Below are 72,089 nucleotides of genomic sequence, written 5' to 3'. Positions count from 1 at the left end.
CCAGGACCCAGCACATGGCCTCTGCTGCTCCATCCGACCCTCCTGAGACCACTGCTATTTTGTCAATTATTTTCCTCCCTGTTTTATGGAAGAGAAAATGGAAGATAAATTAGTAGAAGTGGGATTTACCTGCCAGCAAGCCCCCACCAAGAAGAAAGAAGAACCACGGAGGCTGGGGAGATGGCTTAGTGGGCAACGTACTTGTTGCTCAAATATGAAGACTTGAGTTTGAACCCCAGCACCCACATTAAAAAGCCAGGAGAAGCAGCATGTGCCTGTAATCCCAGCACTAGGGAGGCAGAGACAAGGGGATCCCTGGGGATCGCTGGCTAGCCAATCTAGGTGGATCAGTGAGCTCTGGGTTCAGTGAGAGGCCTGTCTCAAAAATAAGATGAAGTAAATGAGTGAAACACCCTTGTCCATTTTCTCAAAGGGAGAAAAGGAGAAAAAACCAAAAGGAAAGAAGGAAGGGAGAGAGGGAGGAAAGGGGAGAGAGAAAGAGAGACAGAGACAGAAAAAAAGAAAGGAAGGAAGGAAGGAAGAAAGGAAGAAAGGAAGGAAGGAAGAAAGAGAAGAAGTCAAGAGTTTCAGAGCCATATTCTTGCCTGCCCCAGAACCTTTATCTAGAGTCACCATGATGAACCCTTATAAGGGCACATCTGTCCATTTTTAGCAAGTATGATTTTTTTTCCCTGTGAAGAAAGAGACGATAGTTCTTTCCTAACTCTGTCTCTTGAACGTCTAATGATGCTGAGGAAGCCTGAGACCCTCAGCTCTTCTCCCTCCTCTGTTGAGAAGAGAAATGGTACAGAACATCCTAACAGCTACCTCAAGAAGATCCTCAGGGGCTCCCTGCTCTCATAGCATACCTTCCTCGGCTGCATTGGGGGGCAACTGTTAGAAAGAAAAATAAACAAAAGCACTCGCCATAGGCTGAATCAGACTCATGTTTTGTATGGCACAAATTAGTGGTGTTTTTACCAACTAAACCCGGAAATCCTCCATGAAATGACTTGCTTTATAACATGAATATGTTGTCAGCAGCAGGAAAATATCTGTCCTGTTTTAAACATTGAGAACCCTTCTCAAGAAAGAAAGGAAAGAAGGGAGGGAGGGAGGGAGGGAGGGAGGGAGGGAGGGAGGAAGGAAGGAAGGAAGGAAGGAAGGAAGGAAGGAAGGAAGGAAGGAAGGAAGGAAGGAAGGAAAGCAACATGCATGCTGGACGGTGGTGGCACACACCTTTAATCCCGGCACTCAGGAGACAGAGGCAGGCGGATCTCTGTGAGTTCAAGGCCAGCCTGATCTACAAAGGGAGTTACAGGACAGCCAGGACTGTTACATAGAGAAACCCTGTCTCAAAAAAAAAAAAAAAGATTGAAAATTATCTTAAAAAATAGGTATGAAGTCTCTTCAAAGTCTGAGGGGAACTGGAAGAATGCAGGAGAAAGTTGATGGGGCATCCATCTGCCCTACAGTGTCCCCTTGGGCTCCCTGCAGGGTGGACTCACAGCAGGTTAGATTAGTCTTCATAGCATATATGGTGAGAGCTCCTCCCAAAATAAATGAGGACTCCACTTGGTGGAACTGCCCACCTGGCCATCCAGCTCAATTCACACTGTGCCCTTAGATTTCCTATAACTTGGCCTTGGGCACCCTTTTTAAAAGCACAACTTAACTTCCCAGAGAGACTGTCAAATTCCAGAAGAGGCGAAACCTGCTTTCACTCTCCACAAACACCGAGAGAGCCTTCGACATATGGGAGGAGGCGTCTGTGCAGAAACAAAAGGACTTTACCTGGGAGATTCCAGCCAGGAATTTGATGTTCTCTGAATGGGCCCTGCCACCTGGCACTGGGGTCAGAATGCTCAGACCTCCCTCCGGGTCCTGCAACACTGGGGTTCCAGAAGAGAGGCCAACACGCTCTGGATCCATCTCTCCGTTAATGACTTCTCCCAGCCCTGACGCTGGCTTCGGCAGACCCTTCCAGGGAGTCATTCTTTGACATCCAGAGAACCACACTACCAGTTCGAACCCAGGACCTGTATCGCTGCAGAGGTGTTGAAGTGCCTTTTAACTGGATAGAGCCCGACTCACAGGCATCCTCAGACAAAGAAGTACGGTATTGATGATGATAACAAGGATGATATAGATGGTGACCGGAGGGAAACAGAAAATATAAACAAAGCAACAGCTCTGGAAGTTGGACTTCTTGCTTTTGCCGTCCCATCCCCAGTGCCCAGCTGAGCCTCGCTGCCAGCTTGGAACCACAGCAGTGGTGTGATGCCAGTTTCTCTCCGGGTACCACACTCCCTGACGGGTGCCATCCCGCCTAATCTACTTTAGCTGTATCGAAATGAAAAATGAATAGGAAGTAGCTCTTGCTGCTAAAACATATGTGTCAGAAAATCATTATGAGTATTAGATTACAGCAATAAAATGAACCAGAACTAATCTTGCAAATTAAGATCCAATAAATTCTTTTCCATGGACACACCTTTTCTTTTTTGGGGAAAAAAAATGCAAAATAAGATTGAGTCCAGCCGTATGGGAGCTTTTGGCCGGTGGAATTGGGAAGACGTGGGAAACCAGAAACCTCCACATGATAAACAGGTATGTATTCTTGAGGGCAGGGGTAGAGGCCCGACAGTGGGTGGCCACTGCCCCTGTGCCAAACGCTATAATCATCAGGTTTTACACCGGTGGACCTATGTATTTTCCAAATACAATTTATGTGCACACACTCCCTTCCCTCTCCTTGGTCCGTCCCCCTTTCCCACCCTTCCCCCTAACCCGGGTTCTACTGACATGAGAAACTAGTAAATTTCTGATAAACTCTTATTTTGGAAGAGAGGACACTGTCGTTCAAATTAAATCTGAAGCTACACACAACCCTTTGGAGAGCTGCCTGCTTACTGGAATAACAGGATAACCACCCACCCCCCACCCCCACCCCCGCAACCCCGCGGGAGAAAAGAGTCTGTAATTAGTTCATTGTCCATGAATAGGCACAAAGGAGGCAAACCCTGGACTGGGCTCCCTTTCAAAGGAGGATCTTGGGGCAGATGTTAATTAAGTGAGTAACTTGTACCATCTCCTGGAAACGCTGAGGAGCACTGCTCCCTTTCCGAAGGGGAACACTGAGGAAGGGGTGTACCCTGACCAAGGACATCCAGAAAGAGTCTCCAAAGAAAAAGAAGAAAAAAAAAAAAAACCACGATGCATCTCCCTGCTGTCAGCCCTCCCGCCGCTGGCACCGACAGAACATTCCAGAGCTGTTCTTCGACACTCACCAAACCCAACTATTTATAGCCACGCAATCATTATAAATAAATCTGTTTATACTGTGGAGCCTTGGCCCTGCATGAGTTAAAACTCTCGGCTGGCAGCTATAAATAGCTGTTACACGCTCCAGTGTGACGACTGACGGATACGTCCTCAAATTGTGACAAATAATGACAAGTTTGTTTGACAAACACTCCGCTGACATTCATCTGATTTTGAATAAGTGGTGCTGCTTTCTTAATTTGGTCCCTGAGGCCCGGGATCTGGGCGACTTCCTTTCTTCTCCCTCCCTCCCTCGCCTCCAGCACGGCAACTGTCCTGTGGTCCATCGTTGTTTTCTCCCCTAATCAACTGGAAGGGATTGAGGCCATTTAAGGGGAAGCTTATTAAATCCACTGCTTCTCTCTTGGGACAGTTCTGCTGTAGGGCTCTGCAAGGGTCTGGGGAGTTTTTGTTAATGACAGGAGAGCCAGAGGAAGAGAGAGGGGAATGAAGACCAGGCCGGAATGTTGGGCAATACAAGATACAACAGGAAGAAGTGGAACTGAACCCCAAAAGTTGGGATCTCAGCCTTCAAGGAGGATCTGGGACATAGATGCTCTAAAGCCACTGAGAAGGAAACAGTGGAAAGCAGGTGTGTGGGCAGAGGGACTCACAGCCTGATGTTCCTGCTGCATTGGATAAGACAAGGTTGAGGTCTCCGGAGCCCAGGGTCCTTTCTCTAGGTCAGCTGGTATTACCTTGCATCCTGAGTTATACAGGGCCTTAAAATACACACAGGTTTGTCACCTGTCTAATGTAACAAGGTCTTTATGCTGGAAGACTGGGGTGAAAGACTGTGACAGAACTAAGCCTCCACATCCCTGCTCAGGGCTCCATGCTCATCAAGAGCATCAGGTGACTTACTTCCTGTAAAGCTCTTGGAAACACAGCTGCCTGTGGCCAGCCAGCACTCTGTAAGTGCTGGCAAGTGTGGGAGCAGTTTGCACCATCTCCAGCTCCCTACTGCTGTGTCACTGTTGGGGATACTTGCCCTGTAAGGGATGCTTGCACTGCCCCTCAGTGCCCTTAATGGGCATGCCCTGTTTCTTTGTACAAACTCTGTTTATAGCATCTCATCTTCCCCTGCATGTCGTGTGTGTGTGTGTGTGTGTGTGTGTGTGTGTGTGTGTGTGTGTGTGTACCCAGGAGCATATACACAAGTGTGTGCACGCATCAAGAATAGAAAATAACCTTAGGCTGTCCTCTTGGGAGCTGTCAACATTAAAGACAGGGTCTCTTGATGGCCCAAAACTCACCACGTAGGTCAGGCTGGTGGCCCAGTGAGCCCCAGGAACTTGCCTGTCTCTACCTTCCCCAGTGCTGAGATTACAGATGCACGCTGTCACACCCAGCTATTTTAATGTGGGTGCCGGGGATTAGAGGCAGATCTTCATGCTTACAAGACAAATACTTCTCCAACTAAGCTATCACTCGAGCCTGCCCTTTTCTGATCTGTCCCACGTGAAGCTTTCGCCATCTTTTGAACACTCAGCTCTAACCACAAAACTGTTGTCCCTTGCTTACCTCCTTCCCGGTCTGCTTGAGTCCATTTGGTGTTACTATCACAAAACATCCAAAGCCGAGGAATGCATAAGTAAAGAGGTTTACTTTTCTCATAGCTTTGGGGGTGAGAAGTCCAAGATCCTGGGGTGATGCCCCTGGCTACAGTAAGCATGGAGGTGGTGTTAGTGCAATGGTGGGGATGTGTGTAAGACAGAATATGGCAAAACAACAGGCAGGAAGGTTCCTGTGGGGCTCATCGTGTCTATAGCCACCCACTCTTGAGGGAAGTAACTGAGGCCCTAGCAGAACTACATCAGCCTCTTCCTGGGGTAGTGTCCCAGTGACCTAGTTATCTCCCCCTAGGCCCTATCTCTTAAAGATGCCCCATATCAACCCCGTTACACTGAGGGCCACGTTTCTATCACATAAAACTTTGGGGGACACCTCAAACCATATCCAAGACACAGTAGCATCCCACAAGGGTAGGGCAGACGCCGGAGTCCTCTTCAGTAGTCTGTCCTAGTTCTGTCTTTTACCTCATTAACTCTGCTTCTTCTGTCCTGAAGTGACTCCCATATCCCATCGGTCCCTGCCTGCCTAAATTCCTGCAGACTCAATGCCCTGGCCAGCCATGTCTTAAACGAGGCGCTCTATCCACTTATACAGTATACCGCTATGCTCTGCATCCCTGAGTGCCTGCCCTCAAATGACCTGGTCCCCTTCCCCCTGACTCACTTTTTGGACGCCTTGTGGATGGATGCCTGTGGAAGCCACGGCTTCCACAAAGCTGGCCAGGCAGCGCCTGCGTCTTCCCTGGATCCCTGCCCCCTTATCCCTGGCTCCCTCTTAGTACCAGCCTGTCTTAATCCTGCCTTGCAGCGATCTGGGAATTTGCTTATGTTTAATCCTCTTTCCCAGTGGTCAGGGGTGTGCTCCCTTAACCACTTTGGTACCATTTAGCCTGGTGTCTACCGAGAACGGGGTAATTATGAGACAATTTCCTAAAAACATAAGGAAACAAACAAACAAACAAACAAAAACAGCAACAGCAACAAAATCCGGCGCTGAAGAGACTTTCTGCTCTGGCAGAGGACCCAGGCTTTGTTCCCAGCACCCACATGGCAGCTCACGGGGGTGTATAACTCTAGTTCCAGGAGATCTGTCCCTAGGGTGTCTGAGGTCCCTTCCATGAGCTCACGACAGAATCCAGAACAGGGCACATCAGAGCCCACGGAGGAGAAGCAGATGTGAAGTGCTGACTGGCGAACCACCAGAGTGCAAACCCACAAATTAAAAACTCCTTAAAGAGCCAAATCCTCGCTTAAAAGTGGGGGGGGGGGTGAGGGGGAGGGCTTCGGGTCCCTTTGTGCATTTCCGTATTAGCACAGTCACACTTGGCCATGCAGATGTCAGTTCCAATAAACACCAGGGCTTTCCAGGGCCCGGCCTCTAATTGAAGGGATTGTTACTGTTGGTGAATGGCTGGGGAATTAATTAGTGGAGGGCAAACCAGTTCATAAATGCCTGCTTTGTAAGGGGTCCTCGCGTTCTGGGTACCTCGACTCCTGTGGCCGGCTCTGCCCCAGGAACCCGTGCCAGCAAATGGTATTTATTATCCGTGTCGGCTTCACCTGGAGATGGGCTTCCCTGCCTTCCGCACAGGCAGGTTTGTTTCTTCCGGGTGCAGCAGGCATTATGGGAAAAACTCCCCCGGATCTTCTGGATCTTGCTCCCACCGCCTGACTTAGTTGATGAAGAAAAGCTTCATTTTCAAGCCAGAGATGGAGACAGGAGTGGGGACTTCACACAGCCCACGCCGCCGTTCCCAGTCTGTATGCAGGTTCAAACACGTGCTCACGTGTGCTCCGCAGCAACACCATGTGCGTACACACAGCTGTTCAGACCTCTGTTTACCAGTGCGCAACCGACTCCAAACCCAGTTCTGTGTGGAAAGTCGACACTTCAGGTAAGCCATATCCTAAGACTATTAGATGACGGGGGAGGGGCGCGTCTCCCAAGCCCCCTCCCTCATGTAAACCACGCAGGGCTCAGAATGAACACAGCAACCCGAATTGAGCCAATGGAGCCAGTATTATTTGCCTTCTGCCCAGGGTAGACTGCCACGGATGCCATTCTTGAAATCTCTCCTTAAAGCTGCGGGATGGGAAGGACTCTTGATGCTGTTAAAGGTGGTAGAATTGAAAACGGGTTTTTAGAATTGAAGTTGGTTTTTGTTGTTGTTTTTCCTTTGCGTGGTCTATGTTGAGGTGTATACATGTTCATGTTCTATAGTAAAATATGTTTTACAGCTCCCTAACCCACTCCCATGAGTGAAGTTTTTTAAAAAAAACACTTATTTGTAGTTTCATAAAAATCCTTCTAGATCAGTGATTCTCAACCTTCCTAATGCTGCAATCCTTTAATACAATTCCTTATGCTGGGTCACACCCCCCAACCATAAAATTACTTTCGTTGCTACTTCATAACTGTAATTTTTCTGCTGTAATGTACGTATTTTTGGAGATAGTGGGTTACCCAAGGGGTCGCGACCCACAGGCTGAGAACTACTCTAGATTCTGGGTGTAGCTTTGGCAGTTTTGTGTGACCTTTGCAAGTACTCTAGTCTTGAAAATGGTCCTGAGTCACAGAGGTGTCTGTGACAGTCCCTGAACTGAGATCTTGTTCTACTGGCTTCTGGTTGACCTTGGGCGAGGAAGAGTAAAGGTGGATTTATTCCTGGGATTCATTCTCCCCTCTTCTGTGGCCTTCTCCCTTCTCCCCGACAGGACTGTTCTCCTGACTCCTTTTGCTCCCTGCTTTGCTTGGGTTAGGGTCTGGTATCAGTTATCTGCACTGAATTAACTCAATCATCCTTAACTCCAATGTTAGAAGTTACTATTTACATTTTCATTCAGATATCTTCAGTTATATAATGAACGGTATAGGCATCTCTGAAGTCAGCCATCTGGGCTCTTTCATCTGTGTGAAAGGCAAGCTCTGGGACCACTCGCATGGCTCTGGGATAAATATCGCCACGTTAGCTATAACATATCACCATTTATTACCCCTGTCCCCTCACAAAGGCACCCCTCTCCAGGGATACTGCTAAGAGAATGATTATAAATAATGTGTCGTCAGCAAAAACACACAGGCCTGGGGTTTGGAAAATGAGACTCTCTATACTTACATATAAAATTGTGCTTTCTCTACCTGGATGTTGAGTGACAGGGAAATAAGAATATATTGTGATTTGTGGTGCCAGATTTTGGAAGGAGGTGATGGAATTTGGAAGGAGAAGTGCAGTCTTGGAAGGTCACTCACTGATCAATGAACTCGTACTTGACCCAGGAAAAGGGTGGGATGGTGTCAGGCTCCTCCTCAGGCTTCTCTTATTTCAACTCATGAATTTCCAAGCCATCTAATGCAAGCACAGGGAAAATGGCTATCCCTCGCTAGTGGGAATGGTGGGCCAAGCTGCGTGTGGTGGGTGGTGCACTCCTGGAAGCCCAGCACTCAGGAGGTGCAGACAGGAGGATTAAGAGTTCAAGCCCATCTTTGATGACCAAGCATGTTCGAGGCCAACCTGGATTACATGAGACTCTGTCTCAAAAGGGAAAAAGAAAATAAAAGAAATGGAAAGAAAAAAAAAAAAAAAAGAAAGCCTGAGACCAGTCCTCCCGATGTGCACTCCTCTGGGGAATTCTTGGCAAATAGGCTCAGCAGCGAGGCTGAATGAGAAAACAGCGTGCTCTGACTGTATGAGCCTCCTCTGTGTGTCAGAATACGCTCTCAGAGAGCAGAGCAATACGGAGAGAAACTTAGAAAGGGCAATTGCCTGTCGCTGTTGTCTTTCCACCATTGTGACCCAATGCAGTGAAGTCCTGTCCCCACACACTGCCCAGGACCCAGAGAGGGTCACGTCCTCCGAGGTCCCACAAGAACCCTCTCATGGTGATCTTCCAGGTGGATGGCAATATCCCAAAGCAGAAGGATGAAGTGATGGGGTCTTCTGTCACAGAGAGATAAACAACTCAATTCACTCAGGTTTGTGGTAGACCTGGGGTCCCCTCTGCCATATCCCAAACCCCTATGCCCAGGTTTTGTGTCTACAGTTCTCCCAGCATCGCCCTACCTCCTGTCACCTGACATCAGTGGAGAGCCTGGCCATGGCCAGCCTGTATAAGGCTCTCTAGCTCTCATTTAGAGATTTGCATTCAGCCATGATTCAGTGAGTGGTTTTCATGTACCAGGCTCTAAGCCCGGCTTTCATTATGCAAAGAAAAGAGACCTTTCCTACTCCTGACAAGTTTATGAGAGAGAGAGAGAGAGAGAGAGAGAGAGAGAGAGAGAGAGAGAGAGAGAAAGGGAGGGAGGGAGGGAGGGAGGGAGGGAGGAAGGAAGGAAGGAAGGAAGGAAGGAAGGAAGGAAGGAAGGAAGGAAGGAAGGAAGGAAGGAAGGTAGCCTAGGCTGTATAGCAAGATACCATCTCCAAAACCAAACAAACAAAAGTACATAAAGAAAAGGAAGGGAGGGAGGGAGGCCAGAATGACCTTTATCTGAGTTAGTTTACATGCAGATCACAGGGAAGAGCCATGCCTCCTCCTTCAGCAGTAAGAGTGGCAGAGAGGGCAAAGCACCCAAATGTCCTGTGCCCCAGGCACATCCCAGGGCCAGATGTGTCTGTCACAGAGCTGTGCACATGAGGCTTTGGGAGCCATGTTTGTGGGGTGTGGGGCATGACCCACCATTCTACCTGTGCCCCACCTTAGCTGAATCACATCACAGATGTCGCTTCACTGCTCTGTCCTCTGTCAGCTCACTTTCAAGGTCTAAGACTGCATCTCCCTTCTGCTTATGTGATGGGTCAGATTTCACCTGTGGTAAGTTCTCTGCTCTCAGACCCCCCCCCACACACACACCCAAAGCTGATGTGAAATGATTCTGCCATCCTCCCTCCTAAACAGCAATCAAGATAACAGCGTAGCACCTGACGGGACACACGTGTCCCGATTAGTGTTTTGTCAACTTGACACAAGCGAGAGTCGTCTGATGAGGCCTCAGTGGAGAAAATACCTCCATCACGATGGCCTATAGGTAAGTCTGCAGCACATTTTCTTCATTAATAATTGATGTAGAAGGGCCCGGTCCACTGGTCAGTGCTGTCCCTGGGCAGGTGGATCTGGGTGGTATAAGAAAGCAGGCTGAGCAAGCCATGGAGAGGAAGCCGGGAAGCAGCATTCCTCCATGGGCTCCGCTTCAGTTCCTGCCTCCGGGTTCCTGCATTACTTGAGTTCCTTCCTACCTTGGAATCCCTTGATGATGCACTGTGATCCGGGCATATAAACCAAATAAACCCTCTCCTCCCCAAGTTGCTGTGGGTCATGGTTTTTATCATAGCAACCGAAAGCAATTAGGATGAAACACATAGTGAGTATAGTCCTAAGAAAGTTCTGCCTAGTTATAGCCTGGCATAATACAGGCATTGAAGGGGCAGTTGCTGGATGAATGAATGAATGAATGAATGAATGAATGAATGGTAAATGCTGACATCCTTCTGTATTAGTTACTTTTCTCCTTACTGTGACCAAATGCCTGACAAGAAGCAACTTAAGAAGGGTTTAATTTGGCTCACAGTTTAAGCAGGAGTACAATCCATGATGAAGGCATGGCGGCAGGCGGCTCCATGTGGCAGGTATGTGCAGCTGGGACTTTTTGCCTCACAGCCTGACAGAACAGACTATAAACTAAGGCCTGTCCTCAATGACCCACTTCCTCTGAGGAGACACCAACTCCTGAAGGTTCCACAACCTTGCAAAACAGAACTAAGAGCTGGGACCAGATGTTCAAAGACAGGAGCCTATGAGGGACATTTTACATTCAAACCCAAACACCTCCTGACCCCAAATACAATGATATGGGATACAACACAATGTAATACAAGTAGGTAAACTAAGAAAAGGGCTACATATTGTAAGCATAGCTGCATGGCCCATGCAGACATTCAGTAAATGGGTGTTGAAGAGGTGACGGGGGGGGGGGGGGGGGTGCTGGAGAGATAGATGGCTGCTGTCCATAATAGCCGCACAAGGAAGAGGACTGAATCAAGTCCTTTAGAAACCACACAAAAAGCTAGGTGTGTCAATATATCCCTGTAATCCTGCCCTGGAGAGCAGATCCTTGGGGCTTACTGACCAGCCAGGATAACTGAATCTCTGAGTCCTAGTTCTTAATCTTAAGGTACTGAGGGATTAAGCAGGACACCCAGTGTTGACCTCTGGCCTCCACATGCACTTAAGCATGTGTGAATACGTCCACACACACACACAGAGAGAAAATGAATGAATGTAAGAATCACTAGGCATAGTAATACACACCTGCAATCGAAGTGTCTGGGAAGAGGCAGGATCATGAGTTCCAGCCCTGCCTAAGCTATATATTGAGACTGTCTCAGGAAGGAAAAAAAAAAAAAAAGGATGGATGGGAGCTATAAAAGGATTTTAAACTACATAAATACCTTCCATTTTATTCAGCCAGCTGTCAGTGTGATGATTAAATTAAAATTCGCTTAGTTCCTTCCACCCTCTTTAAGTATGAAGTTAAAGTAGGTAAGACCATAGCCTCTCCCTTTCTTTCCTGCCTTTGGCTGCAGGGACACCTAGCCGGTCCTGGTGACCCAATGAGGATGGCTTTTTGTCACCTGCCCCTCAGGCTGGCATGACCTTTGGAGGGCTCATCATGTCCTGCTCATCATCAAATCTACCTTCTTTCTTTGTGCCTGATGACCATCATCCTGTTTCCTTTTTTTAACTAAAAGAGACGAGAGGGACAAGTGGCCTCTAAACTTCATATCTGAAATTTTAAAAAGTTCCTTTGCAAGGACAGACAAAACTTACGGCCCTTGCACCTTTTTGGAGGAGAGAGTGCCAGCCTTCTCGTAAAGGGTACAAAAGGCAAGACAGAGAGGTTCCACCATGATAGCAGGGGGTCAGGCTGGGCAACAGCGAACTCTGCTTCCGTGTGGCTTGGAGTGTGACTTGCTTGGCAGACGCTGGCTTGGAGTCACATGTGCCCTGCTGTGACAGGAGCCAGTGTCCTTCTGGTCTGAGTGCCTCAGCACAGCCAGGCTGCTGTGCAGGTCACGTCCACCCTAACAGTACTGATCTCTTCCTCCCTATGAACAAGCATTCAGACGCAATGCAGTTGCTTTGGCAGGCTGCTGAGTCCTCCTTGCGCCCCTCACTGTGGCGACCTATCATCCATGTATGGGCTGAGTTCCCATGAGACAGAGGGATCTCAGGCTGGGCCAGCACACACAGGACATTCCGAAGCAGCTGGGCCGATCTGCTTGGTGACCATTCCTGGCTTGGGAGGGGAAAGCCTTTTTCTTTCGAACCTTGGAAATGACAAATGATGGGTTCTCAAAGGCCTCTCTCATGAGAGGACAGTCCTCTGTGTACCTATTCCCTCTCCAAAGTGCTCCTCTCTCTCCAAGTGCAAAGCTTGGAGTATTTACTGGTCTACTCACATGCATACTGCAGCATATCTTGCAGATGTAAATCACACAACTCTGGAGAACTCTAAGTGTTCGCTACTATGACACTGTAGCCCCAAATCCATCCCATTTCAACAATACAGTCCATGTTCCCTGAATGTGCTCTGCCAATAGAGTTTCTTCAGCTAGCCTCCTAGATATCAGGAGCCAAGTTCTGTGGTTGGTGTCAATGGATATGTTTGATTGATTTAGAGTCTCTCTATATAGCTTTAGCTGACCCAAAACTCACTATGTAGACCAGGCTGGCCTCGAACTCACAGAGACCCACCTGCCTGTCTCTGGAGTTCTGGGATTAAAGACGTGAGCCACCGTGCCAGGCTTTCATGAATTTCTACAAAGCAAGTTATGTTCTATTTTCATCTCCTATGGCTTCTGTAACTCATTAGTATAAACTTGGAGATTTAAAACAGTAAAAATTTGGATTCTTTGAGCTCTGGTATCCTCAGGTCTGAGGTGTAGGTGTGGACAGGGCCACATTCCCTCGGGAGGCTCTAGGGGAGAGGCCTTCATTGTCTTGCCTGAGATCAGGTAGCTCCTGGAATTCCTCAGCTTGTGTCTGCATCACTCTAACTCGGTGGTTCTCAACTTGTGGGTCGCAACCCCTTAGAAGGTCAAATGACCTTTTCATAGGGGTTGCTTAAGACCACTGGAAAACACAGATATTTACATTACAATTCATAATAGTAGCAAAATTACACTTATAAAGCAGTAATATAAATTATTTTGTGGTTGGGGGTCCACCACAACACAAGGAGCTGTATTAAAGGCTCGTAGCATTAGGAAGGTTGAGAATTTCTGGTCTACCTCAATCTTTTCTTCTCTATGCACTCACCTATCTGTATATTTAGGGACATTTGTTGTTGAATTTAGGACCCAGATAATCCAGATCTTGTACTGTGAAATCTTTAAATTGAATACCTCTGCCAGATTTCTTTTACTGCATAAGATTACATGTTCAGAAATTTGGGGAGATCTGATGTAGATACTGCTCCTGGGAAGCCGTCATTCAACACACCACATTCTCTTCTAATGCCGTAGCTCACCCCTAAGTCAGGGTTGGATCAATGTATTGTAGAGCTATTAACTGCTCTGTTACACAGTCTTCTATCACTGTGACAGAATACCCAATCAACTTATAAAGATGAAAGGTTCATTTTAGCCCACAGTTTCAGAGGTTTCAGCAATGGTTGGTTGATTCCATTGCCTTGGGGCTTGTGGCAGCATAGTACATCATGGTAGGAATACATGATGGAGGAAGCTACTCACTTCTTGACAGCCAGGAAGCTGTCATAGGAGTGATATAGGAGGCAGTTTCTGAGGTCCCGTCTCTCCTCTGAGAGCCCCACTGGCCTCAATTCTTCCTTCTCACAGGTTTCTCTGCCACCACATAACAGCACAGGCTGGTGCCCAAGCCTTTGGCACAGGGCCTTTGGAGGACACAAATTCAAACAACCCATTCACCCACTGTGTGTTGAGTGTAGTTTATGGATATAGACATTAGTTTGGTATCGATCATATGAAATGAAGGAGGAAGTATAATTTTTGCTCTCCAGAAGTTTGTAGTCAGGTGAGTCAGAGACTACAACATCTAAATCGTCAATTACACACCGTGATTGATGCTATGAAAATCTGCAAAGGCCTGTCACTCAAGCAGCCTACAGCCCACATGCCAGTTCCAATCAGTGTCATCTTTTTGTCCGTGTGTCACCGCATCGGCTTAACCAGAAGATGGATGCTGATGGGGGAAGAGATGTGGCACGGGGATGAAAGAGTTCTTCCCTAGAGAAGTTTCTGCAGAGCATGAACACGTCTGCCTGAATATTGAAAACAAGGAGAGACAGTTAGTGCAAACCCCGCGCTGGGTGTGTAATGCATTTGACTCCAAGCAGAGAGCATCTCCGAGTCAGAAACTGCTTGCTCCCCCATGGGCAGAAGTGATGCCTTCCAGAAAAGCCGTCTCCAAATTTGTGCACAAATCAGCAGCTTGGATGGAGGCCAAGAAGCAAGCTCACTCCCTCACTGCCGAGTTATTTAAGCATTTAATGCTTCAGGCATGAGAGGCTGTGTGTGAGCTGCCCCGTGAACGCTGTGTTGAGTGCACTGGGTAGGAAATGACCTGGCTCACACATATACACAAACAAGCTGAGCCGTTCCTTTGGATCCTGGACCTTTGGGCTAAGACTAGACCCTAGGTTTCCTAAGCAGGTAAAGTATGTGGTGGTTTGAATGAGAAATGTCTCCCCCACAGGCTCTTGTAGCAGAATACCTGGTCCCAGGGAGTGGTGCTGTTTGGGAAAGTTACAGAACCTCTAGGCAGGGCAGTCTGGTGGAGAAAGTTTATCCCTAGGGATGGGTTTTCAGGGTTTAAAGCCTCCCCCTGCTCCCTGCTCCCTCCTCTCCCTCTCTCTCTTTTCCCCTCCCTCCCCCTCCCCCTCTTCCGCCCTCCCTCCTTCCCCACCCCCAACCCTGCGTCCTCAGTACAACTGAAATGTGTTCAGCCAGCCTTCTGCCCGCCCCTCCCCCACCCCACCATCTTCCTCGCCATTATGGGACTCTTCCCCTCTAGAGCGTAAGCTGAAACAAACCCTCCCTTCTGTCGTTTGTCATAACAGAAGAGTAACTAATACAGGATCTGAAGTCGTTTAGACCTCACTCAGGCTGCTGAGATGTCAAGAAGAGAAATTAAAGGATACCTTATCAAATGATTCTAAAAGTTTCTATCTTGCAGCAGAAGTTCTGTAGCTCCAGCTTTCCATATTTTAGGGGGAAACCAAATTGTGGATAATGTTTGCTCTTGAAGATTGGTGCACAGGTATAGAAGAAGACAGGCTCATGGTCAGTGTGCAAGTGATCTAGAATATTGTGACTCAAAATAAAACCATTTTGTTTTGTAGAGAGATTCCTAGACTCTCTTCCTTAAAGGCCACCTACAGTGTTACAGCAAAATGGCTTTTCTAGTGAATTATTTTCATAGTTGAAATTTAATGGACTTCATGGATAAGTTATTCTAAACCAACCTTTGTCTTAAGAGCCTTATCATAAAAAAAAATTAAGCCCTGGAAGAGAGTTTTTAAGGAAACTATTAAGTACCTACCAATAACCACCAAAGTTCAAAGACAGTTTCTAGAAAGCCATGCTTTGGTAGAAACTTTTGGAAACAAACTCTTGCCTGAGAGAAGTGGCTGCTGGGAAACATGATGGTGCAGATCCTATCGTTTGCTTCCAGAGTCACATGTGTTGACTTCTAAATGGAGATGTCAGTGTAGAATCTCAACCGTATTTAAATCAGTATAGGATGACAGATACCTGCAAGAACCCAACCCTACAGCTGAAGGATGTTACCAGGGCAATGGGGAATTGACCTGGGTTTCCAGGTCCTCTGAGCATGTCCTTCCGCACAGAGGGATGACTTCTCTTCACCTTATATAGCTCTCAAAGAACTAATAGAGGCAGCCAGACACTGGCTTACATATGTGAGCATGCCTACCACAAAAATTAGTCCCAACTCACCTTTTCTTCCTCATTCAGTCTCCCAGAAACAAACAAACACAAAACAGTCATGGAGAATAGACAAATGCAGGTGGATAACTTTGCCCAAACATGGCCTCTGGGAAGATGGTGGCATGGTAGACTGTTTGCCATAGAGAATCTCCTCTTTCTTTTTCCAGGCCCTAGGAAGCCGTTCTGCTTTTGCAATAAACATCATCTGAGGGCCTACTATGTGCCAAGCATAGATGAGGAAAAGTTAACAAGTCAGCATACAGTCTGCCCTCCAATCCCAAGGATTCTAAAGCAACAGATTCAAAAAAACCCTGTATCAAAAATAATTGAAATCTGACTCAGAGGGTAAAGGTGCTCGCTGCTGAGACTGATAGCCTGAGTTTGATCTCCTGGGACCCACATGGTGGAAAAGAGAGAATTAATCCATAAAGTTGTCCTCAGACATTCATACATGCACACATACAGAGAAGCGTGGGAATTAAAAATTAAAAGAATAAGAATTGGGAAAGTGTGCCTTTACTGAACACATTCACACATTTTCTCTTCCAGGTATTCCCTAAGCAGTACAGCATAATAATTATTTCCATGGCATTTACTTTGTGTCGGGTATTGCAAGTGATCCAGAGCTTGTTTAAAGTGTGCGGGAGGATGTTTATAATAGGTTCTAGGCAAACACTGCATCATTTTAAATAAGCACCTGCAGATTTGGGTACCCACAGCAGGGAGGAGGGTCTCCTGGAGTCTATGCCCTGTGGCTGCTCAGCTGGAGTCAGTTCTCACCTTCCACCATGTGGGTTCTGGGGATCTAATTTAGGTCATCAGGCTTGGTGGCAAGCTCTTTTGCCTGCTGAGCCAACTTCACAGCATGACAAACAGTACTGTAGAAGCACATGCAGAAGATGGACTGGAGAGACGGCTCAGTGGCTAAAAGCACCAGTTGCTCTTGCAGAGGACCCAAGTTTGGTCCCCTGAGCCTACGAGATGGCTCACAGTAGTTCCAGGCAATCTAACACCCTCTTCTGGCCTCCCTCCATGGGCACCTATCTGCACACATGTGGTTCACACAAATTCATGCGGGCACACACACGTGAAAATAATAATTTTTTAAAAAGGAAAGAGAGAAATACATGTAAAGTACCATCAGAGACAAGTCTTGCAAGATGTTTCCCAGAGTAGAGGGCAGATGAGGAAGGTGGAAATCAAGATTCAAGTACAGCACACAAAGCTGATTATGCAGAAGCAAAAACCCTGGCTGCAAACATTGGGAGCATCTGAAAGTCCTTTCTCTTCTGTTCCTGATTACACCAAGTTGACTCCTTGGTTTTCATCGCTTCTAAAACCATCTCTGTACATGACGAGGATACAGGGAGAAAGGAGCCCTTACATGCTGCTGACGAGGGTTAAAGTAGCCCAGTTATTGTGGAAATCAGGGTGGAAGTTCCTCAAAGAGCCAAAAGTAGAATTACCATATGATCCAGCTATCCCACTCCTGAGGACAGTCCAAGTCAGCTGACCACGAAGATGCTTATATGGCTGCATTGACTGTGGCCCTGTTCACAGTGGCCACGTCATAGCCTCAGCCTCGGTGTCCATTGTAGTGAAGTTCTGAATGACATGTATTTGACATGAGCTGGTCATGTCGAGGACCAGGACCTCTGACCCATGGGAAACTGGAAAGGCTTCCCATTTCTCCCAGACAGGCTCAGAAAGTGTTTATGAATGATTGACCCGGTGTGTGCAAAAACTAGCAACTGCAGCCTCCTGAGACTGTTCAACTACGGTCACCTTCTGCCAGGACTAGCTAGCCCCTCCCCCGTGCTGTATATAATAAGTACACTGAGGTTCCTGGTTGTTTGGTGGTTAATGTCACTCCATCAGAGTGTACACAGCTTTTCTGTATATGCATCTGTGTGTCTGTATGTCTGTCCTTTCTTCATTCCCTCACCAACCCTAGTCAGGCGAACAAAGCAGTCTGTCAACATACCAGTGGATAAGGAGATGTGCTATGTGTGTCCAGTGGAGTTTCATTTAGCAGTGGAGAGCAAAACTGCCATTTTCAGGAAAAATGTATGGAACTAGAAAATATCATGTTAAGAGAAATAAGCCAGACCTAGAAAGGCATATACCACATGCTTACTCTAGTATGTAGAAACCCCGCCCCCTTTTTTTTCTTTAAGACGTGAAAGTGGCAGGGGAGCTGTCTGGAAAGACATCAGTGGAGGCTGGGAAGAGGGTGATAGAACATGAAGAAGGATGCTGTGTGCATGTATAGATGGGTCACATGGAAATGGTATTTTGTATAATAAAAATATTTTTAAATGCAACTTTAAAAAGAAGGAAGTCATCTTTCCACACTCAGCTTTTAAAAGGCCTTTGAATTTAGCCATCTTTATTTGCAAGAAAAGCCAGTAGAACCTGAACATCCTACTTAGAGTTCCTTGGAAGTGGGAAACAAATCTTCCCCTCCCAGTTCCAGCCCACGATGCTCTTTCTATACCCATGACCACCTCAGATGGTAGCTTTGAGGAATACAGACTGAAGGTCCCCAGCCGTCTGCCCACCTACACGAACCTATTCCAACGGATCCTTGCTGGAGCACTTGTTCTTTGCCTGCTTGGAGTGCGCGCTCAGCTACAGCTGCTCTGTGACTGACCACCTCCAGTGATCCTGAACTTCTTTCCTCTACGGCACCAAGCAGCCTTTGCTCTCCGGGAGCGCCCACTTACCGGCATGTTCATGCTTCTCTCTGGCTGACAAGAAGAAACCATTGGGAAAAACTAGCTCAGGCTCTCTTCCTGTCAATAGCCATCCATTGCAGCTCAAAAGACATTTCAAGAACTCAAGAAAAGGTCAAAAGAACTACAAGGAAATGCGGGAGGAAAAAATGAGTTTGTTTCCTAATCAGTGCTGCTCAGTCCTTTTTCCGGGCATGGCAAGTCAGAAAGGAAAATCTTTGTGGGGCCTATTTGATGCTCATGGTCAGAGGGCACCAGCCCAGGGCCTGGAACCAGCCTTCTGTGGATCTCTGCTGTCAGAGGTTACCCTCACTGTGTCCTTCCCACCCCAGCACATGCTGCTCCAGAACAGGGTCGCAGCTCTCAGGAATGCTAACACACTTCTTCTGGTAGGACAGAAACATCCTGGGCAAGACAGGAAGACAGTAGGACCAAAATGCAGGAAAGTCTAGTGGGCAGGCCATTTGCACAGTTTGTACAACCAACCACGGGCGGGGGGGGGGGGGGGTGGAGAGAGGAGAGAGAGAGAAGAAAGAGAAAAATGTGACCCAAATGAGGACCAAAAAGCATAAGTACTGAATAAAAGTTTCTGTTTCATGATGGAACAGTAGAGACATCTCTGTATCTTTCTACATATTGATAGATTCATACCTGTACAGATTTATACACACATACACACACACATGCACGCATGCACGCGCACACACACATGCACATGTATATTCAGCATTTCTTAACCAAGTACAAAAAAATGCTTTTATCTAAAAATGTAGAGAATCGACAGGCCTGCCCCGCGCTGCTCAGCCCTGTAGAAGACACCCACAGGGCCAACCATCAGGCACCGTTACCATAAACAAATATGTGGTGGAGAAATGGGAGAGAGAAAGGAACAGTTCACGTGCTGTGGAGAGACACAGAACGGAAGAGGCAAGGTGGTAAGGAACAGGCTGATGTGGGCAGCCTAGGCAGCCACCTGGGGCCATGATGACATCCGGGCCCAGGCTGCTGCTGAGGACCATGTCTGAGTCCATGATCTACCGTTGTTGATGCCCATGACCCAAGTTGCCACCAAAGACCACACAGACACCAGGGCTCTAGGCAGCCACCTGAGACCATGCTGGTGTCTGAGGGCCATGCTGCCACCCAGGGCCTACTAATCTGGGCGCCCTATGCTGCCACCCAGGGCCATGGTGATGTCCTAGCCCCGACTGCTGCCAAGGACCATGTCTGGGTCCACGGTCTTGATGCAGCTGGGATCTGTATGGTTGTCTGGGCCTGTGTTACCAGTCCGAGGGCCCTGCCCTTTGCTGGCCCTGGGAGAACTAATCCTGCCCCTCACAAGAGAGCTGGCCCCACCCCTCTCCATGGTATAGGAGAGCTGGCCCCCAATGGCAATGGCATGGGCACAGAAAAGCTGGCCCTGCCCCTTGCCTGAGGAGGGTCGTCCCAGTGGAGGCCCAGACTGACCAACTCAGCTACCACCCAGGCCTACATCCAGGGCATTAAGTTGGCCCACCCCAACATCTACCCCATCTATGACCTGCTGGAGCTTGTGAAGGGACTGGTCCTGTGGATCTCCATGACTTGGGGCAATAGCAGGCTATCCAAGAGGAGTTTCAGTGACAGTCTAGTATTGATGGTATACCAGAATCCAGAGGCCTTGAACCTGACCAGCAACTCATGACAATGAACATGTGCAAGTAAAACTGTTTGGACAAAAGGGTCTACTGCATGATACACAGCAGCTCCCAATGCCACTAAGACGAATGAAGAGGTGATGGAGAGTCAGGAAAGACAGAGAAGCAAAGTGTTTCTGTTGTTTCAATATTTTTATTTTGGAGGGAGGATGCTACAAGGGTGAAGGGCAGATATGGAGGGACTAGGAAATGAGTGAGATTGGGTGGCGTGATATGAAATTCTCAAAGAATCAATAACAAAATTATCTTTAAAAAATGTAAAGAATCCTTAAGCCTGGTAGTCTTATTTGAAAGAAATTATTAATTTGTATTTCACCCACTAACCATTAAATTGGAAATTACCAAATGTGTATTTATATGAACAGTAAATGAGATTCTGAGGAATCTTCGGAAAATCCTTTCTTCCTCTTAGAATACTTATAACTTAGTTAAAAAGACCAAAGTTGGCCAGGGCTTGTAGCTCAGTTGGTAGAGTGCTTGCCTGGCATGCATGAACCCCTGGGTTCCACCCACCCCCACTATTTCATAAGCCAGGCATAATGACCCGTGCAAATAATCCCAGCTCCTGGGAGATAGAGGCAGGAGGCTCAGAAGTTCAAGGGTACCCCAAACTACTAAGCACACTGGAGGCATAGATATATAAGATCCTGTCTTGAAACAGAGCAAAAGAGTAAAAATATATGCCATGACATAATGCCTTGTAAGTCACCCTGAGAATTCAACTTCTCATAATTACTTACACCTTTTCAACTTTCATACCCGAAAATTTCTGCTCATTTCATCCACTCATACATTTACGTTGATACCTCTCGACCAGTTTCCATATGTCAAGCTGAGACCATTACAAATCAACTGAGAAGTGGCCGTTTTGAACATTGCACGGTGATACTATCAGCCAACAGCTGTTTCTGCAATTGCTTGAAATTTTTATTGCCTTTCGGCCCTATGATTTTATAAAAATAAGTGGGGAAATGGAAAATAAATGCGCGGAAATGAAACCCTCATGTACATAACGAAATGAAGAAAATGCTAGGAACCGGGGCCCCAATGTGGTCAAACACTTACTGGAGTTAGAAAATTAATAATAATAAAATAATAAAGCTAAGGAACTTTCATGAAATGTTATAAATAGCTTGGGAAAGAGCTAAAGGCAGAGGACAGTCAGAGAGCTGGTCGTATTTTACAGCCTGTGAGACTGGAGACCTTTCCTCTTGTGTTCCTTTTTTCACACACTCATGTGAATGGAAATGCTCAGGAAGTAGTTGCCTGTAAAATTAGTAAACCTTGCAGAGGAACTGAGTTCAGTGCCCAGATCCCACCACAGGTGGCTCACAACCTCCGTAACTCCAGGTCCAATAGACCTGATGCCGACTGGCCTCCACTGGCAGGCACCTGCATGGGCATGGTGCACATACACTCACGCGGGCACACACACACACACACACACACACACACACACACACACACGCGCGCGCGCGCGTAAGTAAAAATAAAATGAAGTACCCACGGATCCGTGAAGGAGGTAACAGGGTCCCGTGCTAGCCTTTCACTCCTGTTTTCAAGGCTCCATGTAAAGAGGGCAAGGGCTATGGTCTGGATAACTGATCCCAAGCCCTGTGTATTAAGGGGTTGATTTCCGGTTTGTAGCACTTTGGGGGAGGAGGTGGAACCTGCAGGAAGTGCATCTAGCAGGAGGATTTATGTCATGGCCGGGAGGGGGGGTGGTGGTTAGGGGGATGAGGGAGTGAGGGAGTGAGGGCGTGGCGCATGCCCATGAAAGGAACATTGGGGCCCTTCCTTTTCTTTCTCTCCTTCACTTCCTGGTTATGAAGGAAGTAGCTTGCTCCACCCCCAACTCCCAGCCCTACTACCATGGGATGCTATCTCACACAAGCCCATAATCAACAAGGCCAAACGTTCACCAAAACCTCCAGGGAACCCAAATCAACCTTTCATTCTGAAAAGCTGCTATTTCAGGTGTTATGAATTTGTCCCCCAATAATAGAACTTGGACTGGCAATTCAAGATGGCCCCTGGGCAGCTTCCTGGTCCTCCTCTTCCCACAATTCACTCATGGCTCACTTCTCTAGCTCTGCAGAAAAGTCTTGTCCCAGCCCGGCAGTTTTCAGCAAGGGACACTTTTGTCCCTGGGAGACATTTGACAATTTCTGTAGACATTCGTGTCGTGATTTAGGATGGGGTTCCTACCAGCAGCTAGTGGAGATAAGCCAAGGATAATACTAACCACCCTACCCAGGGCAGCCCACCATGTAGTGAATCACATGACCCGAAATGTGTACATCAGCAGCTCTGTTGAAGAAAACACTGGCCTTTAAACTCTACCTGTAACTCAGGAATTCAGCCTCTGTATTTTAAAATTCACAAAATCCAGGTCAGCTCTCTAAACCCCTTGGACTGTGCATTTTTCCTCCCCGGCTGACATGGGATGAGTGACTGCATCCATGTGGATGGGAGAGCTGAATAATTCAGAAAGAGACTGAATAATCCCTGTCATTTGCTGAGCACCTCCAGCAATCTAGCCAAGCCCAGTGTTCCGAGCTTCTGTGTATATTAGCACATTTTACCCTGATAAGAGCCCTAGGCCGGTCCACTGTGTTCCTCCTTTTACAGACAAACAGTCTCGGGCCAAGAAAGGTTAAGGGATGCAACCCAAGTCACCGGGGGCGTACGATCCAGGATAGCGGTCGAGGCAGTCTGATCGAAGGACGGAAGAGACTTGGTAGATTAACAAAAAGCTAGAAAAGCAGACAAGGTTCCCACCCGAGACGCAAAGGAGAGAAGATCTAGGTAGAAAGCCAGCTGGAGCAGATCCGACGGGTCAGGATGAGGATGAGGATGAGGATGAGGATGAGGATGAGCATGAGGATGAGGACGGCAGCTTTTCCCTCCCGGCTCTTAATGCTGACTCTGCTGTAGAAACCGCAGTCCTGGGGACTGGGCCTCTGGCAGACGGTCCTGCCGTTTAATGCCCTCACACTGTGACTCTGTCATGACATATAAACAAGAGGCTTCTTCTCCCTGCGCACACTCCGTACGTTCTGCTAAGCCAGGCTTCCCTTTGTGCGGAAGCTGCAGAGTTGTGAAGGGACAGAAAGCGGGGGATACGTTTAAATCTGCCTCGGCAATGTGCCGACCAGTGAGGTTTGTTTATTAAGATCTTTATGTGGGGTGAAGCACCACTGAGCTTATGTCAGCTGGTTTATGGAGAAGCCCTGTTTTCAAGATCGGGCTTCTGCCTGTCTCCTTTGCTGAGCTGCCAGGAGGACATCCTAGAGCATCCATCATGTCCCGAACATCTGTATTAGAATCAGCAATGAAGAGCCACAGCTCCAAATGGAGTTCCGACTGTGGAAAGCCCTTGTCCGTCAATAGATTAAGCTGCTATTTTTATCCAAGGAGGAAGCTAGGGGGAGGTTGAATGAGTTAAGGAAACTGGCCTGCTAAGTTATTTTTGCACACCTACAAAAGGACATGGGGTGTGCTTTTGTTTTCTTGTTAGTGGTGTTTGAAGAAAAAAAATATTTAGAGAGCTATCATCTCAAATCTGGGTACTCCAGGATAAATTTGCTCTCCTCAAATCCCCTACACACGCTTGGCTCTGTCTCTGAATTAGAAAGGATGAACGCTGAGGAGTCTGGCTCTGATTAAAAACCTGGGCCCTTTCTGTCCCTTCTTATTTGAAACCTGGGTTTCAAGCCTTCCTCAGATGGAGCAGGTCTTTGTTGAAGGAACTAAATCTCTGCCAGTAACCCCGCAGGACAGTAAGAATGGTGACTGTAGTAAGTAGTTGGCACACAAGCCACCCTACCAGTCCCCACACTTGTCTCCGTTAGTGTTGATGTGATCTACTTATTAAAAACCGCACTGAGGAGTAACACTTATATAGACACTGACACGGAGTTTTAAAGACATGCCTCCGTGAATGGCACAAACTGAGCACACTTAAGAAACCGCCACTCAGAAGAAAGAATGGGATGGGGGGGGCAGTGAAGTGGGCTGAGTGCCACAGAATCTCTCCCGGCTCTTGGTGGGTTTAACTCAGGGCTGCAGTCCCGGAAACTCAGCCACCACTAAAGCCACCTGAAGCCAGTGGCATCTGACTCATTGTCTTATGTCTGAGAAGAAAGAAGTGTGGACAAGGAGTGGCGAAGGAACTTGTGTTGATTCAAAGAAAATGAGGAAGTTACTAGAGTGGGAGGCGCTCCAAAGGATGAATACAGCCATGTTGCCCTGACGGGGGGGTGTATGTGTGTGCCTGTGTGTGTACAGGGTGGGGGTGTTCATGGATATAACGACAGGAATTGGATGGAAACTGAAGGTAATTCTTACTGGGATTGGTCATTTTTGAGCCCATGAAAGGCCACGCCAGTAAGAAGTCTATACACCCTATGTATATCCCCTTGGTTCAGGGCTACTGGTTCATCCAGGAAAGGTTCACGTGTGCTTTTTGACTAGATTATCCACTGTGAGCCCTGCTCTTCCCCTCCAAGGCAGTGGTCCCCAGCCTTCCTCATGCTGCGATCCTTTAATGCAGTTATTTTCACTGCGGCTTCATAACTGTAATTCCACTGCTGTTATGAATTGTAATGTAAATATCTGTGTTTTCTGATGGTCTTAGGTGGCCCCTGTAAAAGGGTCGTTCGACTTCCCTCCCCAAGGGGGTCGCAACCCACAGGTTGAGAAGCACTGGCCTAAGGGGAGCTACCTCCTGTCTCGCAGCCACACTTCCATCCTCTCACCCCACCCTAGGTAAGCCCCGCCTCAGCTTATGACAGACGACACAAACTTGTTTCACCCAGTTCTCACTTCACACACGCACACTGGTGTGCACTATGAATCCTCGCGTGTCCGGCTTGCCCATTCAGCGTTAGTGTGTGAGGTTCACCTGCGGTACTGTGCATAGTTGTATTTTATATGCTGCAGATTTCCCATCCTTCCAGCTGTACATCTCCTTGGTGCATGAACATGCTGCCATTTGTTTCCCCCATTTTAGTGTGAATGGGTTTTATGCACAGTTTAAGGTTAAAGTGTAAGGTTCAGGTCAAAGGTTAAGAATGAAGAGAGGCAAGAGACTAAAAATCACTTTCCTCAATCCCTGACTCCTATGAAGAGCAGATCTTGGATTACAGCTCATGCTAGCCTTACTCCAAAGCCCAGGCATCGGGCACCATGCTGTCTTCTCTCAGAAACGCAAGGTTTGCGGGGACTTCTCCCTGTTGGATGAAAAGGTCTTTTGTGTAAATAATTTGGGAGACTCATGGGAAGGGGACATTTGAACAGTGTGACATGAGTCCTCATCTTGCCATCTCTGTGGAATGATTGCCTTCGGGCACTTCTCTTGGTCTGTGATTCCATCTGGCACCTTTTCCATTCTCCGTTGTTTTGATTGGCTCTTCCAATAGGCCTGCCGGGATCCCCAGCACTGAGCAATGGAAGATGGAGAGGCACAGTGCACCTGGGACCTAGTGAGACATCGAGTGCAGGGCATATGCCTGGAGCCGCAGCTGTGGAGAAGGTGAATGTGTCAATGGATTCACAAGTGACAGACTGGGGTGCATGTTCCCAATTAGTTATGCATACACACACTCATGTTGTTACCTTGGCTGTCTTCCCTGATCACATTTCTTCCAGGAACAGCCTACAATGCTATTACCAGATTCTTACCGTGGTCATGCCCATGCCCACGTCCAGGAAGTCGGTTAGCTGCATCCTCATTAGCACCCATCCTGTCTGCACATTTTCTAGAAGAAGAAGAGGAAAGGATACTTGGAAAGAGCATTAATAGATGCAGAACCATTCCTGGTTGATCTGTTGCTAACCATCTACCCTCTTCAACTGAATAGAAATTCACTGTAGGGGGATGCCAGTCCAGCACACAGAGAACATGTTATAGGTAGCCTTTTTGGCCTTCAAAACCAGAAACGACCCATGAGACCACCTGTAGATGAACTCTGGAGACCTTAAAAAAGATTTCAGCCCAGCTTGCATAGAATCAGCCTTAGCTGAGGCCTGTGAGGCTAGCCAGGGGGTCCACAGATGATTGTGAAGCAATTCCTTGAGTCTGTGAGCGCAGCTTGTGAAGACGACAGGAAGCGCTGGGCCAGTTAAGGTGGAAGCTAGTTGTTTCATTTTTATATAAGTACCCTGGAGGTACTCAGGCACCCTGCCAGAAGGACCCTGCTGTGTCCTGAAGTCTGTAGAATCCTTGGCTTCTCTGGTTTCCCTGCCCCAGAGGGTGGGAGAGCCTGCTAGGAGGCCACTGCATCTGTCTGAAGCTGCTACTCAGAAGATCTCAGACTTTAGAGCAGATAAATATGAAGATTAGAAGTCCTTTCAAAATCCATATTCCCAGGACATTTTCCCAGAGACTCTGATACAGTGAGTGTAGTTTAGACAGAGATCTAATGATGCAGATGGTCCCAGCATCACCCTTAGAAAGACCCAACATTATACATCAAATTCCAGCATTCTAGGAGCTATGCAGAACATGGAGAGACCAGGGAGGGAGGGGCGGGGTGTCTTCAAGGCTTGGGTCTACATCCTGGACTTTTAGAATAAAGCCTCTTCATTATGTAAACTTGATCAAATTGTTTTCTAATCACTTGCAACCAAACATGCCTTCCAAGTTTGGAATTTGAGTGCTCATGAGGCAAAGGCACAGAGCTTGGGCTTAATTTACCCAGATTCCTGTTTCCACACACGCAAACAGTGAGCTCCAGAAGAGGCATCTTGGGCTGTGTTAGGGAGAAAGGGGAATTGATAGTCATGAACGATTATTGCTCTCTTAATGGAGATGATTGGGGCTGTGTGCTGCAGCTCCATTCTGTCCTGAAGAACAGCAAGACGTTTATCTAGCCAAATTCTGCAGCTCCATCTTCCTGAGGTAGAGCAATTATATTCAGCAAGATCATTAAAGGGCTGCCTGCCATTCGGTCCTTGATGCTCTGTAGCTGTGCATGTGTCCACCGAGGCAGGCATTGGTCCATAGGTCCCTGAGACATCATGGGCCACTGACTGCCAGGAAGTCCGAATCTCAGGAACTCATCAGCAGCTGTAGGTGAGGAGACATCTCTCTATACTGTCGCCTATGGCAGCCTTTAGGGATCTTGACTAAGGTAAAACTGGATCCTGGGCTTGCCACAGAGAAGGATTTTCAGGGTGAGCCAGTATGAAGCAGGGCTGGATTTTAGTAAAAGAGATTTTAATATAGACTTTAAGCATGGGTATTAAAGCAAAGAGAGGTGTGGGCTTCTCCAAAGAGAGTCCGGCTTCACTGTTTTTACTATTTTGGTGGCTTTAGAAGCTTTTGTCTTAAAGGGCGCTGAGGAGGAGCCCTGAGGTGTTTCCTGGTGGAGGTTCGGATGACCCACAATAAGGTAAAACTTGCAAAGCTTGCATGGGAAGCTAAGATGTTTTTACTGTAAATGAACCTTTTTGTCTTGTTTGTGAGATTCCCAGAAAGTATCTTAGAAAGGAAAAAGGCCATAGGGCCTAAGCATGGGTCATCACCATTTTAATATTCTTCTTCATATAAAAGGAACACTGTCTCTAAGTCAGTGACCTTCGTGGCAAATGTTAATTATGCTGGAATTCTTGATCTGCAGCTGGCAAGAGGCTTCAACCAGACATTGCAGTGAGTGGATCCCTTCCTTCCCCATGTTCCCTTAATTTCCTTTCCATCTGCCTCATTATCAATCTGTGCACAAGGTAGTAAAAGTGAAGGGGGACATCTGGGTCTGGCCAGCACCACCCTGGGGCATGGAGGTCCCTGTCAGCCTGCCCCTGAAGATAGGGGGGTCTTTCCTCCTTTCTTAACCTGAAGAATTCTCATGAGATTTGAAGGTAAAGGTGGGTGTAGGGAGTGAGTCTGATGCCTGACATTTCTCCCTGTGGGCACAGCCCTTTGAAACAGGGATAAGTCAGCAAAAAAATGCCAGGCCTGACATTGGCTTTCAATTCTACCACATCCGTCCCCTGAGGCGACAAACATTAGATGGCCTGGCGGCTTTCAGGGAGGGAGGAGCTGGCAAGGAAGAATGATGAGGTGAGGGGGCTGTGAAGGGGAGGGGGAGGACATAGGTTAACTCTTCAAAGCCATTATCTTGATACAAGATACTGGGCACCTTCCTGCATGACGGAAGTACATATGTGTCATTAATTCACTGGCTTCCTGTCTGTATCCCTGGGTTCCCAACTCTCTCCGCCTTCTGTACAAGGCACAGCAAGTTCCAAATTTGAGCAGCTGTCATCCCCTGCATAGCCAAGCTCTGCAATGTGCAGAGAAGGCCAGCCAATCCAGCAATAGGACGGTAGAGGTCAAAGGGTACTTGCATGAGGCTCTTCATTAACTGAAGAGCCAGCCGACAAATTTATGAAAATCGTGAATCAGTTAATACATTACTCACAATGATTAATAACTAATTAACACCAGGATGGGGCCCGACCCTACTTTTCATCGCCACTGAGTATCCATTTGCAGACCCAGCTCCAGGGCACAAAATGGAATGCACATTGACACTGTGTTCAAGGCAGCCCAATGAGACAAGGCTGGTGGAAGAGATGAAGTGAATCTTCTGGACTTCCTCAGAGGATGCATGCATATTTTAAAATTTATGTTATGGGAAATGGAGAGATGGTTCAGTGGTTGAGAGTGCTTCCTGCTCTCACAGAGGACAAGAATTAGGTTCCTAGCACCCACATAGAGCAGCTCACAACTGCCTGTAACTCCTGAGCATCCAACATCCTCTTATGGACTCTGCCTGCACCTGCATTCACACATGCACCTGTGCTGACACCTGCACCTGCACTCACATGCACCTGCACTCACACATGCACCTGCACTCACACATGCACCTGCACTCACATGCACCTGCACTCACACATGCACATGCGCTCACACATGTACCTGCAATCACACCTGCACCTGCACTCACACATGCACCTGTGCTCACACCTGCACCTGCACTCACACATGCACCTGTGCTCACATATGCACCTGCACTCACATGCACCTGCGATCACACATGTACCTGCACTCATATGCACCTTCACTCACACCTTCACTCACACATGCACATGCACTTACAAGCACCTGCACTCACAAATGCACCTGCACTCACACATGCACATGCATTCACACATGCACCTGCACTCACATGTGCCTGCAATCACATGCACCTGTAATCACCCATGCACCTGCACCTGCACTCACATGTACCTGCAATCACACATGTACCTGCTCTCAAATGCACCTTCACTCACACATTCACTCACACATGCACATGCACTCACAAGCACCTGCACTCACAAATGCACCTGCACTCACACATGCACCTGCATTCACACCTGCACCTGCACCTGCACTCACACATGCACCTGCACTCACACATGCACATGCACTCACACATGCACATGCACTCACACATGCACCTGCACCTGCACTCACACATGTACCTGCACCTGCACTCACACATGCACCTGCACCTGCACTCACACATGCACTCACATGCACCTGCACTCACATGCACCTGCATTCACACATGCACATGCACTCACACATGCACATGCACATGCACTCACACATGCACATGCACTCACACATGCACATGCACTTGCACTCACACATACACTAACATGCACCTGCACTGACACTTGCACTCACATGCACCTGCACTCACACATGCACCTGCACTCACACATGCACATGCATTCACACATGTACCTGCACTCATACATGCACCTGCACTCGCACATGCACCTGTACCTGCACTCACACTTGCACTCACATGTACCTTCACTCACACATGCACCTACATTCACACATGTATGTATCTTCACACAAAGACATACACACATCATTTAAAATAAATAAAAAAATTTTTTATATCTTGGAAATCATGGCTGCAGTGAATTCTTACAGTTTGTTATTGTCTTGGCATCCTTTTGAACAGAAATTAGATTTTCTCACTCTAGAAATGCCACTCATCTTGACAGTTTCCAGTTCTTTTCTCAGTTCCCCAAACTCAACTGGGTATTTGCCTTATTCAACTATAGGACTTGACTGGCTCAACTGGGTATTTGCCTTATTCAACTATAGGACTTGACTGGCCACATACCCTATGTGGTCATGGGTGCAGTGACTGCCTCACAGGTACAACATGTCTCCATGGAATTCACGACTGCTTTCTCTACCAGGTATATCCAATGTTTTTTTAAGGGGTAAATTTTTCTTTAGGGATTTATTTACTTTAATCTTATGTGCTTTGGTGTTCTGCCTGCATGTGTATCTGTGTGAGGGTGTCCCATCCCCTGGAGTTAGACATTGTGAGAGGCCATGTGGGTGCTGGGAACTGAGCCCAGGACCTCTGGAAGAACATCTAGTACTCTTAACCACTGAGCCATCTCTCCAGCCCCTTAAAGAATGTACATTTTTGTTTGCTTGAGACAGGGTTTCTTGGTGTAGCCCTGACTGTGCTGGAACCTGCTCTGTAGACCAGGCTGGCCTCAAACTTACAGAGATCCTCCTGCCTCTGCCTCCTGAGTGCTGGGGTTAAAGGTGTGAGCCACCACCGCCCAGCTTCAACTTTTTGACACTGGAACACAACATGTTCATCTACAAAGCTCATATTTGAGAACTATACAATTGAGTTAACCAAAAATAGAAAAAAAATCACAAAAATAAGTAAGTTTATGTTCATATTTTAAGCAAGTTTATGATTTATCTGTGTCCCGTGTGGCTTATGGGCTGCAGGATGCACATGGCTGCCTGGAACCTACCAACTAGAATTCCTCTTACTCCAGTAAATATTAGAGTTAATTCATATTCATTCTCTCTCTCTCTCTCTCTCTCTCTCTCTCTCTCTCTCTCTCTCTCTCTCTCTCTCTCTCTCCCTCCCTCCCTTCCTCCCTCCCTCTCCTCCCTCTTCTCCCTCTCCTCCCTCCCTCCCTCCCTCCCCCTTTCCTTCTCTCCCTATACCCTTTTTCTTTCTCTCCTTTCCTCTCCTTCTTAATGGAACACGTACGTGACTGATGGCTCCCTCCTCTCCACAGCTCCTGGGAAGCATGTTGCCCTCCCCTCTCTAGGGTCTGTGAGCAGTGTGCTGATTCTCTTATATCATAGGTCTCATCCAGTTCCTTCCTCTGTGACTCATCTGACTAACACACCCAAATCTAACCCCTTTCCTGGCCAGGGCTTTCCTGGGGAGTAGCTCTCTTGGGTAGGAATAAGTTAGACACTGTTCAAACAAAAGCTATAAGAGTGTTGACCAGTCTGAACAAGTCCGCTGTGAGCGGAGCCCCTGGTCCAGCGTTAGACACAAACTGGACTTGGAATTGCCTGAGAGGCACACCTCTGGACTGGGCTGTGAAGGTTATCTTTAAGAAAATGCTGCTGAGGAAGAAAAATCCAGCATGAATGTGGGTGGCATTATCCCCATGGGCTGGGTGCTTGGACTGAACAGAAAAGAAAAAAATATCAAGTCATGTGAGTATCTGCATTCCCAGACCATGCTTCCTGATCTATGGACATATGAGAAAGCAGCCGTGTGGTCCTGCTGCCCAAACTGTGCTGATCCTGTTCTGTGCCTACCTCACCAGGATGGACTATGCCACAGTAAGTCCTCCTTCCTTAACTTGTTCCTTGACAAGCAGTGTCACACAGTGAGAAAAGCCACCAACATAGAAGCTTTGTTCATACCAATTTGAAGGGTTTGGGTGCTATAGTTTTGTTTCTTCTAAGGATTATGACATAATATACTTCCATAAAGACTGGTTGTCTTTTATTTAATATTAGTCATTGGTGATTATTGCCTAGGTAATCAATAGTTTGTATTGGGGTGATCTTGTCCTCCCAGGGAGCATGGCAGTGTCTCAGTTTTGATCATCATACCTTGACAAAGGGATGTCGTAGGAATCTCATGGAGAGGGATCTAGAAGGATGCTGAATGCTCTACAACAAAGGGTCATGTAGCCCACAGTGTCGCAGTGCAAAGCTGAGAAACTTTGGACTGGATCTGTTTACTCAATGTGAGGTTGTAAAGGATTCTATTCTAATGCCATGGCTCGTGTTTTATTTATTAGCCAGAATAGTCATATAAAGGAAAAACTTCCGGCCCAACTATTTGGTTTCCCCGAGGTAGAATTCGTCCGGTAAATGTCAGTAAATGCTTGATTCTTTCACTTGCCAGTTTTCAAAATAACAAGGCAATTTCCTCAGTTCTGGAAATAACCAATGGAGTTCTTCTTTTAAGAAGCACTGAACTTGGGAGTGTAAAGCACTAGATATGTTCCACTTGTTTCGGGAGCTCCTGATGCTTAAACCATCCCATCTGGACAGTATGAGCCTGCCCGGTCAGTTCCTGAGTCCGTGTGATGTGCCCGTGCACCCCAGCCTTCTTTGAAGAGTGTGCTTGTATTCAGGACCAAGCAGATTCTCTGAGCTCATCCTCTGTGCTACTCTCCTCAACAGGAATCAGCCACTTTCCCAAGGAAGTTCCTGGAAGTGGTATTTAGTGGTTACCATTTCTGTCCTAAGGGGACTCACACATTTTAAGACATAAATATTCCTTAAAATGGTGTATTTTTCTCTAAGAGAGGAATTTTATGAGTTATATTTTACACATAGGAAAACTGAGGCACTTGAGAGAGCGGCTCTGTCCCAACTCACATGCAAAGCAAATGGAAAATTTTGAAAGAGAGCAATGAAAGTTTCGCTTTCTTAATCTGTAGGCCTGGGTGGGAATAGATGGTCTCAAAAGCCCAGTAATGAGAGGTCAGAATCGACCAGAGCTGCAGAACAAAGAAGACATGGGGATGCCAGCTGCGTGGGTGGTCCTCTGGCCCAGGTGAGAGCCCTCCAGGCTCCTTCTCCTTCTGGATATAGCACTTGTGGGTATGAGCCAACTTTGCCTGTAGGAAACCGGAAACCAAGGGCAAAGACTTCTGCAGGGAAGGGTGTCTTCAGGGATGACAATCCACAGGACACATGAAGAGTGTCAACTTTATCAAACATGTTGGAAAACAAAGCATCTTTGATAATAAAGATCAAAAGGCAGCATGGTGGTTTACATCTTTATTCCCAGAACTTCTGGAGACCGACTGTGAGTTAGAGGCCAGCCTGGGCTACATACCAAGTTCCAAGCCAGACTGAATTCCACAGTGAGAACCCCACCTACAAAAAAAAGGGGGGGGGGATTATACACATCATATAAATTAAATTTTTATATGATGCATGAATGATGATAAGGCCAGGCTTGGGTTGTTTTGTATTTCTCAATGACATCCTCTAATAATCTGACATGCAGAACCCTGTTGTCCTGGAGACAAAAATAATACAGTGGTCATTTCATGTCCCATCATCCCCATGGCATCCAGTGAGCTGCCTTCTCCTAGGCTTGGGTTGAAATACACCAAGGCACCTTATAGAAAGAAGTGATAAGAGTCACCACCATCACAGAGGGTGGCATGCAGCATAGCCACCCAGTCAGTGATAATTGTCACAGCAACTAGACTCACTAAGACATCATCGTAAATCCTCTTACCTAACTTCTTCGGGATCTTGGAATGCATTGCATGGAATCTGCCTGCTTCTATTTGTTCTTTTATTATTATTATTAAGAAATTTTCTATTCATTTTACATACCAACCACAGATCCCCCTCTCCTCTCTCCTCCTGCCCCCCAGCCTTTCCCCCTAACCAATCCCCCATCCTCACGTCCTCCAAGGCAAGGTCTCCCATAGGGAGTCAGCAGAGCCTGGTACATTCAGTTGAGGCAGGTCCAAGCCCCTCCTCCCTGCACCAAGTCTGTGCAAGGTATCCCACCATAGGCATTGGGATCCAAAAAGCCAGCTCATGCACCAGGGACGGATCCCAATCCCACTGCCTGGGGGGCCCCTAACCAGTTCAAGCTAAACAACTGTCTCACCTATCCAGGGGGCCTAGTCTAGTATAAAGAAAATGTGGCACATATACACAATGGAGTACTATTCAGCAGTAAAAAAAAAAAAAAAAAAAAAAAAAAAAAAAAAAAAAAAAAAAAAAAAAAAAAAAAAACAATGATACCATGAAATTTGTAGGCAAATGGATGGAACTAGAAAATATCATCCTGAGTGAAGTAACCCAGACTCAGAAAGACAAACATGGTATGTACTGACTCATAAGTGGCTCTGTTTGTTCTTGACTCCTCTACATGCCCCAGAGTTTTCTCTCACTAGCTTGATCTATGAAATGCCTCTTAAGTTCTGGCTGCTTCCTTCGCTGGGAGCAGGATTTCCTCCTCAGCCTTTGTCTGATCCCGGCATGCAGTCACTCGGGCCCATCTATAAAGTACGTACCACATCAAGGCACTGCACCAAAGACAAGCTAAGGCAGGAAGTGTGGAAGTGGCTGTCCCCAGTGCAAAGCAAGGCATGGGTGTGCTGGAGAAAATGCAAGAGCAGTGATGAAATTGTCAGCTTGGCTTTTGTACTGTCGCCAAATGAAGGCAGTCCTAAACAATGTTAGCCATGAAGATTAGTCCCTGCGAGAGATGTTTCCCTTCATTTCCCACCACTGGCATCTCATGGACTGGAGAGAAATCAGATGCTTCATGGTTCCCGCCCTCACGTTACCAGTAGCCTCACCGAAAATAACATCAGCTTGATGAAATGATAGGGTGGTGATTTCAATTTCAAGGGAAGGGTTTACTGGGGAGGTGGCAAGGAAGCTTACCTTCATAGGACCAGGCAAAAGAGAAGAAACAGACCCACAGCAACACTGAGGCAGGACCTGCATCTGAACCAAACAGTTCCTGCGATAGAACTGAGGATGTACGTGCACCGTGATGCACACCAGAGCAGAGCAGCCAGCCGAGGGTCATTTCCAGGAGAACCTTTGTCCTGGTGCTAACGACGACGACGAAACAACAAAATGTCCTTTTTCCCTTATGCCCTTCCTGGGCTATAATTAAAAGGCTGTGTGTATTGGCCGCTTTTCTCTCTTGTCGCTATGGCCAAATACCAGAGAAGAAGCAACTTAAAGGAGGAAGAATTGGGCTCGTGGTTTGATAGGGGACATTCCATCATGACAGGAAATGCATGGCTGCTGAAGCAGCTGGGTCCCCGGCAACAGAGGCAAGAGACTTTGCTCACATCTCAGTGAATCAGGAAGCAGAGAACTTGGGCCAGGAACAGAGCCAGTCCATAACCCTCCAATCCCACCACAGGCTCCATGTGGTAAAGATTCCACAACATTCCAAAACAGTGCCACCAGCAGGGACCACGGTTTTAACACATGGGCCTGCTGGGGACACTTGACACTCAAACCAAAAATGCTATACGGTCTACACATGTGAAGTAAATTATTCAGTGGCTTTTAGTATATTCCGTCAGGGCCAGTTTTGGAATCTCTTCTTTATTCTAGAGAGAAACCCGCATCACTTAGCCAGAATATACCAATCCTTATGTTGTTAAACAGGGTAGAGAGAGAGAGGAGATAATTGGGATTGGATTGAGTATATTATTCCCACACCTACCACTGCCCAAGGTCCAGCATGACACATGCGCATGTACAAACATCCATCCATCCTTTCATCCACTCATTCATCTTCCTGATGCAAGTATGGAGATCTACCTACACCTCCAGGACCCTCATTCTTCACCAGCTGCAGCCACCCAAATGCATCCACTTGCACACCAGCCCACACACACACAGACCTTGCTTTCTCACCTTGGCGAGGAACACTTGAGGAAATGCAGCAGGCATGGGCTTGGCCTGAGGCATATTCACACATCTGGGCTTTGTTCCCTGGAGGGTGTATTGGCAGCTCTGCCCTCAGATTTCCCTACTCTGGGCTTGTTCATTGTTTCTGCAAGCTAATTGCCTTCCCCTCCGAATCCTCATTCTTTACCTGCCTACCCCACCAAACCACCTACTTTTACTTCCTTAAGATGGACAAGGCCACGTTGTTCCCTACAACCACAGTGGGACCCTATGAAGTGTTTAACAATGACATAGTTCTTCGAAGTTCTTCTAGACCTGTACAGAAAAGAGAGCATCGTCCTCATTTTGGAGATGGGAAGTGGGGGCTCCTAGAGCTTTTGTGCTGTTTCTGAGTCTGTCCCACTCTCAAGTGGGAAAGCTCACTTGACAGTGGAAGGCTATGACGCTGCCATCAGTGAAGAATGCTCACACACGGACGCTTGCTTAGATCCCAACAGATCGGGGTGCAGGATTCATAGAGCATGTCTGGAGGGCCAACCAAGTCCCGGGCCCCCTGTCACTGTCTGCCTTAGGTTAGAACTTTCATCTTCGTGATCACAATGTCTTCTCCAGATTCTAGCCTTTTATCAGAAAGACAATAATAGCTTTTCTAGAAGTCCTGTTCGGTGGATAACTTCGTCCATTTTCTATCGCCCTAACAAACTACTAGAGATTGGGAACCTATGAGTAATAGAGGTTTGTTTGGACCTGAGGTTCTGAGGACTGGGAAGTCCAAGAGCAGGACACTGACATCTGGTCAGCATCTGGTGAGGAGGTCTGCTCAGTGTGTTGTAACGTGACAAAGGCATGACACAGCAAGACAGAGCCACTAATGTCACCGTGAGGACCTCACGCTCATGACCTCATTGAATCCTACTTACCTCCTAGAGGGCCTCCCTCCAAACACCATTAACATATAAATTTGGAGCTTAAATTTACAACAAAAAATGTGGACATATCCAGGCCATGGCAGGAGGCGTCACTTCTATCCCACTGGCTCCTTGCGAATTTGTAGTGTTTCTGATATAAACAAAATCCCTGCCTGTTAGACAAGAGAGAAAGAGAAGAGATGCTGCGAGTGAGACACACGAGGCTGGGCTGACCTTTCTGACCTTGTCATTGCACTTCACCCCTGAGCAGAATTCAGTTCCTCTGACCTCTCATACACAGCCTGCACCACATCCAAGCCTGGCGGCCTCTCCCCTGATCACCAAGCTCTGCTGGACTAAGCCAGAGCCTCTATTGGCTGTGGACTGAATGACCAGTCCCATAGAGAGCTGCTAGGGACCCAGCCTGACCTGACTATAGCCATCTTGAGTCATTAAATCTGCCCCTGTGTAGCGCTGGCCAGTTTTCCTCACATGACTCCCAAACCATAAAGAGGGGGACTGGTGTCCTTGATATTACTTGGGATAAGCCAGGTCCATTCTGACTTGGATAAAGTCTCTTTTGTCCTGACAGTAGATAAGCTTTTTCCTTTTGAGTCACAGGAACCAGCTGTTCTTGCTTGCAGCCAGACCCATACACTTCTGTCATACGTCCCTGGTTCATTACATCCTGTCTGCCTCCCTTCAGTCTCTGGCTCCTTGGAGCCAGTTCTCCTATGGACTGGGGCCAGGGGAGAGGTGGGTCATCTTATTAATTTTGCTGCTGGCCAATGTCCCCACTTTGAGAAGAGTTAGAAAGCCCCGGGGATATGCTAGATGGCCTCCTGGCTCTCAGCTTCCCGGCACTCGCTGAGCTGCGGGTCTTGATGAAAGAGCATCCAATGTGTTCATTCCCAGATGTGCTACAAGCCCCCTTTGAAGAAACCAGACTCACAAGGACTCTAGCATAAATTAGGTCTTAATCACTATTATGAGATGAGTGGGAAGGGACCAAGGGAAGAGTCAGGAGAGGGAAGAACAGAACTTCTTAGATGATGATACAATACAAAGCCTAGCAGAAACAGCCAAGTTCACAGGGGGTTATGGCAGACACATCTGCCTTGCACTCCACTCCCTCTTGTTGGTGGGCCCAAATGCCTAGAAGTTTGGCTGTGCGATAGGAAGTTTGGCTGTGCAACATTTTCCCAAGAGAAAATGGTGTATCAGGATTCAGCAGCTCACCCCAAGAAGCCTGGCTCCTGAGGCTGGTCAGTGAGGGCAACATAGTGTTAAGCCCTTCCATGTTCACCTGCTGAGAAGCCTGACCCCTCAACTCCACTAGGGTCAAGTTCCCTGAACTCTCTGCACATTAAACAAGGAGAAGCCTTGCTGAATAGAAAGCGATCTTGGATTTTCAGCAAAGACAATTGAAAATTGTGGCCCCTGGGGAAAACTGTAATACTGTGGTACTGGGGAGGATGCGAATGTCCAGAATTCTGACTTCTAGACCTGGATTCTAGACTAGCCAGAATGCTTCCTGCCCATCCATTGGCTGCCTCAGCTTGGAAATGAGGATTTAAATTAAGGGAGATTAAAAACCACTTCTGTCCCCAATTCTATGTGCTCAAGTGCAATAAAGCATGTGGATCTTCCTTTCTGCATGAATTCTCTTAGAAAACACGACTCAAAGATGCTCAGGATAATGACGGCTGAGTGGTTACCACAAGCCCTTGCAAAGCACTTTACCCTGTTAACTCTTAATCCTCACAGCAATTCTATTACAGAGTGATATTAGCAGCACAAATCGACTAATGAATTAACAAGAGTATGGAGAGATAGATAGCCAACCACCGCATGTCTGCTCAGGTAGGTCAGCCAGATCTCCGGTTTAACAAGCCCAGCACCGAACCATTGCCTCTCCTCCTCTGCCTCATCCAGGCATACTCTTCCAGTTTTCCTCTGCTAAAAAAATCACAATCCCACACTGCCTACTCTCCAGGCAGAGAACCTGTGCGGCCCCCGCCCCCCACATTCAAGTCACCACAAGAAACATCATCCTTCCTTCCGAATACGTATGGAAGCGACAGCCTCTCACTACCCACAGTATGGCCACTCTAATCTACACCTCCACTGCACATAGTCTGGACGCTTGCAAGAACCTTCTTGCAAGAACTCTGCCACAAGCCTTCTGCTCACCCTCCTCACATGCACAGTATTCAGTCCGTATAAAAAGGAGGCTGCTTGCCAATGTGGCATGAATCATCTCTGTCCCCAGAGCTTTTCGGTGGCCTCCCGTCTCACTGCGGCTGAGATCCAAAGCCTTTTACCTGTAAGGTCTCCAAGATGTCTTGCACTCTCCACCCCTCTGGTACCCACACCAGCCTCATTCTCATGGTTCTACCCCCAGCTCAGTCAGACTGGCCCCTCTTCTTCCTCAAGCACACGAGGTCCCTCCTTCTCTCAGACCTTGCTGGGACTGCCCCCCGCCCCTACACACACACACACACACACACACACACACACACACACACACTCACACACGCACTAGGCTCCTTCCTCTCTTCCTTCTGGACTCTACACCTTACTGGTCTGACCAGGCGTAGTAGCTCCTCCTCCGTATCTGTGTCCTCTGGCTTTATCCTGGTTTATTTTCCTCTTCGGTGTGTATCTATGTCTGACATATATTATATGATATGTTTATTTCCATTCCCACTTACTCCTCCCAAAGTTAAGCTCTACGAGGACACGCTGGCTACTGTGTTCACTGCTAAATCCTCAGGATCTGGAACAGTATCTGGTGGCATTCACACAACAACTCAACAGACAAAAGTGGTCTCCGTTATCTAAATCTATTTTTTTAAATGTGTGATTAGTGAGTTTTGGCATAGCAAGAGCCCATGATCTCTCACATTAAAGGGGGGTAAATAATGCCTTTTGTATGTCACCTCTGCTCTTTAATTACCTATAACACAACCCACTGTGGATTTCTGAATGATACAAGGCATTTAAGCCACCAATTACCTAATTATTTGACTCTTAATGAACTCATTAGTGAGTATGTTTGTGATAGTGTGGACTAAGGCTAAAGGGATTACATTCTCCTACATCAAGGCGAATCACATACCATAATATAAATAAACAATAAAGTGATTTGTTAAAGACAGATAATGAATGCAATATAATTGTCCAAATAAACTTTTAAAAAGCCATTTATTTACTGCAGAGTTACCTGTGAGAGACAGAAACTGCTGTTACTGTAACAATTACGATAGAGAGAAGCTGAGCAGCGCTGCAGGGTGAAGAGTCAATCCCAAGGCGCACTCATTTCCCAGGTGAGGAATTTTATGCTCATTAGCAGGTACTTTTCAGTTCTTGGCATTCGGAAGTCTCAGATAGACGCCTGTGAATCACCATCAGAAGCCATAAATGAGGCAATGGAATTATAACAGCGAACATTCAAAATAGACATCTGTTTTAACCACGTGAGATATAATTAATTATCCACACTGGGATAATTTTGACACTGAGAGAAAAATAAACAAACACTATATAATTTTTAAGGGTACATTTGTAGATTGACAAATTGGTTTCACTAATGGTAGGTCTATAAAATCATTTAAGTCATAAATCATTGTCAAAGCTAAAATCATTTCTCAAAATTAAAAGGGCAATGTACATTAAAGCGAAAGTTTTAAAGTTTATTAGATTGATTTGTCTAGATAATTTTGAAACAATATTAAGCAGACTATTATCATCCCTGGTTCCTAATCACTTGTTGTAATAATTATGTGGTCATTTCCATGAATGATAACATGTTGTTAGCATTTTTTATAGAATATATCTCAATATATGGATTATTTTCATAAAATTGCCTACAATCTTTTTCAGTGTTCAATTGTGTATTTCCTAAGTTTGAAGTTACTGAGACTCAATGGACCATATGCATTTAATCAAGAAAGCACTCTTTTTAGACCCTAGCAGTACTGGGATCAAAGTGAGGGCCTTGCACCAGTTGGGAATGTGCTCTACCACTGAACTACCACCCCAGCAAGAAAGTATTCTCTCTACAGTGCTAAAAGACCTCACGAACTGAGAACTATTCCTACACAATAGAGTATATTCTCTATTCTAACTTTTCTTATTAAAATGTGTTAATGTCTCAATTCAAATCTTTTCAAGGGTTTGTCCTTTTCCATTTTTTTCCCCCTGGGTGAGCTCCAGGCTTGTAATCCTCTTGTTCCAGCTTCCAGAATACTAGACACACACCGCCATGCCTGGCCCTTTGTTTGTAGTCTATCATTGGAAGAAACAGCTCTTATCTCTAAGAAATAAAAGCTGTGCTTTATTGGGGAGCAAATATGAGCAACCATGGTGAGGAACACACATTTAGGTCTCCACAAACTTAATGTTCCAATGAGGAAGCAGTTTCATGGAGTTTTTATAGTAAGAGAATTTTACAAATAAATTGGTAACAACATCAGGAAAGTGGTTTCCAGCAAGGTGAGGATCCTATAGACCTCAAATGCTACCTGACGATAGTCTTAGCTTTGGGATTGGTGGAAGCTCCTTGTCTGCTTAAGTAAATAGATTCCAAAGGCTGTTATCCGTTAATCACAGGATGTTAGTATTGAGGAAGGGCTGGGAAAGGAATAGCTATTTAGGGCTAAAGCTAGCCCAAGGTAAGGTGTAATTAGACCTGCAGCCTCTGGACCTGCAACATTCCAACATCTCCATAGTATCACCTCCGCTCCACTCAGTCTTTGCAGACACAGCTTCTTTCCAGGAATTCCCATTCATGATCCAGAGAGAGTTTCTCTGGCAAATGATTTACAAAACAGAGCTTATCAAGTAAGCTATCTGTTTATGATTTTTAGAACAGTTTTGCCAAATTTAGACGTCAAAAAAAACATAGGCATTCTCCGTTTCATTCCGTTCTGATTTAGAATTCACTTAATTACAGAAGCGTCAGCAATAGATCAAGACTGCAGAGCAGCATTAATCCCAGGTTCAAATGATACTATTGGTTTGACACTTCCTTCACTTTCCTAGGTAGAAGTTCTTTTTTTTTTTTTCTTTTTAAAAATTAGCTTACAGAGAATCAAGTGTCACTGTGGCTCTTACAAACAAAATCTGTTTTTGCTGCTTCTCTCCACTGCTTTCTCCTTCCCCCGCCCCTCCCCGAGTTCTGTTTTCAACAATTACATTTCCCTAAAAGCCTCAAGAGCTGAAGTTCTTTGGCTCGCAATGCGGCTAATCCTTGCTTAAGGATTACCAGCTGATTCGAACAAAATGCAAACATTTAGAGAATGCATTTATTTAAAAAAAAAAAAAAAAAAAAAAAAAAAAAAAAGGTAAAAGGTCAGTGTGCACTGTGGTATGCTGGAGTTCATTTCCAAAGTAGTCTTCCAGGGAGGACCCAGCCTTTCCAAAGCCTAAGAGCAGGCAGAAAAGCTAGAAATACTTATTCTGCCATGTGCAGCGTGTTTTCAATTCTGTATCATCTCGATCACAAATATTTTATAGTTCAATTTCTCTGTGTATAAATAGAAATGTTTATGTCTGTCAACTGTGGCTTCTATTTGGTTAGGAGACTCTCACAGCTGATTTGGGTGCAATTATAAACTATGAATACACTGCATCCAGTTCCAAATAGTTTCTGTTCCATGGATTTCTTAACTTAGTAATAACACTCTCTCCCACTTTGCTGGGCTCCCTCAAATCCTAAAGCTGCTGCAGCCCTGTCACACTTGTCCTCAGTTGTCTCTCTTCCGTCTTTTCTTTGACAGAATGAACATCCCAAACCTCTACCTTCAGCCTGTAACTTGAGTGGGGGGAAAATTAAGTCAAAACATTGTTTCGACTAATTGGTTTTCTCATGGAGAAACTGATCTAAACAAGCATTGTTTAACCTCCTGTGAATGGAGCCTTTGGATCACACTAGCAGCACAAGAAAAAATATAAGCAAAATTAACGTGCAAGACCATCTTTTTTTTTTCTTATGAGAAAGTCATACTTTCCAGAGTGGCATAGAAACATATTGATACATGCTAAAACTAATCTTTAAATAACTTTTTAAAGAAGATTTTGTCTTCTGAGTTTACATGTGGTCAGAATGTTCAAGCCCTACGCCTTACGACCCCTCGGCATGCCAAAGGACGACAGGCATGTGGCAAGGTTCACATTCATCATCCACATGTTTGAGAAATGGTTATTTGGTATTTGAGTCCCTATTAAATGTGCCTCCTTTTTTTTTTTTTTTTTTTTTTTTTTTTTTTTTTTTTTTAGCTGAGAGAGATTGCATTCATTTTGAAAAAAAAAATCACAAGGGGGATGAGGATGAGGAGATGTTTCTTTTGGTAAAGCACTTGCTCTATGTGAGCACGTACACATGCACACACGAACACGTACACATGCACACACAAATACACCCACTCACAAAGTCAAAACAAGGAGGGAAAATCTATTATCTTCATAAATAGATAAGTGCAGCCATCCCTTGTTGTCTGGTTTTGGATAACATCTTGTTAACACTGGATCCAGCCTCTGCTCTATCAAGCCCTAGGCCACACCCTGTAAATCTCCATTGTAACACTTACTCACTCACTGGCTCTGTTCCTGTAGCAAACCCTGACCAATACACTGGCCTTGGACTAATGAAACAGACGCCCCTCTGAGGCCTCCAGAGGTAATCAATTGTGCCGACATCCTCTGGAGGTCTGAAGGGATACATTGCTATAGTTTTAAGGTAACCACTCTATGTTGCTTGTTATGGCAATTATGGGACACCAATGAGGCCCTCTCTCCACGGGTGATCCTCACAAGTCCTCAAATCTTTTTTTTTTTTTTTTAACTTACATTGTACACAGCCACATCTCTCTGGTTGGGCAACTTGATTCGTGCAGTTGTTGAAATCCTTAGACTCTCCTGGAACTGACTTGACATAGGAGCAATTTCAGCATCTTTTTTTTTTTAACACAAAGAACTTTGGTACCCACAAAGGCAGTAGGGGGGCGAGGTTAAGTTGATACAGATAGTTATGGTTGTCTTGGAAACAGGATGACTTTTGATACATCAGATCTTCTATGTGGACTGTTCTCCAAGTCCTAAAGTACCCTCTCCCAAATTCCTTGAGAAATGAATGCATAAATTGATGTCCATGACTTCATAAAATGTCCAGGAACTTGTGTTTTCTGATCATCTCCAAATGTCTTTCTCTGCTTTAGACACACTTATTGTTCCTCCAAAGCATACCTCACAGAAACAGGAAGTTGAGGGATAACTTTCTGAAGGCCTAAGGAGAATGGCAACAGTTCAACCCTGAACTTGAACCTTAGGCACCATTCCTAAGATGCCGGGGACTTCCTGCCTCCAGCTGCCTTTCTCCTCGTATTGCTCAGCCACTCTCTATCTAGTGCTCCCTTTTCTCTGTTCCTTAACAATACATGAGCACATTCCCCAGCCTTCTGAAATCTCATCATTTGCCCTTGGACATGCTATTTAACCTTTATGTGTAGCAGTTTCTTCATTTGGAAAATAAGGATGATAGTATTCAGCCATAAAGTGGAATGAAGTTTAAAAGAAAAAGAATAAAGCAGCAATACCAGTTAGAGCCTCCATAGACCTCAGAAACGTCGAGCTAAATGAGAGACATCCCACAAAAAGGTCATGTATCAGATGCTTTTGTCTATATGGAATGTACAAAGTAGGTAAATTCAGAGAAGCAGGAAGCAGATTGGAGGGTACCAGAGGTGAGAAAGTTAGGAAAGAAGAGGGATTTCTTAATGGCCTACTGAGTCAATAGGTTGGATTATGTTCCTAGAAAAGGCAAAAATGTAGGTCCAAACAGCTGAGAGTGTAACCGCTATAGTCAGAGGTGGTCCCCGATGCAGTACGACGGGCATCATTTTAAGAAGCAGGAATTTGGACACAAAGATGGACAAAGGGATGACAGTGTGCACATACACAGGACAGAGGCTTTAAGATGAGCACATTGGAGATGCAGCTGAAGGCCAGTGATCACCAAGACTGCTGTCCATGCTGGAAGCAAGACAGAAGCACACGGAGATTCCACCAGCCACAGAGGAGGTCTAGTCCTACATCACCTGCGGTTCTTCCTGTCCACAGAACTCTGAGATGTCAATCTTCTGTTACTTGAAGTCTCTAGGTGTAGTGTTTTCTTACAGCAGCCCTGAGAAGCTAACATGAGGGAAGTGTGCTTTCCTCTGAGGTGACGAAAATGCTCTAGAACTAGAGGGACAGTCACAAAAGTGGGCCTGTATTGAATGTCATTGATTTGTCCATTCTAAGTGGCTAAATCTATTATAAATTTTGCCTCAATAAAACATGTGTGTGTGCTTGAGTGTGTATGCATGTGCACACACACACACACACACACACACACACACACACACACACACACTAACATATACCGTAGTGAATTGTTGTGAGCTTTCAGTGGTTCAGCCCACAGGAACTTAGACACAGATCCTCAAATGCAGAAACCGCTTGGTGAGTGGTGTGATGTTTTCCAGTCTCCCTACAAACTTGACACCTTTAGACATCAAATAGGCAACAAGTAATTGTTTCCAAAGCTGTGTTCCTTTTTATGTAGAAACTTAGAGCTCTCTCCTGCTAATCTAAGCCATTGAAGATGACTCTGAAACATTTCACATCAACTCAATTTCCCAGGAGTTTCCCATCCAGAAGATGGATTCTATCCCCCCATTCATGCTCTGAACCTGCCACCAAGTATTTAAATATATATATATATATATATATCGGGCCAAATTTGTAAAAACTTCAGTTGTTCCCGTCTTGGCCTGTAGACAGTATGCCTGTAAGAACGAGCCCACTTTACTTCTAGCAAGAGACAAGCACACTCCATTGTCTTTCTTCCAGTTGCCCAAGTGGATTCAGACAACCCACCTGAGGCACCAGATTCCAATCGCAGAATCACTGTCTTGCACGCAGTTTATTCCATTTGATAGGACACCCAAATGGGTTGATGGGCGATCTATTAAAGTGATTAAAGACCCAGAAGGAAATAAAGAGGATTTTTAAAACCCACAGAAAAATTCCTGACTCACTTTAAAGGTGGTCTTGCTTTTCCACCTCCAGGAACGACACAATAGGAGGGTGGACGGAAAACTTTATTGAAAATCCAGCCTTTGAGATTCGGTGTTTTGTGAAGTAGGAAATTACCATGGGATGAAAGGGAAAGGGGGAGGATTATGCAAAGAACTAGAGCAATGGAAGGTAAAATTCAAGGAGACACATTAGGCTGCGATAGTCAATTTGAATCAAGTATGCCATAGATTTGGGGCCAGCATTTGTGATACGATATGCCTCAAATTACGTCTTATGGAACCACGGTCAATGTGGTACAGCACGTGTTGACATGCTGCATCTTCAGGAAAGCCCCCTCTCCAGTTATTAATATTTTATTGCTTTTATACTGGGCACCATCGGAAGGCATGTGGGGATGTTAGTGCAAGCTCTCAGCCTGGAGTCTGGGCACCAGCTCCAAGCCCTGGTTCCAGCCATCCTATCTCACACCAGATAGGTATTTGTGTCTGATTTGTTTTCTTCTCCACCAACATTCAAACACTATCAGAGAAGCAATGGAAAATACTGTTTTCCAAACAGTGAAAGTTCAAGAACTGTGTGGAATACAGGATTCCCACCACCACATTAGCAGGCTGCTAAGAAAAGATCCCCCCCAACACTTTCATCTGTCATCACTATCACAAAAATGGAGCCTGCATCTATGAAAATAAAGAAATATATGTATACATTGTCTGAGGTAAGCCATGTGAGAAAAATCTATGAGTCAAACTAATAATGACGATAAAATATAATGGTTAAAGTCATTGTAACCAACATTTCCAGTACACACAGGCCAAGCCTTGCACTGAGTAGATATCCGTTTTAATCCTTCCAACCACCCAATAGGGTAAATGTCATCATCCCCATTTTGCAGATGATGTAATTGAGACTCCGGGAGCATCACCAAGTTCATGGGCCGTTAAGTGGAGCCAGCAGCCATCCCTCTGATTTAGGTTTATCTGATTCTAAAACCCATGGTTCTTATATAGAGTTGCCTGCCCAAATCCAAGTTTTCCTGTACCTGCCAGCCATTGGTCCTCAACAAAGTCATATTCCTTTTATTAAAGGAGGTGATTTTGTTCCATTTCTGTCTTTTAGTGTGACCAGGCCTGCTCTGCTGACATGGGCAGGGGCCTCCTTTTGAGAAAGGAGGTAGGCAAAGTGTGCTTGCTGACTGGGATTTAAAAGAAAAGCCCAAGAGTTATAAACAAGTGAATATAGTTATTGCAAAGACAAATAATAAAAACGGAGCCCCTGAATGTATTGGAAGAAATATCTGGGTGCCCTGCAGTCAAGATATAATTGCTAAAGAGAGAAAACAGAGAATTGAAAGGGATGGAGAAATCCAAGCCACAACTGTGAAGTTTGTCTAAGGCAAAGGCAGAGATGAGTAGAGGCTTCCTTTAGATAATTAAAACTAGGGTCTTCCAAGATATGAAGTTAGACACCTGACAAATTATATATTTCTAATTTCTAATTCTTATACCGAGTGCCATAGGCTAGACAGCCTCCCAGGTATTAATGAAAAGCCCTCAGCAGGAGGCCCTAAAAATCACCACAGTGTGCCAAAGCTAACAAAACAGGCCCAGAAAACCCAGGAAAAAGAAAAAAAAATGGCCGAGTAAATTCCTTTGATCGGTTGATTTTTAAGTTGGTCTCAAACTGACACTACTTCCTTACTCTGTCGTGTCTGAGTGTCTGTGCATGTCAGTATGTCCACATGTCTGTGCATGTCTATGTGTCTCTCTGTGTGTGGCAGGGTGGGAGGTAGTCTAAGACTATTTTCCAGATGGGAGTCTCTGTCTTTAAAAGGCACCTTATTATTCTTTGATCTGACATCACCCCAACGTTGATCTAAAATCTAATGACTTCCCACACTTAGCAAGACTGGAGCAGTTCCGGTGCTTAGACCAAAATGGATGAGCAGCCGGAGACAGGCGAACTCACTTCTGCTTTGGGTAGTTTGTTACACCCACTTCTAAGCCTGTAGAGAGTCAGGGTGTTAAAGAGCGGGGGTGATAGGCCAGCACTGCCTAAGTCCTGCTTCCTGGTTCTGTCTTCTCCTCAGGCAGAACACGGGCTTTCTTCCAAACCTCTCCCCATGTCTAAGCCTGCTCAGCCCCTGCTGGTGGGGTATAAATTAATCTCAACTCTGTAGACAGCATTTTGGCTATGTGCATCAAAAATATCAATAATATCCTCTTCGGCAAACCACACAGAAACATAGTCTGCACAAAAGATTTATGCATGAAATGTTAATTACAGAATCATTTAAAACTGGAAGGAAAAATACAGTGTCCAATTATGGGAGGATGTTTGGGTAGATAATAATCCATCCATTTATATAAGGATATTTTTGTCATTAAAATGATTATGATATGCTAAAAGTAAAAAGGAGCTATGAATTCATTTACAGTATAAATTCCACCATAAAAATAGCACCCACAGGATGAAAAATGCCAAATATATTTATTTCCACTTAGCTGAATTATGTTTATACATAAGATGATAAAGGAAATAACATTTCTTTCTTAGGTATGTTTTCCTTTATTTTATCCAACTTTTATATGATGGATGCTAGTGTCTTACAGGTGCATAGAATAATAGGAGAAGTGTCAAGTGGGAAGACCCAGGTCACATCCAGATACTCCACAGCTCCATGACCAGGTACTCAACACCCTGAACTAAAGGTCCCTCTCCAATGAAATGAAGGTAATTGTATTGATGAAAGGAGTCACTATGAGGAAGGCATTGACCAGCAGTAAATGCTTGGTAAATGTTACCTGTTATTATTAAGCATTTATTGAGCACCTATTGCATGCAAATATCAGTACTATTGATACAGACAATGGCTCCTTGTTCTTAAAGAGGGAAAACAGACATGTAAACAGATATTGGCAAATCCAAGAAGTAAGCTCTGTAGAAAAGGGAGATTTAGGGTACTGTAAGAGTGTAGAAGGAAATCCCAGTCATGTCAAGACAAGGATTTTCACATCCACTGTCCACCGTCATCGGTACTAGAATCTCTCCAACAGTTTGAAATGCAAATGTCATATACTCTTTGTGATGTTTAAAGTGACTTGGTAGGAAGCAAATATCCGCAGATTAACTGTCCCTGAGGCAGGAGTTGGCAGAGACCCATCCTCTCAAGGCTGTGGAGCATTTGGAAGTCAGCACATGGCTGCACTTTGCACCATCCATATTCATTCTCCCAGGGCACCTCTGAGGAAGCGGCTTCCATGAAAGCTTAGAGAGGTAGAGTGAGCTGTGTGAAGGCTTGGTCATCAGCACATGCTACAATAGTGAGATGGTGAGACCTTTAAGAAGTGGGACCTAGTGGAGCTAATTAAACCGTTAGCAGCAGGTAATTGAAGGGGATGTTGGGACTTCAGCCCCTTCCTGTGTCTCCTTTCAGCTGCTAGTGGCAATAAGCTGAGGACTCTCCCCAGTTATGAGCTCCTACCATGAGGTTCTGTCTCACCACAGATCCAAAGGCAGTGAGGCCATGTGCGGAAACATCCAAACCTGTGTGCCCAAACAACCAACCTTCCTCCCTTGAAATCTTAAATGTCTCGGGTATTTCTTCACGATGATGGAAAACTGACTAACACATCATGTTTTCACTTATTCTAGAATCTTGAGCGCACATGTCATGTATCATTAATGACAGAGACTTTCTGAGAAATGCATTGTTAGAAAGTATCTGTGATGTCACTCCACCCAGCCATATAATCTTATGGGACCACTGTCATATATGCAGGCCATTTTTAGGTGACATATGACTACATATCAGAAAAAGGGTTATCAATGGCAGAGGAAGGAGGAACTGAAGAAGATTAAAAAGGAGACTTTGAATCAGCCTAACGTGATTATCTATACAATAAATTTTGGATCAGAAACAGTTTCCCCATAATCAGCTCTATTTAATAGTGAATTTTCCACATTACTGTAGAGGCAAGAAGAGGTTGACACAGCCATATTCAAGCAGGCAACTGGGAAAGACCAAACATGAACCCCTAGAAAGAAACCATTTGAATAACCTGCTCACAAGAGCTCATACTTTGTAACAAGAATCAAGGAATGAGACAGAGACTTCTTGTTGATCCCAAAGCTCCTTGCTCATGTACCTTTTCATACTTGCTAACTAACCTTTGACATTCATCTCACAACCACTTTTGAATCTACCAGCCATCAGTGAAGGCAATGTGGTCTGAAGAAAACAATCCTGAACTTGAAATCAGTTACCTGCTGTTGAACTTGATTCAGCTAGTGGTTGGTTGTAGGACTTAACAAGTGGCTTGAACGTCTCTCAACTTTAGCTTGATGGCTACCTCTTCAGACTGCTGAGAAATTAAACACAATGCATTATGTCTTCTGAAACATCCAGTAAAAAGGTTAGATTCATAAATATCACAGCCTTCTGAATAAAAGAATGGATTTTTTGAGATGCCAGCTACATCACTAACACCCTAGACTAATCAGGGGTCAAGCCTACTGACTGCTTGGCAATCATGCTAGGCAGTTGGACCATTGCTGAAGTCACTGACAGTGATGGTTAACTTTCACTGTCAACTTGACTAAACTTGTAATCAGTCACCTAGAAGAGACACCTCTGGACGTGTCTGTGAGAATATTTTCAGAAGGGTTTAACTGAGAAGGAAGGACCCACTCTGGATGTTGATGGCATCATCCCAGGTACTGGGGTCCTGTACTGAGTAAAAAGGCATGAAGACAGAAGTCTATTGAGAAGCGGCATTGATCTCTCTCTCTCTCTCTGCTAACCATCCTTCTTGATGTAAGCAGGCAGCCTCCTGTGGCCGTGTCTGCCCTGCCAGGATGGACTGACACTTGACTGTGCAAAATCAACCCTTCCTCCTGTGAGTTGTATCATGCCTGCTTTTTGGTCACAGCAGTGAGAAGAACAATGAATACACCAATAGACACATTTTCCAATGAAATTAGAACCGCCATAAAAGGAAGAGTTTTCTTTTTCTGCAACTCACATGGCTTTCATCCAGCTGGATGGATTAATCTACTGTTTTGAACATCTAGGTTAATAATATACATGGTTGACATGAAGACATGGAGAACTGCTGTGGGATGAAAGCGAAGCTTTCCTGGGCCCTCCATTTCCGTGTAGCATCTCTGATGCTCTGAATGGCTCTTGATCCACACATTCTTCTGTTGCCAAAACGGGCCTTCCTATACAATGACAGCCAAGCAGACGCTTAGCAACTTCCCCAACCATCGCTGGATGCAGTGATTGTCACGAGTGATGAAATATGATTAGCAAATTACAGCTCTGGTGTTTTATTTTAAGGGCACATAAAGAAAATGAATGGATCGAGCTGTTTTGCATTTTTCAGTTGAATCATTTAAAAACAAGTGGGTAATGGAGAAGGCAAGAATGATGGCTGGAAGAAAAGGCGCAGAGAACGCGCCACTTCACAGCCTATCAGCATAATTCATCCTCACCTCCTGTCCCCAACTGCTGTGTGGTGTTGCTGTACATAGTTAAACAGCTGCCATGTATTTCTGGCATCTTTATTTTAGTGCTAGATAAATTGGCCTGGATTTTTTCATTTCATATAGAAATGGGAAAAAAATGACATGGGAGTCTCATCATAGCTTCGCACTGTGTTGTCGTGACTAGTTAGGTCACCCACAGGACTTGAATAAAGGACTCAACTCATCTTGTAGGTGAAGGATGTTTCCTGTCTTATGCCACATCTACTTTCCAATAAACTGCATTTTGGCAAAGCCCAGGGCCTGGGGGATCATGTTAGGATCTTTCAAACACCTCATATAGGAAACAGCCTTGATGCCTTTTGTTTCTATCTTCAAATCCTAGACTTAGAATTCTTTACGTCTGTCCCACACAGTTGGCTGTAAAACAAAATTCCATTTGCCCCTTATTTTTCCTTGATACCACTATAAAATGAGAGGCACATTCCTTTGGAAATAAATTTGGTTCCGAAATGACTGCGGAAGCACATTTAAGAATACGATATGTTTGCAATCTGAGGACTTGAAACACTGCCATGAGTTCAAGGCCAGCCTGCAGTGCAGTGAGTCTCAGCAAAGCCTGAGCTACAGTGGGAGACCTTGTCTCCAAAACCAATGAGAGAGTCATGGGCTGTCAGAGGAAGGGAGGGATGGAAAGAGGAAGAGAGGGGAAGAGGGGAGGAAGGAGGAGAGGGAGGGCGGGAGGAAGTTTTACATGTATATTTCAAACAGTAAAGATATAGTACTCAAAATGACTATATAGGAAGGGAGACAGCATTAGACTCAGGCATGAATACAAGTTCTTCTACATACCAAACCTAAGTCATTTATCTTTACAGAAGTAAAGAATTTTTAAGTGGATTAAGAGGTATTACTCTATGGCACGAGTAGATTAAAGGGCATGGTAATATCTGGTACATGATATTATGATTATGAGAGAGGTTCAACGTTAGTATTGCGCAAGTTGAATGCACAGCTAAAACTTGGTTATAAGGCAGGGTGTTGAAGCCATACCAACAGGTAACATGGCAGCATTGATTAAAATCGTTTCTCCTTTTCTGAATGTTTTTAAATGTAAGCCTTGCACTGTTCAGACTTATTCAAAATCTGTGACCCGTGGCTCAGTGAACAAATACCTTGCTGTGCAAGGGTGAGGACCTATGTTTGGACTGCCAGAACCCATGTAAAACTGGACACAGTAGTGCACGTCTATAATCCCAGTCCTCCTGTGGGGAGGTGGGAAGTGGAGAGAGGGGAACTCCTAGGAGCTTGGGAGCCAGCTAACCTGGTATAACCACAAGTAAACAGCGAGAAACCTTGTCTTAAACACAGGTAGAAGGCAAAAGGCTGGCACCCAAGGTTGTCTTTTTACCTCCATGTGAGCACCATGACACATGCATCTGTACTCACACACGACAAATACACACACACACACACACACACACACACACACACACACACACACACATCATGTGCATAAAGATATTAAAAGTTAAATTATAATCCTTATTGGTGGTGATGTACACCTATAATCGTAGCACTTGGGAGACAGAGGCAGGAAGATCAGACTGCTATGAAAAAGAAAAAAACAACAACAAAAAAAACTTATTTGTTTAACCTACTGTGAGCTAGATTTTCTCTTCCTTATGCCCAGTGCATTCCAAACGAACACAATGGCTTAGCAGGATCAGGTTTATCCAAAATGTTAGCGCCTACACAGGAGAAGCTAAAACCAAATTGCCCAGGGCTCCTTCAAACCAAGTCATAGACAGAAGTAAAGAGACTCTGCAAAGTAGGTCCCAGAATGCACAGAGGCACGTGACACAGGAGCTGGGCACCAGCTAAAGGGAGAATTAAGCAGAACATCTCTGAGATAAGCCTATCTTACTTTAAACTGATAGTTTACATCTTCCCGAGAAGTAATAAGGTCTCTTCGCAGCAGTGAAGTTGGTGACGTTCCCTCCTGGACCATCAGCCTCCTACTCTATCCCAAGTTGGGCCCCGCTATTTTAGTTTAAAGAAAATAATCTCGGAACATCAGGCAAAGCTACATTCAGATGCGAATGTCAAACCCATTCCAGATGTAATTTTGAAACGATTAACCTCATTCCAGGGTGTCCTGTTTTCAAACACAGGCTCTGGTGTGGGATTGCCTGCCTGCCAGTCCCAGCTGGGCCCCTGCTGACCTTTGTGACTGCTCCCGAACCTCTGTGGGTCTGTTTTCTCATCTGTAGAGTGTGGAGAACCAGAGAGTCCCTGGATAGAATGATTGCAGAGAGTAACTGAAGTGTGGATCGTTTACAGCAGTGAATGGCTTATGTTTAAGACAAATAGAGCAGGGAACAGTAAGCGCTCAATAAATACTACACCTTATTATGGGTATTTAAAAGCCAATCCCACCGTACATATAAATATTCATATAGTGTATAAGGATCAGTGTGTGTGTAAAAATGTGTGTATAAGCATCGTGTTTATTTGTATTCTCAAATAAAATATGGAGTGATGTTTCAATTTCATCACCCCAAAAGTAAACACAGACAAGCCCCCAGTGAATAAATTACCGTAAATGTCTTTTGTATATATTTTAAAACTTTGAGGCGAAGGGGGAGTTGGAGAAATAGCTCAGTAGTTAAGAGCACTGACTGCTCTTCCCGAGGACCTGAGTTCAAGTCCCAGCTCCCACATCCATCAGTAACTCCAGTTCCAGGGAATCTAATGCCCTCTCCTGGTCTCTGCCAGCCCTAGTCATGTACATGGTTGCATGTACATCCACACAGGCAAAACACTCATATACATAAAAATAACCCTTTTAAAACCATTATTACATTTTATTTATTGTATATCTATGTGTGCACATGCACAGACACTCAAATGCACATGATACCACAGCTCACAGGTGGCAATCAGACAGCGACTTTGAGGGTGGTTCTCTCCTTCTGTCATGTGTGTCCTGGGGATGGACCTTAGACCATTCAGCTCGGGGGCACGGTCCTTTACCTGCTACACCATCTGGCCAGCCCCTGCCTCTACTTACAAAAACAACAACAAATCCCATGCCAAGGCTCATTTGTATAAGGAACTCTGAGAAGACTCTCTCCTCCTCTGTTCTTCCTGCTTGTTTATGTTTAGACCAAATCCCACTCTGTAGTCCATGCTGGCCTTGACCTCATAACCCTCCTGATTTAGCCTTTCATGTGCTGGGATTACAGGCCTGTGCCACCAAGCCCAGCTCACAAAGTCTTATTTTCATGAAAACCTGAGAGGATACAGACACTTCCTCAGAAACCTTTTCAGACCCGCCATCTTGAGCATCAACTGCTAATGTCCCCACACACTGTCAATTAGCAAACAGGTTTGGAGTCTTGTTGGGTTGGTTTTCCCTGGATCCTTTCCCTACCTGCAGAATTTGTTGTACCTTCGTCGCTAGTTTCTGTCTTAGCTGTCCCCAAAGGCTCAGTCCCAGGTGTGTGACAGTGTTGAGAGGTTGTAGAAATAGAGCCTAGTGGGGAGTCTTCGCCTGTTGGAAGTGTTCCCTCACAGGGAGCTACGGGATTCTGATCTCTTCCTATTCCTCTCTTTGGTTCCAAGTCATGAATGGAATGGATCTTATAGACCCATGACTTTCCAGAGCCCCATAAAAACCTGTAAAACTACAAACCAAAGTCAATGCCCTTTTCTTTTTACATAGACTATTTCAAATATTTTGTTTTAGTAATAGGAAACTATTTAACAAATAACCCTCTGTCCTCAATCTTCAATTTTTATTATTTCTGTTTAAATTTGTAAGCCCATCTTTAGTACCTCTTAGCCATTAAACTTCTAAATATTTGACATATTGTTGCTCATCTAAAATTACTCGCCTTGGCCAAGAAGAGTTGACCCTAAGCTTCCTTTACTTTTTTTTCCCCATACTGAAGAGGACAGGTCTTTCCCCATTCATAAAAGCTTGTTCCAAACAGCCAGCACCTCACTATGTCATCTCTAATCAAGGTGTTATTCAGGCTTCCGGTCCTCCAGGATTTCGGGTTTCCAGAAGCCTGCTGTCTGCCAGCCTTCCCTACACGCTTGCCTTTAGAATCCTGGAGGCTCTGTGACTCGATCGCCATTTTCCAAACTACCTGCCTGCTGCAGCTGCCTCTGCTCACTGTGGTCAGAGCCAGGTCCCAGAGACCTGTCCCCTCTCTGGCATCCTGTCTCCCACGTTCAGAAGTTGTCATCATCACATTTCACTTGTCGACACCATGACGCTTGAATCAGAGATTCCCTTTTGCTCTTTCATCTTGGCAGCACATAAGAATTTGTGTCTAATGACAGAGAGGCGAAAAGTTAATGGAAATTTAATTGGAAAAAACCCACCATCCCAGCAGGAATTGAATGGACCTAGTGGCCAGAACAGGAGGCAGGCACTCACTCCGTCCACTGGGCTTCGGAGTTTAGGATGGCTTACTTGGCTACAGATAGGTATCATGTCGGTAAACAGACGACGCCTGTATTTTCCCAGTATTACTTTAGTCAACAAGATGAAGTAAGGAAGTGGGTTCCAATTTAAATGTCAGAGCTATCTACTGTGAGGATCCTGAACGGGGGCTCTAATGAAAATAGGATTTCATTTCCTGTAAATGTTTGAGTTCTTTAACCCTAATATATAGAAGTGATGAATATTTATACCAATGAATGCATCTTCTTAGAACAGCGTTCAGTCAGCCACAAACAAGGGAATCATGGGAGAATTTCTCTTTTAAGAATTTTACGGATTTTTCTAGAGGAAATACCACTATCTGAATAATGTTTTACCTTCTTTCATATTTTTCTCTAAAAGGTTAAGGTGTACAAAAAAATGTTTCAAGTATACTTTTTTAAATAATATTTTTACTTATTCTTTTAACATTTCATGCATGTATAAACTATATTTTAACCTGATCTACCACCAACTCAAGTCTACTCTTTAAATGGCTCCACATTCTGGCAGCCTGCAGGGATTTAAACTATTGGGCTATTGTGATGCTTTTTTATTTTTAAAATGAATTAAGCTTATCCAATATTTTATATCCAGATTAACCTAGTTTTCCTCCAATCTCTGGTTCTTAAGGGAAGTAGGGTTCCCTGAGTAAAGTAGGAACATTTCAGAACACAGTGAGGTTGAGATCAGGACAAATCTCAGCCTCTTTTGCTAACCTTATTTGCTTTCTTCATTTAGATTTTTTTCCTTTTCTTTTCTTTTTGAGACAGAGTCTCATTATGTAGCCCTTGCTGGACTGTAACTTGCTGTGTAAACCAGACTGGCTTTGAACTCACAGAAATGTAACTTCCTCGCAAGCGGTGGGACTGAAGTCCTGCATGCTGTCTGCACTTAGAGCGTCTTGCTGTTTTCTTCTGCCTCGTGACATGGCTGTGTGCAACAGAGTGTGTAACCCTAACTTAACGAGCCATCGAATCACTGAAAATCCAGCCAAAGATTCCCAGGAAGAAAGACTCACTGCACCGCCAATGCCAGAAATATTACAGCTCAAGCCCGTGACACACAAGTGGCCGGCCGGAACCTTTTCTCTTATACAGGCAAGCTTCCACTAAGAGTTTAAAAAAAAAAAAACAGCAGAAGAAGGAAAAAACCCACTGAAGACTCATTTTCAAATATCAACAGAGCCAGGCTTGGTGGCACAAAGCTTTAATATTAGCATTCAGGAAGTAGAGGCAGATCTCTGTGAGTTCAATGCCAGCCTGGTCTACATAGTGATTTCCAGGGTCAGTCAGAGCTACAAAGTAAGACCCTGTCTGAAAATAATAATGATAAAACAAACCCCAAATCAAACTGTCAGCACATTTCTAAAAGCCCTCCATTTCTTTTCTCTTTTTTAAAATTATTTATTTATTTTTATTTTGTGTATATGAGCATTTGCCTGCATGTATGTATACCACATGCATGCAATACCCTTGGGGGCCAGAAGAGGGCAATGCGTTCCCTTGAAACTGGAGTTACAGACGGTTGTGAGTGGGCGTGTGGGTGCTGGGAATTCAACCCAGGGCCTCCCCAAGAGCAGCAAGTGCTCTTAACTGCTGAGTCATCTCTCCTACCCCTCAAAACTATTTTTTTAAGCTTCAAGGAGGGCCTTAATCCACAATCATTAATAAACACCCTTGCAATAAACATCTGGAACACTGGCTGGGGATGGTAGAAAAGCCACAATTAAGGAGATATCCAAAGAAAGCTTATGGAACTCATAAGCAAATACCCATGACACCCCTGTGCTTCAGGTCGTGTAGATAGCAAAGCTGTGACTGACAAAACTTTGCCAAGCTTAATGGTAAGTTTGTATAAGCCTCTGTTCCCGGAGGGGTGAAAATGGCTTTATGAGTTGCTAATAAATAAAAAATGGGTTTTGGAATGCTTTAACTTTATCTTCAATTAATTATGTTGAAAGCGATACTAAAAATGAACTAATGGAGATTATCAGGGTGTCTAAAGCTTGGCACAGTTGGACAGGCCTGTAATTCCATCTACTTGGAAGGCCAGGGCAGGGGCTTTGAGGATTCAAGTTCAGTCTGGGCTACAGAATGAGTCCAAGGCAGGCTGAGTGAGACTTCAAGGTATCTCAGTGAACCCTGTCTCAAAATGAAGAGAAAAGATATAGATAGATATGGATAGTTCCGAGGTAGACACTTGCCTAACATGTACCAGGTCCTAGATTCAGTCTCCACAACTGGAAGGGGAAGGGGCATTTCTAGATCCCTGCATCTGGGTCTCTTCTACTTATCCTAATGGTTTTCAAGGGCTCAGCATCAGAGCTGCTATTCCTGCCTTGATAGAGACAAACTCCTGCGTTCCTGTGTAACGATCTATTCAGTTAGTAGACAAGAGTCTACATAGACTGGGGCAAACCTCTGTAGATCCCCACTCCATCGTCTGCTGAGTGACTCAGGAAAGCCGCGGAGTATCTCTGAGCCTCAGTTTCTCTTTCTGAAGAACAGAAATCCATGTCCCTCCACAGGTTGAAATGAAGTATGAGAAACACTCAGTACTGTGACTCACCACATTACTGTCACAATCTGTGACACTAATACTTGAAGCAAAATGTCAGGAAGGGAAGATTTGCTTTGGCTCGTGGTCCGGTAGGATTTCAGTCTGTCATGCTTGCATGGGTATGACTGAGCAGCTCAGAGCATGTGGTGGAGTCTGTTCACATCACAGTGACCAGGAAGCAGGAACAGGAATCAGGAAGAACCTCCCAAGGCCTACCCCGAGTGATCTACTTCTGCCTGATAGGCCATACCTCCAAAAGTTGCCAGAATCTCCCAAAATAATGTCACTAGGTGAGGCATGAGATGTTGGAGAACATTTCAGATTCAAACAATGTATGTATAAGAGTCCATTAAATGTGAAGTCTGATCATTACCCTCAGTGCTTTTTTCTCTGACCAAACACTCATCTTTCTGGTCCCTCCAAGCCACCCTTCACTTGCCTTTGATCCTAATTCTTTCCCAGCAACTGTAAGTGCTCAAATATCTTCACTTTTCAGTTTAATTGAACACCGCTCACACTGGATTTTTGTCTAATTCTGCCTAGCTAGAAGCTGCTTTCTCCTCTCCCATGCACAAGGGACACTTTACTTGCAACCATCATGTGGAGACTGGAGTGGTCCACCTTAAGCACAACAAACCTGGGAGACACAGACTCATTGATATGTATGGTCCACTTCTTCCTTGAGAGAGAGGGCCTTGAGGATGTGGGTCACTCTCCAACCATGTGTGTCCTTCCCAAAGCACTCAGTGTTGAGCCTTGCCCTCAGTAACAATCAATAAACATGAGTTGAATTACTTAATTAACGTTCCTGTCCACTCAATATAAAATGTCTGCTCGAAGACAAAGGCCAGGCAATGAGAAGGCTCACTGGCTAATCAATATTTCAATTTTTATGCATCCAATCAATGTCATGTGTTACAGTAAATAAGGTGTACAGTATTTATCTGCACACAACTGTGAAATGTCTCCTCTGTCTGTCCTCCGTACCAAAAACTTGGTGACTTTGGAAAAGTCATTATCCATTTCAGGAATTAAGGCCCTCTTCAGTAAAAATAAGGGATGGAGTCCTACATGAGGAGTCTTCTGGCTGTACAAGTGTCTCATACAGGGTACTCTTGCTGCAAAGGTATTAGGGGGAAAAAAGCACAAGCCAACAAAAAGCTTGGCATGTGAGGTCATGCATCTGTTAATTAGCTTGATTTATCTCGAAACATTGTGTTATATATCATAGAACTATACAGCTTTGAGCTGTATCAACTCCTATAGAACTCAAACCAACACACAGATAAGCAATGCCAAGAAGCCACTCTCTCACCTAGGGTGACAAAGCAAGAGGAGAAATTTGCTACCAGGGCCCAAGGCAGAGGTGTCCCGGCAGGAGGAACTACTCACAAGGGCCACAGTGACTCTGAGTGACATCTAGCTAGAAGGAATACTTTAGCTTCCCCTGCCCTTTACAATGATGCTTATTGGCCAAGCCTAGGTATAAAATGTTCTGTAATGTTGTCTGGAGATATTGTCTGTGAGGTTTATGCTGGGCCGTAGAAAGGAGCAGGGGCAGTGAGAAATGAGCCTGTGAGGAGCCAGACAACAAGCCAACCCAATGGTCTTGGATCTAGTCTCAGAGGTGACTTTTCTGCTGTTGAATTTCTCTGGTTTGTGAGTCCTTTGAGGGTCCTTATACCAACCCCAGCCATCATACCTTGCTGTAAATACTGACACTTTGGGGTCACTGACAATCAGTCTCATGGAAATGGTTTGAATGTAAAGTGTCACCCACAGGCTCATGTGTCTGAACACTGGCTCTCTAGCTGGTGGCCCTATTGTGGGAGGTGGTGAGACTTAAGAGAAGTCTGGTGGACAGATACTGGTCACTGAGATCCTGGTCACTGCAGATCCTGGTCACTGAGATCCTGGTCACTGCAGATACTAGCCACTGCAGATCCTGGTCACTGCAGATACTGGTCCTGCAGATCCTGGTCACTGTAGATCCTGGTCAGTGCTGATACTGGTCACTGCAGATACTGGTCCTGCAGATCCTAGTCCCTGCGGGTAAGCTTACAGGTTATGACCTGGCCTAGGTTCTAGCCCAAGTCAGTCTCTCTCTCTCTCTCTCTCTCTCTCTCTCTCTCTCTCTCTCTCTCTCTCTCTCTCTCTCTCTCTCCTTCTCAGAGTCTACCTCTGCCATGTTTCCACACCAAAGTCATACAGGAGTTGTGATGCAAAGGCCCTGGCATATTATACTCAGCAGTAGAAGTTTCTAGAATTGTTCTCTGACTGCTTTTCAACATCTGTTATACATGCCCATAATTAGTACTTTCCCAGTACAGCACAACCCAAGCCGGAACATTAACCCATTTCCCTGAAAGGTCTTTGATCTCATTGGTTTAAGTAATTTAGCATTCTGCTGCAAACTTATGTAAAGTTGGCCTTAGCAACAGACCACTTTCCAGGAACCAGTGGGTTCCTTCACAGCACACTCCCAGGAAGCCCATGGGTGTGTTTACCTGCTGGCGGGCACTGTAAGCATGGGCCCCTTTCTTTTCCTTCTGCTTCACAACGCCATCCATTCGTCAAAGCAGCAATCATGAAACACACAGTAAAACGCTGCCTCAAGCATGTTTAACACATCTGCTCCAAGAAGATAAAGGGGAGACACACAGGCTAGAGACCACAGCTAGAGAGGAGGAGAGGGGGGCCATTTTCCCATTTAGGTGGGTGCTGCTACCAGCCATTTCACTCACTGAACAAGTGTCACATCTAGATAAAGCAGGCGAGAGATGTGACTCTGCTCTGCCCTGAATTCATCTTCACTCTGGGTTGGTGGTTCTCAGCCTGGGGGGTGTGACCTCTTGGGGGGAGTCACATCTCAGATATCCTGCATATCAAACATTTACATTACAATTCACAACAGTAGCAAAATTAGTTATGAAGTAATTTTATGGTTGGGGGAGGGTGTCACCACAACACCAGGAACTATATTAAAGGGTCACAGCATCAGGAAGGTTGAGAACCATTGCCGGGTTATTTCTTAAAACCCTTCGGTGAGACACTAATGTTTAAAGACAGGATGCTGTAAAAATTAAATACTCTTATTCAATCTTAACTACACAGTTCCTTTTCATATACCATCGACTGTGTGTTACATAAACTATGAGTGCTACATGAATTGAGGAAAGTAAGACTTTCAGAGTGAATAAAAAAATAGATTTTCACCTTCATCCCAATGTTAAAACCCGAATTATCCCCCTGACGTCGAGCCAGTGCATGTACACTGAGCCTGAAGACTTGACTAACAGGTCGGTCCTGCTGCAGAAATGGGGAAAGAGAACTTCGGTCAACTCAAGTGAGAGAGAAAGGGGCTGGAACGTGCAGCCTATGAGGTCTAAAAACACTATGGCTGCAAGGCGTGCACTCATATGCTATAAAACCTCAAGGCTGTCCCCACCATAGCCAGGTACCCCTTCAAGATTCACCACAGGAAGGAATAAGTTACATTTGTCTCACATATCCTGAGGGGAAGATCACCTTGGGTCCCAGTGACCTTGTTTTTCTCAGAACATTTTACTGTACTTTCAGTTTGCTCTGAATCACCAACAGCACTAACTTGTGCTCTGGAGAAGGTATTAAGGAAAACAAGGCTCATGGGAGCCCATAACACAGCAGCACCCAGAGTGTGGGTGTGATAACAGCCATTACAACTGGGCAGGTAGCTCACACCACGTGGATACACTGAACAAAGGATAGCAGGGCACAGTGGAATGGCTTCTGATTCTGTCATGCTGCTCAGACAGATGCACAATTAAAAGCTTATAAATTGAGCCCAGCATGGTGGCACACACCTTTAACCCCAGCACTGAGAGGCAGAGGCAGGCAGAGCTCTGAGTTCAAGGCCAGCCTGTTCTACAGAGCGAGTTCTAGTACAGCCAGGGCTACACAGAGAAACTCTGTCTCAAAAAAACAAAAACAAGCTTAAGAATTGAGTTGTGGATGTGGATCTGGGGTTGAGTGCTGACTGGGCCCTGAGTATGATCCCTAGCATTGTGAAATAAAGAAACAAAAATTTGAGTTGTTTCTAGAATTTTTCCATTACTAGGCCATAAGTGATGGGGAAGGGCTGAGTTTCTTTCCCTGTATCTGAGCTATCCCTCTAATAAAATGGGCCATGACCTCTGCCTCATTCTTCTCACCAAAGATACAGGAATAAGTCCAATTACTGGTGATACCTTACCCAGTGCTAGCAGGTTCAGAATCCAAGGAGATAGCCAAATTCTCAGAATAACTCCTTGTGGATCTGTTCATCTCAAAGATGTCCAAACTTTGTATTGTCAGGATACATACAACAGTGTGAGTTTCACTTTAAACAACAACAACAAAATCCAAATGGCACTCTCACTTAATCTACTATGTCAGGAGAAAATTTTTCCCAGCCTTCACTGGAGTTGAAAATGCTTAATCCAAGCTGCTTCGGTTTCCTGATCTCAACAGGGTAATATCCAAAATACACAAGAACCACGAAGCAAGCCAGAAAAATCACGTGCCTGCTCCTACAGTCTGCAAAGCTGCCATTGGCAACAAACTACACCCGCCCCAGCCCCCCCCCACCCCCTCCACTTTCCATAGCACTGCCTTCTCTAACATGCCAGGTCAATGCTGAGAAGGAACTCAAACCACAAAGGACCAGAAAGCAAATATTTTTGCCCAAAGCTAATGTAACAAATTACACGCAAGATCTAAACTGCGAGAACCTTTTAAATGGCGCAAGTCTACACAAACACACAGCATCCCATTTGCCAAGATTTGAAAATTAAATTAAATCTCAGTGGAGGACCCCTCTGGGATTTTGAGGGCTCTGGTCTCAGCAGGGCCACAAGCATCCCTGGTCCTTCAGGACAGTAATTCCTCTCATTGTATTTCTGTTGCCTCTCTGTGCCCCGCATACATAACTGTGCAAGTATACAGAGCTTATACAGCTCCATGCGAGGAAGATTGCTGTGCATGACCAGAGACTCATCTGCATGGCTTCCAGCAAGTGCCCAGTTGCAGTCTGGGTCTGGGATGGTTCATTTTGACTGTCAACTTGCCTGGATTGGAATTACTGAGGAGTTACACCTCCGGCCATGTCAGTGAGGATGTTTGCAGAAAGATTTAACCAAGGAGGGGCTACACTGGGCAGCACCATCCCATGGTGCTGGAGACAAGGAAAACAAAAGAGGAGAAAGCCAGCTGAGCTCCAACATTCATCTCTCTGCTTCCTGTTCCACCCAGATGTGAGAAGTCCTGGCTACATGCTTCTCTTACCTTAGAGTCACCTGCTACCATGCTACCCTGCCCTGGTGGACTAGATCTACTCAAACTGTGCGCCAAAAGCAACCCTTCCGGCTGTGAGTTGCTTCTAGCTAATACAGCCTTGCTGTGCCACATGTGAGACTGTGCAGTCTGTCGATGGCAAACAGGTGAACACATAGAGCTAAGGCCAAGTTCTCTTTCTGCCAGAAGCAAGATTGCCTCTAACTAGCCGGATAGGTAGTGTCACACATGGGTGACGCTGCCTCCTTGGTCAACAGGTTCAGAAGTTCAGATGGGGGGCATTCAAATGCCCAATTAGAGCCTGATTCCTAACTGGGAACACACCAGCTATCAGATGCTTTCCAATGGAAAGCCAGATGAGGGAAACATTTGGACACAGCTGCCTTGGAAGGAGTCACTGCCTTGATGAGCATCTGGGGTTAGACACTGGAAACCAGCAGACATATTGGATTGCGGCTGCCTTTGCCCACGGCTATATTACCTAGCATTCAACCCAGTTCTCTATTTCCTGCTTCTTCGATTGCGGCTGCATCCCCAAGCAGCAGTGCGGATGAAACTGAAGAAGTCCATTTAGAGAAAATAAGTGCAGGAGGGAAAGCAGCCATGGGACTTGGGAGCCAATCGGCCGCATCTGGCTTTGTTTTGCTCACTCACTCAGTTGGACACCAGGCTACAGTGGAGATCACATTTTGAGAACTTAGAGAAATAAATATTTCTAAGCCAGTGTGTGTCATTGGTTCTGCACCACTTTCTCTTCTGACTGTCCTTATGTTTTGATTTCAAGTGGGATCTCGAATATCTCTTTTCAGCTCTGCCCATTAGTAGGGAGATGAGTTACCATCAGTGATTGACAGCTTGCTTTCATGGAGGATATGGCTCCAAACATCCCCTTGAAAAAAATCATGCTAGTAGATGGTACTCCAGTGCCTGGGGAAGGCAGCAGGATTCTGGCCACCGGGAGAAGGCTGTGACCAAATCTAGATTCGAGTGCAGAAGGCCAGCGATGAGATAACCCCAAGGCACACAGGCATACATACGGGCCAGCCACAAGCAGCCATTCACACCAATATTTGGAGCTACCAACCAACTATTTGAAAGAAATTCCCATAGATTCTGAATGTTTCTAAACACAGGCAGATGAAGAGGAAAAATAGACACAAAGGAAGAGTGAGGTATGCCTAGCTCCCAGACATCAGCCATCACCAGGAAGTCAGTATTCAGTGTGGTACCCTGACAATGAGTCGTCCTTTTCTTTACTGATTCTCTACAATGAATAAATGGCTTCTGGTCATCAAGAAGAAGAAGTAACCTTTTTTGCTAAATGTCCTTGCTTCCTAAATTCTGATAGTTGGGTGTTTGGCAAATGGGTGTAAAGAGGAAAAAATATAATTGATTCCTGGGTTTCAGAAAACAAGAACTGACATTTCTGAAGGTGGTGAGTTTATCTAACTCCATTTGGTTCCTGCGTTCTAAAGGAAACATTTGGTTAATGAATGGTAAAGCAGCAAGAGATACCTAATGGAACCCAAACCCTTTCATTTATCTCATTTATGGATATGTATGTTTGTCTGCTTGTCTGTGTGTGCCCCACATGTATGTATGAGAGACTGAAGAGGCCAGAAGAGGGAAATCCGGAAACGGACTTACAGATGGTGGTGAACCACCTTGTATGGGTGCTGGGAACTGAACTTGGGTCTTCTGCATGAACAGTAAGTGCTCTCAACCACTGAGCCATCTCTCTAAACCCCTTATATTGAATTTTTAATGAACTATCTTTTCCCTCTGCTCCCTACATATAAGCACCAAAATATACTCTGATAGGCAGTTTTGTGAGTTCTGTAAGTGGTGAAGTTTGATAACCTATATGTATGACAACACTTTGTTTGTTTTGTTTGCTTTTTTTTCTTTCCTTTTGGTTTGTTTTGAGATTGTTTGTTTGTATTTGGTTTTGTTTTTTGTTGCTGGTGGTGGTTGGTTGGTTTTTTGCATGGGAGACTAAACCAAGGCCAGGTCTCCCTCGGGCTAGGTAAAGGCTCTACTGTTAAACTGCCTCCCGAGACCTTTGTTCTTTTTGAGAGGTCTCCCTAAGTGGCACAGCCTGGCCTTGAACTTGCTGTGTAGCCAAAATTGGCTTTAAACTCCTGGTCTTCCTGTCTTCATCTCCTAAGCGCTGGGATTGCAGATACTCCCTCAGAGACTAGAGGGATAGGAACCCCTGGAACTGGAGCTACAGGTAGTATGAGCAATCCAGTGTCATTTCTAGGAATTGAATTTGAGTCCTCTGCAACAATAGAAAGTGCTGTCAACCACTAAACCGTCACTCTGGCCCCCAAGATCCATTTTTAATGTTAATCTGTGTCTTCCTAAATATTCTATCAGTGAAGTAAAGGTCTAAGAGACATAGGCAAAAACATGAGATGAATAACGAAGCATAACTTTTTGGCATCAACCACCAAGGCTTTGGGCAAATTAAGTTAGAGAAAACAAAGTTCTGGCTAGGGCCAGATGCTCTCTCTATGCCAAGACACTAAAGCTTGTCAAAAACTAAGGACTTGACTATTTTATATCTAATACTGAAGAGTTAGCATCACTGTCAAATGAGCACAGTGTTGTTACCATATCTCCAGAAAAGATGGAACCAGAGAACCAGAATTGTTTTCAGTATGAAAGTGAGAGGTGAGATAGAACCTTCTGGAGATCTTTTTCTTCCTTTAATACCTTCCAAATATATCTGAAGTGCATCCTGCTTGGACTCATTTTATGTTCTCTGGGATATTTCACAGATGTGAGTTAGGTTTGGAAACACATCTCAGAAAGCCATTAGGCAGCGTATGGAGCACCTCACAGTTTCCCACAGCATTACATTCACCCACTCTGGGGGCCCCCCCGTTCAGTGCTGCCAACAACTGTTCCAGTGGATGGCCGCAGTACTCAGCACACAGCAACCCCAGCTCAGGCTGTGGAGAAGGAGAAAGTCTTCAAGGTCAGGCACTATCTAGCAGTGAAAGACTCAGCTAGCCTCAAAAGAAAACTAAGACCTGACTGACAACCCTCTACCACCGTGAGTCCACTGCTCTTACTGTGCCTAAAAGTGGCACAATTGACGCTGACGGAAAATACTAGCTTACCTCTGACTAACAAGGCTCGGCACTCCACACCCTCTGCCACGATTCTGAGGCATTTTAAGGCATCATGCTTTTTAAGCAAGTGAAATATGACAAGAGAGGGGGAAGGCTGATCACAGGACTAGAACACCCAAAGATGCAAATGTCCTAAGAATCCTCATTTGAAATAACAGCAGTCCCCGTGCATGGGAACCAAATGCTCTTCTTCAAACAGCCCTGTCTAAGTCAGCGTTCTATTGCTGTGAAGAGACACCATGACCACGGCAACTCTGATGAAGGAATGCATTTCACTGGAGCTGGCTTACTGTTTCAGAGGGTCAGTCCATTGTCATCATGGAGGGGAGCGTGGCAGCAGGCAGGCAGACATGGTGCTGGAGAAGGAGCTGAGAGTCCTACATCTGGATCCGCAGGCAACAGAAAGTTACAGCCTCTGGGTCTGGCTTGGGCCACAAAGCCTACCCCCCACTAACACACTTCCTCCAACAAGGCCACATCTCTTAATTGTTTCAAAAGTGTCACTCCCCAGTGACAGTCAAATCTATGATCCTCTGTGGGGAGAGCATTCTTAGTCAAACCACCACAAGCCCCTCAGAAATGTGCTTCAATTCCCATTTTACAGATGAGAAACATCAAGGGGCAAAGAGGGGATCATTTCCCTAGATCTCTCAAACAGGAAATAATGAAGTTGAGTTTCCAAACTCAGGGTCATCTGTACTCTTTCCAACTCTATAAAAATCCATCCAAATATTAACCAAAGGGAGTTTGGACAGAAGGCATTAAGAATTTAAAAAAAAAAAAAATTAAGGACTGGTTTGCCCTGTGATGTTCTGCGTAAGTTACTTTATCAATGCCATTTCTCATGCTACTGTTTGCAATTTCTTTAATGTGGAGATGTATCAGAGCAAACACCTAATGGCTTTTCTTCTTTAACACTCTCCTTCTAACTTCTGGACACAAAAGTCTCTCAGAACCTCATCAGCATGAAGTCAGTTCTGTGTCCACACAGGATCCAGTAGCCGAGAAAGCTCTCTTGGTGTTCCCTCATCTTCTCCGAGTCCTTTAGACTTGGCTTGAGCTGTGCAACCACTGCTTTCGTCGGCCACACTCACCCCTCATAGCCCTTCTCACCTCCTCCACATTCTGAGCTCTTGAATCCCAACAGGCGACTTACAAAAGGAACATGCCCACCTTCCCTGCCAGTTCAATCAGATGTAGAATCAGCTAGGACACATCTCTGGATGTGAGGAAAGGCCTCTCCAGGGAAGGTTCATTGGGAGGGAAGAGCCAGCAGCATCATTTGTGGGCTGGAGTACCAGAGTGAGTAAAAAAATGGAAACAGAAAAAGGCTGCGGAGCAGTGGGATTTATCTCTCTCTGTCTTTCTGTCTCTGTCTCTCTGTCTCTGTCTCTCTGTCTCTTTGTCTATCTCTCTGTCTCTGTCTCTCTGTCTCTGTCTCTCTGTCTCTCTCTCTGCTCCCTGATTGTGGCCATCATGTCACCACCTCGTTCTCCCACCACCACGCCTTCCCCTCTAACCATGAGCCTAAATTAACCCTTTCTTCCATATGCTGCCTGGTTGGGTAATTTGTCACAGCAGGGAGGAGAGGTACCAATACAGAAGACCCATGAAGTTCAGCCCAGGGCACCACAAGCTCACTTGGCTGCTGCGGCAGGGGCTTAGTACTCTGTTGTTTGTTCTCATCCATCCCTCCCCGCTCCCAGTCCTGTCCCGAGTGTAACTGTCAGAACCTTTATCTTGTCTTAAGATCCTCATGCTGGGCCAATGCCTATCTTCTTCACCAAGTCAACTGGAGACCAGCTAGCATGATCTCCACTGTGAGGCCCCTTCCCCTCCATGGACTCCCTCCTCTTGGCTTGTCTTCCCTATCCACAGCATTCCTCTCGGCAGCCCTTTCGGAAGCGGCCCCCGTGCTTCCTTCCTACTCAGAAGCGGTCCTTATTTGTATCTTTCATTTGGCTCTCGAGGTCCACTGCCAAGTATTTCTCTTCTCCCCCCTGAATCTCCTTTTAATATTTTAAACCGTACAAACAACAGTGTGGATTATCTCTTTTCATGCACACATCCTGTCTACTCACCCGCATTGGGTGTCCTCCAAGGTTCTGTCCTTCCCATCTGCTCATCTCGCTTTCTAATGACTCCCTGGGATAGATTCCTCCCACTTGCATAACACCATGGATGCGTTCACAGTCTTGCCCAAGCCCTATTCAGGGGCCACTGGCCTAACGGCTCTTTTCCTTTCTCTTAATCACTCCAGATGCCCACTATTTTTCAATGCCCACTTCCAATTATAAGGAAGCCTTTTTCAAAGTACACAGCTCTATATTTCTTTAAAACAAATTTGTTACATGTGCGTGCACACTTGTGTGTATATATGGGTATTCGTATATGACAATGCATATGTGAGAGTCAGAGGGCAAATTGTAGGAATTGCCCACTCTGTGGGTCCTAGGGATGGACCTCAGGTCATCAGGCTTATCGAGAAATGCCTTTACCCATGAGCCATCTCCCTGGCCCTGAGTTTCTATAACATTCATGTCTGCACAAACTTCATGCCTTTAAATATTCTTGTCTTGTTAACTGTGACCATTCACATCTCCTGTTTCTCTAAATAGAGTGCCCCTCCTCAGGGCAACAACCAATTCTTCAAATGTGTGTTTCTCAAGCACAGTGTAGAGTACTCTGAATGCTTTTGTAGCCTGCTTGCAGTCTGTACTTTAAGAGTTAAAGCATTGATGCTGGAAAGATGGTTCAGTGGTTAAGAGTGCTGGATGTTCATCCAGAAGACTGGAGTTTGGTTCTCAGCACCAAAATCAGGCAGCTAACAACTGCCTGTGACTCCAACTACAGGGGTTCCAATGACTTCTGGAATCTACAGGCACCGACACAAATGGCATCTATACACAAATTAATTAATTAATTAGATTTAATAATAATAATAAGTCCTAAAAAATAAGTTAATATAATTCAGGATTTGGGCTTCAAATGTGGCACAGCAAACAATGATCACAGTTGCAAAAACAAAAAGAAAAAGCCAAAGCCAAATCTTTGGAGGAACAGGTTTTGTGTGCTTGAGAATCTCCTTTCATGGGTCACCAAGTTTGAAGACAGTGCGGACCGCACCCAGCTTCACCGGGTTGTTTCGGTTTGTTGTTCAAGAGCCGAAACGGTACCTTGAAATAGGCTGTCTGGATCCTTATTCAGCTCTCACTTGGCTAAGTGCAAAGTCGCAGGTGGCCAAGCAAAGCAGAGCCGATGAAAGCTAGTACGTCCAGTTTCCTTTCAAATCAGCACTTAGAACGGCCGCTAGCATTTAACAGGGCACCGGTCACACCTGTGTTCTCTAGCCAAGAACGTTGGCCAGCTCAGCACCTTCTGAAACCTGAGTGGCTGGACTCCAAGGCAAACATGAAAGGACAGGTGAATCACAGCGGTGAGAACCCAGCAGCTGCCACAGTAATCCAGGGAGCTCCCCCACAATGCAACAGGGCAGGGAATAGCTTGCAGCGAGTTGGATTTGGGGCTGGTTCAACCTCAGTCTTGTGAGGTGAGGTGTCCAGTGACTGCTGCTGATAAATTCTTCTCTTGCCTCTTGCTCTCCTGGATTAGAGGGCTAGGCTTCATGTTAGAAATGAGGTGTCCCAGTCTGCACCACACACCCTTCAAGACACAGCCTCCATGGAAATAACGACAAAGAGCCAGCAACCTAATCCTACTAGTCTGGAGGCTGAGATAGCCTGGTTTATATTGTGAATACCTGATCAGCCAGGGCTACGGAGCACATAGTCTTTCCGAAGTACAAAACAAAACAAAAAGACCAACAACCCACACTCTCAGATTTTTTTTTTTTCCTTATGAAATAAACTCATGGGAACAGAGAGCCGTTTGGGATTCTATCTGGTGCCCAGAACAGTCTCCATATCATCATTTCAAAAGACATCATCAGAAGGAAAACCAAGGTAAGGAGGACATGCCACAGAGTCAGCATCAGATTTTGTTTCTTAGGTCTACCAACAGCAATCTAGAGAGAAAAAGGAAAAGACATTAGTTCTTCAAAGACAGGGCTTAGTCCTTGCCAGTCCTGGTGCCTCCCTACATGTGGGTAGAGTCTTCCTTATCCAGAACACTTTGACCTGGGCCATTCTTCAACTTGTTTATTCATTCAGCAAATATGTATCAAGCATTTAAGGTGCTGGGTGTCATTGTGAGTTCTGAGGTGCAGAAATGATTGAAGTGGGAGAAGTCTCCTCTCTCCAGCAGCTTTCTAAAAGGAAAGAGCCAATTAACAGCGAACAGGCAGACAGACTATCAGATGCTGCTGTCACTTGATCTTGAGCGGTCCCTAAAGGGCCATATGTACAAGGCTTGGTCCCTAGCCCATCTGTTCCTGGGAGGCTGCGGGGCCTTGAGGAGGTAGGGCTGAGTTGTAGGAAGTTCAGTGATTGAGGGCGTGCCACTGAAGGAACCACTGGGGCTTCTGTCCCTCTTCTCTTTTTTCTTACCAACTGCAAGAAGGTGAAAATTGCCCTCCGTCACAGACTTCCACTATGATGTACAGCCTGGTCAGAGGCCCCAAAACAACAAAACCAAGTAAGTGACCATGGACTGAAAACTATGGACCAAAATAAACCTCCCTTCTTTGTAAGTTAGTAGCCTCTAGTGTTTGTCTGTTTGTTTGTTTGTTTGTTTGTTTGTTTTATAGTCACAGAAAGCTTACTAACATAGATGGTGATAGGTGTGGGAGTCCATCTCTGACCTGTTAAAGTGTTCTTGTGGGGAGGAGAAAGGAATGAGGAAGTATTAGAAATATAGATGGAGACGACGAGAAAGACAGAGATGCAGGATAGCTTCGAGAGGGCCCTGGGTTAATGCCCAGGCACCTTGTCCGTTATCCTCATGGGCTTTTTATACAATGCCAAGGGGCGAGGCAAAAGACCTTCACCTTTCAAGATCAAAACACCATGTGCAGCCAAGTGTAGACCCTTCAAAACACCTGGTAACCACACCAGTGGCCAAACCATCCCACTATGCAGCCCTGCTGGGTAAAACAAGCTCAGATTCTCTGACCCTGAG

General features: G+C 45.4%; 2 long non-coding RNA genes across 2 annotated transcripts; both read right to left on the bottom strand.

Moving 5' to 3' along the window:
- Nucleotides 1-6,909: 6,909 nt before the first annotated feature.
- On the bottom strand, nt 6,910-15,234 carry LOC119088018. The gene is made up of 3 exons (XR_005091572.1): nt 15,073-15,234; nt 13,988-14,193; nt 6,910-7,007 (listed from the first exon to the last, which is right to left on the bottom strand). It is a non-coding gene; the product is annotated as an uncharacterized LOC119088018 (long non-coding RNA).
- A 24,892-nt stretch (nt 15,235-40,126) lies between these two features.
- LOC119088017 lies at nt 40,127-67,342 on the bottom strand. The gene is made up of 3 exons (XR_005091571.1): nt 67,304-67,342; nt 50,286-50,383; nt 40,127-40,335 (listed from the first exon to the last, which is right to left on the bottom strand). It is a non-coding gene; the product is annotated as an uncharacterized LOC119088017 (long non-coding RNA).
- Between the last annotated feature and the right edge of the window lie 4,747 nt (nt 67,343-72,089).

The sequence above is a fragment of the Peromyscus leucopus genome, chromosome 5, assembly GCF_004664715.2.
Source record: "Peromyscus leucopus breed LL Stock chromosome 5, UCI_PerLeu_2.1, whole genome shotgun sequence".
In the NCBI taxonomy this organism is placed as follows: Eukaryota; Metazoa; Chordata; class Mammalia; order Rodentia; family Cricetidae; genus Peromyscus; species Peromyscus leucopus.
Note: the sequence above shows the minus strand (reverse complement) of the source record. Positions and strands in the feature narration are given on the sequence as shown.